At 32.6% G+C, this 71,893-nt stretch overlaps 6 protein-coding genes across 11 annotated transcripts; 3 read left to right on the plus strand and 3 right to left on the minus strand.

The window, feature by feature from the left end:
- Positions 1 to 9,506: 9,506 nt before the first annotated feature.
- Positions 9,507 to 16,097, minus strand: LOC114191477 (protein TIME FOR COFFEE). Of its 2 annotated transcripts, none has more exons than XM_028080657.1 (12): positions 15,678 to 16,097; positions 15,149 to 15,559; positions 14,909 to 15,048; positions 14,547 to 14,814; positions 14,078 to 14,465; positions 13,893 to 13,953; positions 13,730 to 13,801; positions 13,379 to 13,655; positions 13,190 to 13,256; positions 13,025 to 13,094; positions 12,570 to 12,935; positions 9,507 to 12,465 (listed from the first exon to the last, which is right to left on the minus strand). In XM_028080657.1, the coding sequence occupies exons 1-12, from the start codon at positions 15,769 to 15,771 to the stop codon at positions 10,132 to 10,134; spliced, it is 4,548 nt and encodes a 1,515-aa protein (XP_027936458.1). In that variant the 5' UTR covers positions 15,772 to 16,097; the 3' UTR covers positions 9,507 to 10,131. The 2 variants fall into 2 exon arrangements, with proteins under 2 accessions (XP_027936458.1, XP_027936459.1); XM_028080658.1 differs by having other exon boundaries at positions 10,132 to 12,465; positions 13,025 to 13,091.
- Positions 16,098 to 29,076: 12,979 nt separating this feature from the next.
- Positions 29,077 to 31,084, plus strand: LOC114192825 (sugar transport protein 13-like). Its single transcript, XM_028082649.1, has 5 exons — positions 29,077 to 29,209; positions 29,306 to 29,628; positions 29,721 to 29,845; positions 29,924 to 30,215; positions 30,338 to 31,084. Exons 1-5 carry the CDS (start codon positions 29,077 to 29,079, stop codon positions 30,965 to 30,967), a joined length of 1,503 nt encoding a protein of 500 aa, XP_027938450.1. The 3' UTR covers positions 30,968 to 31,084.
- Positions 31,085 to 37,045: 5,961 nt separating this feature from the next.
- Positions 37,046 to 42,771, plus strand: LOC114190604 (sugar transport protein 13-like). Its single transcript, XM_028079556.1, has 5 exons — positions 37,046 to 37,180; positions 37,254 to 37,579; positions 39,326 to 39,450; positions 40,216 to 40,507; positions 41,849 to 42,771. The coding sequence occupies exons 1-5, from the start codon at positions 37,054 to 37,056 to the stop codon at positions 42,512 to 42,514; spliced, it is 1,536 nt and encodes a 511-aa protein (XP_027935357.1). The 5' UTR covers positions 37,046 to 37,053; the 3' UTR covers positions 42,515 to 42,771.
- A 2,103-nt stretch (positions 42,772 to 44,874) lies between these two features.
- On the plus strand, positions 44,875 to 46,434 carry LOC114191565 (mavicyanin-like). Its single transcript, XM_028080807.1, has 2 exons — positions 44,875 to 45,206; positions 46,001 to 46,434. Exons 1-2 carry the CDS (start codon positions 44,957 to 44,959, stop codon positions 46,378 to 46,380), a joined length of 630 nt encoding a protein of 209 aa, XP_027936608.1. The 5' UTR covers positions 44,875 to 44,956; the 3' UTR covers positions 46,381 to 46,434.
- Positions 46,435 to 47,549: 1,115 nt separating this feature from the next.
- LOC114191564 (long chain acyl-CoA synthetase 6, peroxisomal) lies at positions 47,550 to 55,940 on the minus strand. Its single transcript, XM_028080806.1, has 23 exons — positions 55,669 to 55,940; positions 54,519 to 54,579; positions 54,350 to 54,427; positions 54,139 to 54,210; positions 53,967 to 54,048; positions 53,772 to 53,877; positions 53,598 to 53,674; positions 53,234 to 53,278; positions 53,066 to 53,152; positions 52,728 to 52,817; positions 52,506 to 52,585; positions 52,333 to 52,426; positions 51,771 to 51,859; positions 51,587 to 51,675; positions 51,049 to 51,178; positions 50,810 to 50,928; positions 49,979 to 50,102; positions 49,809 to 49,895; positions 49,324 to 49,427; positions 49,136 to 49,221; positions 48,180 to 48,266; positions 48,011 to 48,097; positions 47,550 to 47,923 (listed from the first exon to the last, which is right to left on the minus strand). The coding sequence occupies exons 1-23, from the start codon at positions 55,787 to 55,789 to the stop codon at positions 47,828 to 47,830; spliced, it is 2,091 nt and encodes a 696-aa protein (XP_027936607.1). The 5' UTR covers positions 55,790 to 55,940; the 3' UTR covers positions 47,550 to 47,827.
- A 4,602-nt stretch (positions 55,941 to 60,542) lies between these two features.
- On the minus strand, positions 60,543 to 68,159 carry LOC114190873 (cyclin-T1-5-like). Of its 5 annotated transcripts, none has more exons than XR_003605869.1 (8): positions 67,944 to 68,159; positions 66,803 to 67,361; positions 66,330 to 66,411; positions 65,947 to 66,081; positions 65,487 to 65,662; positions 61,660 to 65,046; positions 61,263 to 61,408; positions 60,584 to 61,069 (listed from the first exon to the last, which is right to left on the minus strand). XR_003605869.1 is itself a non-coding variant. In XM_028079937.1 (7 exons), the coding sequence occupies exons 2-7, from the start codon at positions 67,354 to 67,356 to the stop codon at positions 61,038 to 61,040; spliced, it is 1,125 nt and encodes a 374-aa protein (XP_027935738.1). In that variant the 5' UTR covers positions 67,357 to 67,361; positions 67,944 to 68,159; the 3' UTR covers positions 60,543 to 61,037. The 5 variants fall into 5 exon arrangements, 1 of the variants encoding a protein (XP_027935738.1); XR_003605868.1 differs by having other exon boundaries at positions 61,263 to 61,565; XM_028079937.1 differs by lacking the exon at positions 61,660 to 65,046 and having other exon boundaries at positions 60,543 to 61,069.
- Positions 68,160 to 71,893: the final 3,734 nt, after the last annotated feature.

Below are 71,893 nucleotides of genomic sequence, written 5' to 3' on the forward strand. Positions count from 1 at the left end.
TCTTTTAAAAGAAAATTGGAATTAAAAAAAAAATATCCTGGAGCAAGACCTGATTCATTTGGTGGAACCACCGGTGTATAAAACTTGTGTTTTATTTGAAAGTGTTAGAATGTTACCTTTACAACCCAATTATCTACAAAGAAGTCAACTGTAAGAAGACATTTTTCTTTTTTAATTTAATCGAATTGATCTTGTACCTATAAAGAAAATGAAAATTTAGAAATAGGAAAAATCTTATAAAAATAGTTCAGCTCAATTTTTTTTTTCAAATTCACACCAAACCACGCTTTGAATCAAATTCAATCCCTTTAAAAATAAGAAAATGATAGTTTGACAATTTTTTTTAACAAATTACTTCTTTAGCATTTTGGTTAAAAAATAAAAAAAAATAATTTATTTTATTTTATTTATAAAAAATTTGTCAAATTTGTAAAAAAATAATTTTCTTAAAGATAAATTGAACTATTTTTTCATCGAGCGAAAGAAAAATTTAAAAGTAGGGAACTTTTTTATTCTTTTTATCAAAATAATTCAACTTAATTTTTTCTACAAATAAATTGTTTGATTTTTATCATAATTTGGTTTATTTTGGTTCTTAAATAGCTAAGCAAAACTTAAAGGAATTCCTGATTTTTATTCTCGGATAAAACTGAAAGATGATAAAGATGTGACCAAGCGAGGAAGTAACATAACTTTCGGAAACTTGAAAAAAATAGAACGAGAGACAACAAAAATTGTTGTCTTTGGACTGATCCAGTTTGTGTTGGATGTCAGTTACAATTTGGGCTGCTCATTACAATGTAACAGAATTACTTACGGGGTTTACTTCCTGCACCCGATCAAAGTTTTCGGAAAGTTTTTTTCAGAATAGAAGTTAGTGAGTGTCTTCCAGAAAAGTGAGTGAACTTCGAAAAAATATTTTTGAAATTGATTTAATGCATTCTGAAAAACAAAATCCAAAATGATAGATGTAGGAAAAAATTTGATGGGGTCTAGTAAGTAACTGCCATTACTCTGCCCTTTCACTTTGGGCTTGGATCTTGGCAAAGTGCAGCCCGTTTGCTTTTCTCAACTTTTTATTTGGGCTTTGTTTAGTGTTCTGCCTTTGCTTTTGGGCCTGTTTGGCATGGCTTATTTGTTTTTCTAACCAATTCAACCACAGGTTTTTTCTCAGTTCAAATTCTACTAGTGTTTCTTGATATTATTGTATGTTTTATTTTAGTTGAATTTGGCCACTTAAGTTATCAAGCTAATATTTCTATCTCAAACCCTTCTTTCTTTTATTTTAACTGTATTTCTGCCTAATCATAAATAAAAAAATGGAGTAATTCATATAAAACCTTTTAACCTTGTTTTTCTTAATATTATACACAAACTTCGAACTTTGATCCTGGCGTGTTGTGTCTCCTGAATATTAGGATGATTATTATTTGTTAATAAGAAAATTAATATTAATGGTGACGTGAAGGTTTGTCGTGAAGTCCGCAAAGTCCTCGCAGTAAAAAAATATTATGTTTCTGCTTACATTATGAGTATCGAAGCAATTAGACAATAATATATTAATGTTGATTATGATAATCATAGCAAGCAACCCATCTAATTCTTAAATTCTTAATAGTAGAGTATATAATTATTCGCCGCAGGTAAATAATACTTAGGAAGCAATCCGAGTCAGCAAAGCATATTGAAATCTGTGTCCACGTGATTCAGATCACATTATGGCTTCTTGATTATAACAAATAATTAAAAACACTAAATTAATGTTACAATAGAATAGTCGTACACTTTGGTTTTATAAGTTGTTTAAATTTCTCGGTCCATACAGAATTTAAGCATCAGTGGTGGAGATTATTTTCACACCCCAAAAAAATATATTATCTTTATTCAGTTGTTTGTAAGATTTTGAAACCACGTGTACTCCTTGAGTACTGTGTTCAATTGAGACAATGGGCAATTATTAAAGCAACCCAAGACAAGACCCTCCATTAGTTCATCATAACTGCTCCTATTATTTTAAGAAAAGAAAAAAATATCGTTGGCCACTCCGAAGGTGCTCATGGTTTCAAAGTTTGGGCCTTTGGAGGCTGATGTGTTGGGTGCACTATCTCATGCACACATTATGTAATCATAGAATTTACAAGACCAAATCTTTCACCAATATAATGTTCCACACAAGAATATATCTAAAAATTCACCACTGCAATAACAGACTATTAGTCCAAGTTAACAACAACATCTACCCTTAAATTAAATATTTATTATTATTAAAGATCCAAGATTTAAGACATAATTTACATATACATGTTTATCTTGTGATTACTAAATTAGCCTGATAATAATAGGCTTATAATATTACTTCTTTTGGGTACTGTAAATTGGGGTGATGGTCAAAGCTTACATGTTTAGAATGTCAATTTTTGTTTTTGCTCTAATGCAGCAGAACAATGAAGAAGTGTGTAATATTAAATTAGAAACAAAATTCAATGTATTCAAAATATAAAATGCTTTTGATTGTTAAAACGACTATTGAGATGGTGCGAAATTTGACACGTAAATGTGATTTTAAAGATACGATACATACCAAATGTTGTTTTATTGATATGAGTGGTTGTCGTGGAGTGAATATCTGTGTTGTTGTTAAGTATGAAGTGACAATTTTATTACTCACTCGGGTACAAAAGGAGAAGTAGTCAAAATTTCATGTATGCATATAAATGATTTTAAAGTTGGTAATTTAAAAGTTTTCCCGGGAGTTGCTAAAAACTGTCATATCATATTTGCGGCGGAATAGAGTTTGGTAGAAATTGCGAGGCTTAAGTAAGACAAAGGTTTGAGGAGTCATATGTGTGCATGTTTGGTAGGTGATACCTGTCTCCTTTTTCACACCACTATAATTATTTTAAGTCATAATTAAGACATGTTCCTATGCAAAAACATTAATTCAAATGAAAATGCAAATTATGACCTAAAAATTCATGATTGATTCAGATCATGATTTTGAAATATTTTAAAAAAATTAATATACAAAATATGAAAATTACTGGGAGTAAGTCTGGTAATGAAGGGTCGGCAGCTGCGGAAGGGCTGGGAACAGCATTTAATGGTGGGGCAGCGCATCATTGAATAGTTGTCCCCACTCTTCTCTTTCCGTCTCTAGTTCCGTCTCTAGCTAATACACTATTTTCATTATTTTTTTCAATAATTCTGAGGACACAAGTTTCATACTATTATTTTCTTCATATATTTGCTACTTCTTGGAAGTTAGTCCTCTTAATTGATTCCGTTATCATTGTCTGACGTTTCATACTAACTTTTTGTTTAGTGCAACATTTTATACTCATCCATAATTATATATTTCCACCCCATCTTAATCATGCTAGATTAAGATATTTTACACATATATATAATTTATGTTTTTAGCTAATTAATAAATCATGCTCATACATAAGTGTGGCTTTTAATTTTTTTAATGAATTGATTGTATCATACTTACACTTTATTTATATTTATCAAAGTATGGTTTTTAATATGAATTAAATAGTTTATTTATGAATATGAAACAAAATTTAAAATATACGATAATAATTATACGTAGACACGTGTAATTATAGGTAAGAAGAAGTTAATGAAAACTTATTATGTGTTTCGTAGAGGTGAGAGAAAAGGACAAATGAAAGATAATTTATTTTGCAGTTTGATGTCAGCGGGAAAATTATCTGTTAAAGAAATTATAAAAACTAATAAAAATCATGAATAAGATAGTATATAAAAGAAGCAACGGATAGATATAAAGTAAAATAATTCAAAGATGGATAGATATTTTAAAATAAGGAAGTATACAAATATATGAGCTAAAGTAGGGTCTCTTTGCGTTCTTAAAGAAACTATATAAAAAACCAAAGCAAAAATTTGATATGATCATGTGAAGCAATTATATTTAAATGAGATATATAATTTTAATAAACATTTGAAGTCAAACATAGTTAAATGAGTTGAATAAGAAATGGTGGTTGAAGATGAGTGGATGTCAATCGGCACATCTGAAAAATAAAAAAAAATAGATACTAAGATGTGTGTTAATCTGAGAGAATCTTGTGTATGGACAAAAAAGAAAAAGAGAAGAAAAAGGAGAGAATGTAGTCTCAGTATCCTCTGGATCGCATCTCATTCCAAATTATTTGTCCACCATATGATTTTGTGGAGTAATCTTTGATCACAGCGACCAATAGGATCTTGTAAGAATTAAATTGTAGTGCAAAATCAGGAACATCATTTTATGCATACAAATTTACCCAATTTTAAAAGACAGCGAATACATTAAAGAGAAAATCCCCCAAATAATGCTGAAAGAATGAGAACTTTAACAATTATTTGTACTGATGGAGCTAGATTTGATAGTAGTGGTTATTCCCTCGTAACATCACACATGGTGTATTACTAATGAGAATTGTAAGACAAAATATTGAATAAAATAGTAATTATCGATACTAGTGATAATAACTTCACAGTCACAATATTATATAATTCTTATGTAAAAAAATATAATTCAGTTTTAAGAATTTCAAAATTTTAAATAATTTAAATTAATTGTTTATTGGAATATTGTTTATTGAACCTGATATTATAAATATATAATTTTTACGATTATTAAATTTAAACTAGAATAATTTTATTATCAGTATATTATTATTAATTAAAATAAATTTAACTTATACATATAGTTTATCTCTTGAATTAATACATTATTTTTTGTTAAATAATCTAATAACCTGAGCTCACTGTTAGGTTAAAAATTCAATTATTCCTTATTAACATCTTAAATATCTTTCTTAAGAAATTTATGTGTTTATTGAAAGTGACAAAGGGAAATAAATCCGTAGTGAAGAAACTAAATTGATTACTAAGTAAATTTTCTTCCATTAAAAAAATGTGTTCCTTATTTATAGGAAAATTTAAATATAATGACTAAAATCATATCAGTCCTTATAAGTTTTTAAATTTCGATCATTATGTCGATCATAAATTTTAGTATAAAAGTGCTTAATTAAACAATAATACTATTTTATTGCTTCTTGCTATCCAGTAATTTTTTCAGCTAGGTATGGAATTTTTTTCTTTATCTAGAGTAGATTGAGAATGAAAAATGAAAGAGGAAAGTGAGAGTTACAAGCTAAGAAATAGTAAACAAAGAACAAGTTAAATTTAAATTTAAGGATTTAAAATAAATAGAAAAAAAAATACTCATTTAAAATAACGAAAGGAGATTTTTTGGGACAACATATACATCAATATAAAGTATCATCATTTTCCTTTAAAAAAAATGTCACAATTAAAATAAAAGAAATATAAATAAATGAGAAAAAAAAATACAATGACACATAGAAAAGCTTTTGTTTTTGTTTTAAAAAGAGGTCAGAATCTTGCAAGTGATGGATATGGATGGAATTTGTGCCTTTTCTCCGAAATATAAATACGCAGAGGAGAAGCGAAAAGAGATGTTGCATCAAAATCAAATCATGCGTGTGGCTGTGTGGCTCCTGGGCAACAACTGCTCAGAAAGTAACCCGTTTCTTTTCTCTTTTCTTCTCTCTTGTGTCTATGGTGGTCGAAGAGAACCCCATTTTCAGCTCCTACCCCAAACTGCACATATTATTTCTACCTTTTTCTATTTAATGGTTTCTGTTTTGGTGCTAAAGGGAGAGAGGAAACGCAGGTATGATACTCCAGAGATAACTTTTTAAACTCTAACACCATTTTGTGATTCTTTCTTGAGGGGAAGGGGTAGATAGATTCATGTGCTTCATTTTGGATTTCAAACAGTGACCAGGGTGTGTTGAATCTGGTTCCAACTGGACCAATCTTTTGGCAAAGTTTGAAAAACCACTGTCATGGGTTTGGTTTGGTTTGGTTTGATCTTCAGAATCCAAGCCTCACCTAAAAATATCTACCCATTTCAGCCAAGGGCCACCATACGCTCCAGAACAGAAATAAAATGTACGGTGTACATTAAAGGCTTCATCTTTTTCACCGGATGTGGGTTTTTGAAGGGTCAAGTTTACAACTTTGCATCCAACAAATAATTGGTGATCTGAATTTTAATACCCTGCAACTTCTTCTGCCAGTGACTGTTAGAAAATCTGTTTTCGGTTTCCCTTCTTTTCTCGATCCCTGTCTCAGCACAAGTTCCCATAGTCAAACCCATTTCTTCTCGTTTTAAGGTTTAAACATGGAAAAAAGCAAAAGTATAAATTAAATTATTTAACGGTTAAAATAGTTAATTTATATAAAAGAGCAATGAAACAAATATGGTTGAGCAATAGTTACATTACATACCTGTTCCCCCCATGTCTTTGTTGGAAAAATTTGAATAAGATGTGTGTTTTTTATCCAAAGTCGAGACATACCCGGAAATTAAGGTTATTTGTCATTGTAGAGCAGTGGATTCATTTGGTCGATTTCTTTTCAACAGTAGAAGGCAATGGTTTAGATAAGGGAAGGGTCCCCTATGGTTAGTATTCTATGTTGACCATTCTTTCTGGGTGCAAGTTGAGTGTGCAGAAAGAGAGATTGACAGGGACTGGGAGAAAATAATTAGTCTGAATTGAAGACCATATTTTCAGTATCTGCCCTCTATTTGTGGTCAACTACAATTTAGAAATCATTGAATTCAAGGAACTCACTCACCAACACAATTTATGCCACTCTATGAGATCTTGTCAAGAATCTGTTCTCTGTTCTCTGTTCTCAGTTACGATTACAATTATTAATTAATTTAAGTGAGGATCCCACCACCATTTTCTACCCCATTAATCCTTTTTCATTTCTCTCTGAAACTGTTATTGAATGAAGTTGAAAAGTGGAACCCCCATGATTAGTTATGGCGACACTTTGTTAAGTAGGGTGATAGAGGTGAGATTTTGAGTGTCACAGAGAGACACACACACACACACAGTGTAACTGTAGAGCCTGCTTGTTCCACTTTCTCAAGTAATCAAAGGACAAGTATTTATCCAAAACACATGTGAATAGCTCCTCTCTTATTTCCTTTTCAGACATTGTTGGCAAAGCTTTAACCCATTACTTTGTCCCTTCATTCATACTATTAAATATAAAAACTTTTGAAGTTGCCACCAACAACGCCTAATGGAGACAACGCCTGCAACGTGGACTCACCTCTTTGCCTTAAATGCATGGACCTTCCAATTAGGCCTCGCATCTTTATTATTTATGCTGTGGGGTACCCCACACACATCTTTCTTCATCCATTTAATATCTGCAATCTCCTTCTTTTCACACTCATTGTATATATGCATTTATTTGCTCTTTAGCTTCAATGAATAGGGAAAAGAGAAATACAACAGTACTCTTCCTTTTCATTGCGATTACTTTTTCTTCACCATACGTCTATTCTTCCCCCTCACTAATCATGCATTCAATGACTCACCATGGATATGTAACAAATGGAGACAAACACCTTACATCACATTAAAAAAACGTACTCCTACAACCCAAAATAATTTGTGGATACCGTTTCTTCACAGTTCTATTCATTTTTTTCTCCTTTTCACTCTTGTCCAATTTAACAATGTGTACTTAAATTAAGAGATAATTAATTAATCTTAAATGAAATATATTTTCGTTAACCAAATCATGATAAATACTCAAGCAAACGAGGAAAATTGGGAATTAATAATGGATGAGGGAACTGAATTGCACTTTTATCACATGTAACTCATCAGTCAAAATTGGGAAGAGAAATAGGTTTGCGATGTAGTGCAGGTAAGTGAGATGATGGATGCATCATAAGAAGGTCCAAAACCAATAACCTTGCAATGGAAAGCAAGTCACTATTCATTGTCTGAAGATGTTTTCCCTGTTTTACCCCTATCCGATGTTACACGTTACACGATTCATGAAGTGGTGAATGGGTTTGTATTTTTTTTTTTTCCAACGAAGGTACCTAATAATGTAGAAAATTGAAGATGTGGAAATTGTTTTGAAAATTCTGCAAGGCTCCTAGTAAGATATGATCTGAAATAAGCACTAGATATAGAAATGAATTTATGTTGAAGTTGTAGAAATGGCATATTTATGAAGACTGGTTAAGAAAAGTTATGGATGGTTATGTAGTGAGTAGCCAATGGTGTGAGTAGTTTGAAAAGGGAAAATAGGTGTGGAAGGAGAAAAGGTAGGGAGTTGGGGTTTGAAAATGTGAGGAAGGGAAAAGTTGAAATGTAGGTTGAGTGTGATGAGTTATATATATATATATACTGGGTATGGTGCTCAACTAACATAAATAATGATTAAAAAATAGAAAGGAAAAGAGTTTTTGGAGTGGGGACAGGAAGGTGCGATAAGTCATAGTTGATTTTAGGTGTGGTGAGATTGAGGCTTATCTTTCAGTGTTCACAAATTGGTAATGGAGAGAGGGGCATGGCATGGGGACTTTGCTTATTCCATTAATTGATTCCTTTCATGGGTCCCTCTCAAACGGAAAAGGACACAAAATATTGTCTTTTTCGGTTTATCAAGAGGGAACCAACTCAAGATCTCTATGCTTTATCTTTGGCCCCTCAAAAAACAAACAGATAAGTGAATAAATGAATCACTCAATAAACCTTTCACTCTCAAATTCCTCTAATATTATTATCATTATCTAATATTTACGCACTCCACCTTTTTATTATTATTATTATTTTAAATTAAAAGTTCTTTTCTGCCATTTCAGCACAGGGAAGAAGTAGATCCATCCCCTTTATGGCGATGGAAAAGGGATATTTAAAAAGAAATCCACGTCACTTCACTGTGTCTCTAGCTTGAGGTTTGGCAATTGTTGATGGTATTAAAATGAGATTAGGATTAGATTTAAGAGGGTGGATTAGATTAAGAGATGAAAAGAAAAAAAAAAATAGAGAGATTGGAAACACGTGTAAAAGGGAGAGGATTTTGACATTGTGACAGGTGGGATGTGAGGACCCGCAATAATGTGTTGGTGCTTTAAGCGGTGTGATTGCTGGAGTGGGGACCTCGATGGCATGGAGGGTAAGCATGGAAAGCAATTTTCTCTTATTACGTGGAAGGAAAAAGAGGCTACCCTACTACTACTACTACCAACATTTAATCTCATTTTATAATGACAATAATAAATTATATTATATTATATGAAATGATAATTCCGAGAGAATAGTTAGACATCTGCTATAAATCCGTCAGCCACGTGTGCGATGTTGACAGTAAAGACCACACATCTCAGCTGAGGAAAGCAGAGGAAATTGTCTAACTCGGTGGAACTTTGTGCCTATCTTTACCACATGATCAGGACCACGCCATCCTTGCGCAAAACCAACCAACCAACCAACCAACAAACCATCCTTTCTAGTCTTCCCATTCAATTTCACTTATCTCTCTATTTCCTCTTCCTATTGCTTTTCTGTGTCTCCGCCCACTCAATTTTTCACCACCACTCGGGCCAAACCAAACCAAACCAAACCAAACCGATGCAGGAATCAGGGAAATCATGTTTTTCATCTATAAATTAAAAAAATAAATTGAGGGTTACTATAATATATATGATCAGCCACCCACGTACATATTCATCCTTCCCCCACATACACTTTGTCAAAAAGATGTTTGCTGCTCTAGTAGCCCTAGAAGACAATAAAAAATAAAAGAAAAAGAAAAAGAGGAGAAAGAACATGTAGGTAAACTCCATTACATCCCCAAAAGAAGAAAAGGTGGTTCTTTCCCTTCCTTTCCTCCATCTTTTTTCCCCCACCATATCAACCACATTCTTATAAAAAACCAATCGAATTTTGATTAGACTTCACCATCAACCTTGTCAGATTATAAACACAAGGGCACAAACAAATTACTAAACACAATTCGGGCACATCAATGGTCTGGTCGATTTCCCCATCCAAAATTTTTACCAATCCAATTCATTCTCTATCTTCCAGCCAGCTCCTTCCACTTCTGCTCAAAGCTGCATCAGCATAACACTTCCCCCCACCATGGAGACGACCCCTTCTTTCACTTCAAAATCATATGCCAATTCACATGATTCACTCAAGCTGGTTTTCTTCTTTGATCCCCGCAAGCACAGGGGTGAGCAACCAATGGATATATCATTCTCTACTCACCCGCAGGTTGTTTCTGCTCCGCTGGCTTCACTTGAACCGAGGGCACAGAATGAACATGAGCATAAGAAAAGCCAGTAGGAACAAACTGAGGGTGGCTCCCAGAGGGTTGCATTGCAGCAAACTGTGCGGGATGCAAAAGCCCCTGTGTAGGCAAGGCACTGCTGCCTTTCACATTGTTTGCGGCAGGGGAATTGCCGGAAGAACCCGATCGCTGCATCTGCTCAGGGCCACGCCGTGGCAGATAATAATTACTTGGAACAGTGGTGCTGGAAGTGGAGCTGTTGGATTGTGAATGCACGTAAGGATTTGAGAAGAAAAGTTGGGCCTGTGGCAATGCTTGCTTTGATATCTGCTGCTGCTGCTTTTGCTGCTGCTGTGGCAGTTGGGATTTACTCCCAGTGCTGGAAGAGGGAGTTAGCTGAGGGACATTCAGTATTGACGGCACATTCCTGCCACCAACAGGTGACGATTTTCGAGCAGGCACAGCAGTGTTCTTGGCTTGCTGGGAGGACAAGGAAGAACTTTGGCTTATCTTATTGCTGGCTGTTGAAGCAGAAGTTGTCCTTGGGCTACCAGTGTTTTTGGACATTGAAGAAGTGGTTGGTGAACCAACCATGACTGGGGGAGATGGGGACTGGGTGGAACTTGCAGGTTGCACTTGTGCTGTGGATGATTTGGGATTTGTTGCAAAAGAAATTTGGGTATGAGGTTGCTGGGAACGAGCCTGCTGCTGTGGAAGATTTTTGACTGACGACGCTGGTGTAGTTGAAGCCATGGATGGAGGTGACTGCGAAGTGGTTGTTGCCCTTACATTGTTCTTCCACTGAGTGGAATGACCCACGGCGCTGCTGCTCTGAGGAAACGCCGATACCGCATTAGGAAACTTGGTTGCCATTGAAGATGTAGAAGGGAGGTTATCAGAGTACACATTGCCATTGCTTGATGGGGTCTTGGTGCGAGCGGTGGCTGCAGCGGCAGCTGCAAATTGGCTCTGCTTCTGATGCTGAAGAATTTGCTGCTGATTTCGCTGCATCTGTTGCTGAGTAGTGGCTGCATTTGTGCTGATGGCAGCAGGCATAACAGAAGCAGAGGCCCGGGAAGAAGCAGAACCGATGTTGAGGTTGCGACCAGAGGTATCAATGACATTGTTGCCACCGGATATTGACGCCAGTGAAGGATCAGTTACGTCTGGCCTTCCGAATGCGATGGATTGCCCCATTGTTGCTGGAATTTTCCCGGACATTGCTTTTCTCTCTTCGTCTATATTATTAGAAGAATTAACATTTTTCCCTTCCTCAGCGGTATGATAATTTTTCTTCAACTGGGCACTGGCAGCTTGTGCAGCTGCCATTATATGATAATTATGATTGCTCTGCATGATTGAATGATTTTGTGCGATAGATGAGAGGTCAAGACCGGGGGCGCCAGAAGCTCCATTGATGGGTGCAAATGACATGGCAAACGCAGGAGCTGTTTCACCTCCAGCCTTTGGACCAGGGTGTTGTTGAGCTTGCTTTTTCTCAGCGTGACCACCATTGGAACCTGCACCACTTATTGAGGCAGGTGTCATCAAAGCAAAGTTCGGCGTCTGCATAGGCATTGCAAAATTTTGCCCATAAATATTCATGGTAGCACGAGTGAGACGACTGTCAGCAGTGGATGGACTGTCTTCACCGCCCATCTCATACTCAATTTGGCGAGCTGGATGAGAAGTGTGATGATTCGGCCTCTGCTGAGGTTGCTGCTGCAACTGTAGTGGCTGTGATGGTGGGTTTTTGGAGACAGGAAAGCCTTGCAAGCTTCCGACCCCATTGGATCCAGTAGCATTATTATTAGGCTTCTGTTGTTGATTTTGGGCATGCTGCTTCTGAGAAGAGGAGGATCCACTAGACATACTGGTATTTTGATGGACCTGTTGGTTCTGCTGTGACTGAGCAGGAATTTGCTGCTGCTGAATCTGTGAAGGATGTATCATTTGAGAAGAATAGAATGAGCCATTGAAGAATGGAAAGGCCTGGGCATGGGGAGTCCCACGGTACCCAGGTGGACCACCAACATGTGCTGGAATAGGAAATGAGTAAGCATTATTCTGCAGAATGGCCAAGTACGGAGTTTCATTGCCAGGCATATTTGGATAGCTGAAACTCATTGTTGGGGCAGCCGCAGCAGCAGCACCTGTGCCAGAAGCATTAGGAGGGGCCGAATTGGAGACACTGGATGGTGTTCCATTGCTTGAAACTGGCAATGACTTCACAGATCCAGGCCTAACAGATGCAGCGGCGGCCGCTTGCTGCTGATTCAGTGGGAATATGAAAGCAGGGCCATGCTGAAATTTGTGACAAAGCACAAATAAATTAAAAAAAATAAAATACAAGACAGAAGGGGGAAGACAAAAAGCGTTTACAGTTTTAGAAGATAGATAAATCATACCAAGATATTACTAGGTGCTCCTGGGGGTAGAGCTTGCTGTAGCAAAATTTGCTTTCTTGATGAATTATCCACATTGGCAGGTTGAGAGGCTTTATCCTTCTGCATATGTCCTGTAAACATCGAAATACCGTGCCCTTTCTCCTGAGAAGAATTTGTAGCCCTGGCGGAGACATTGCCGTGCAACTCTGTGGAGGGCACAACATTAAGATTGCTAGGCTTGGCGCCATACAGCGATGCAGAACCTGCTGCTGCTGGCCAGAATGGATTCATCCTTGCAATTTGCTGGTGATACAATATATTCCGAGCAATGTAGCAGTGGGTTGCACACCTTTTCGGCCGAGGCTGATTAAAAAGAACATGAGGAGGCTGCAAATTTTAAAGAAAATTTATTAAGAGTTCCATTCACTTCGTTTGATAATCAAGTAATTTTTAAGAGGGAACATAAAAGCACATACTGGTATAGCTGCAGATGTCACGGTAGTTCCATCCATGGATACCACTCCTTGCAGAGGGGTCATATATCTGCTAATAATGAGATGAGAAGAGGATCACGTCAAATTTCCACAATAGTACAAATATCTGAAACAACAGTAAACACAATAATTGATCTATCGCCGTACCCCATGGGAGGAAGCCCGCCAGGCCAGCTGGGAACAGACAACGGTAGAGGCAGAGAATTGGGTTGAACTGGAAATAGGGAGAAGAAGAGAGAAACCAAATAAGGCACCAAAAAAAAGAAGAAAAAAAGAGGGAAGTGAAGAAAGCCAGAAGAAGAACACAGGCATTGTTAGCTTCAAAACTGGTAGTACCATTTTTCTCTGAATTTGTTTGCTGCTGCTGCCTCTGAACGTTCTGATGTTGCTGCTTCTTGTTAACCATGCTACCGACATTGCCAATTGGATCCACCCTTTCAGCTTTCTCCAAATCAAGCTGCAAGTCAATTCCTCTTTCTTTCTGCACAAGACCCGCTCTCTGTGAATCAGTTTCTTCGGCCTTTGCTTTCACTTTCTCCATTTCAATAGCCATTGCTTCTTCCTTGTTCATTCTCAGTGCTTTCTCGTCTTCCTTCACCATAGGCTTCGCTTCCTGAACAAACCCAAACTCCTTAAGTACTGATTCTTATACGGAAAGATTCCATAGCTAATACATGGCCCACTTACCTTTTCTGCGTCAACCACCAAATTATTCTCCACATCCCTTTCCGGAGAAGACCTCAAGGGAGGAGGTGGTGCCTGAAAAAAAAAAGTATCCCACCGATGAAAATCAATTATAAAGAAAAAAAACGGAATATCAGAGACAGATTAGGAAGAAAACTATAAGCACCATCAGATCTATCGGGAACTTCTCCTCCCACTGATTTTCACTCTCGGATATAGATGGATTCCTGAAGAACCAAAATATCAATAAAGAAAGATCAGGATTCACATTCAGCGCGAACTCAACACAAAAGGCTGAATGATTAAAGAAAAAACGAAAAAGAAAGAGTAATAAAAGTCGATGCTGCTCACGCTTTAGTCACTTTCACATCTTCACGGTCATCATCTGCTACTTGTCGTATAGGAGATTCCTTCTTGGGCGACTGAGGCACCACCACCTCACTCAACCCCACGTCTTTCTGCTTCTCCGCTTCCTCCGTCGCCTGCTTAGACTCCAACGAAGCGTTGGTTTCTGGCTTCACCGGCTCCGACGAAGCCGGAACCGTTTGAGAATTCACCAGATTGATCGCCTCTGTAACGGACCCAACGTTCTTATCTAAATTAGAAGAAAAGTTTTCAATCTTTGAAGGCTGATCGCTCTCAGCCTTCGTCGTTGACGAAATGGGACTGCTCCGGACGCTCAAGCTCGACGGATTCTCATCCTCGTGCTTCACCGGTCGCGGTCGTTTCCTCTTCGGAGCTGCAAAGTTAAATCCGAAAGAACTGTCAATAAGAAACCAAAAAAGCAACAAAAAAAAAAATTGCCGAGAGAAAGTCGCACCAACAGCAGACATGGGTGTGGCAGAAGAGCTCGAATTTTGCGGGTTGGAGATCGGTGACTTTGCATCGGTGGAAGATTTATTGGGTTCTCGGGAATCAAACTTAGAGGATTCGTTGGCGATGATTTCTTGTTTCGACGGTCCCTGAGGCTGTCTCATCATGCCGTACAAGACTTCCGCGATCTCTATTTCGATCTCTTCCTGCGCCGAAGAAGACGGCTTCGACGTCGTCGTTTTGGGTGGTCGAAACTTGGCTCCTCCATTCTGCTTCTACACTCATCAAAACAACACTGTTAGCACACTTACATCAATACCAACACACCACACCACAGTGAGATTCTCACACCCGGATTCTGGAACTCACTATCTTCTTTCTAACCGAGGCGTTAGACGAGGAAGGCGAGCCCGCCCTCACAGGGGAGGTCGACGGCTGTCGGTGATTTTGCTCCGCAACGATTCCACTGCCGCTCGAAGCCCAGCATTCGTGCGACCTCTTCGTAGACGCTGCGAACAGAAACAGAAAAAACGAGAAGAAAGGTGAGCGCATCGAAACGCGGCGAATTCAGTGAGCGTTTCTGAATTGAGGCGATTTTGCGGTTTTTACCGGAGCGTGCTTTCCGCGGGACGGAGACTCCGATCATCTCATCGGCGGCCTTCCACGTCGACGGCGGCGTTGGTCTAAAAACTTTCGCCGGAGGGAAGCTCTTCCGATGGTGGTTGGAGAGCGAGGAGGGGTTGAGCGGAAGCATTCTGACTGAGGCGCTACCACTGCCGCCGCCGCCATCCTCGTCGTCATCGTCATCTTCATCGTTGATACTCTCTTCCGAAGTGTCTTCTACGCCATCTTCTCTGCTGCTATGCATCAACCTATCTCCTCTTCTCTTCTTGCTCCGACCCAATCGATCTCTCTCCCTCTCCCTGTCCCTGTCCCTCTCGCGATCTCGATCCTTTTTCCCAGTCCCTCCTCGATCTCGCAACCTCGATGGCTCTTGAAGCTCCATCGTTCCATCTTCCTCTGCACAGAACAAAAAAATAGAAAAGAAAAGAGAACAGCGAAACATCGTCAGAATCAAAGGAAAAGGAAGCGAGGGAAGGGTTGGGAGGCTATTGAGATCTGGAAGAGAATTGCGAACCTGGTGAGTCTCTGAGACTGTTAGTTCTGTGCCTTCTTCTGGTTAAACCATTAGCGGCCATAGTGCTTCTTCTGGCTTCTCTAATCCTGTCCATTCCACAACAAAAATCCTCTCTTTCCGCCGAATCAGCTACACCCTCTCATCAACAACCATAATCACCTGCACCCCAAATTCGCAGACACGGAGAGAGAAATTTGATATTTGATATTTTCAACCCCTCAAATTTGATTCTCTCCACAAAAGATCCTCTTTTCCTGTTATCAAAATTATCAGAGAGATCTTAGGGGGGACTGCTATGTTATGCTTTGCTTATCTCTTTGTTTTCCCTTCTTCTTCTCTTCCTCTAGCTGCTGAGGCTGCACCACTCTTTCTTCCCCTTCTTGTGCTCCAATCTCATCTCTTTCCGCTATTTCACTCTCTGCCAAACCCACTCCAAAGACTCCTGGACGGTCACGATTCTCCACCGCGTCACCTGTTACAATCCCCACCCTTCTTTACTCCACCAATCCAACGGATCCCCTTTCCTCATGACATCATGGCAACACCTCAACCGTCCATCTCACCACTCATGCATTACACCTTTTAACCTTTTCAGCGCATCACCTCCACCTGTCCACTTCTCTCTCTAACTTTCCAATCTTTACTCACTGCCAATTTGGTATAATATCATTTTGTTTAATTATTCAATTAATGCAACAAATTAATGTCTTCTACTTTGAATTTTATTTTGCCGTTACGTTAACAGGGAAATTATTTTTTAGGAAAAGAAAAAACCTCCAGGGGTCACCTGATATAACCGGTTGCCAGGACTTTGGTAAAAGCAAACATGAGACACCACCATCACAAGGAATCTAGGTGACCGCAGAAAATATCGTTTCCACCGGTCAAATTCTTTAATTTGCTTCCATTATTACCCTTTCCAGTTTCTCTAATTTTTTAATTGATTGTATATAGATTTTATATTTGTAATTTCAGAATAGACTACACTAGAGGGCCCACGTTGAAATAAATAAAAAACCAAAAAAGCATTTGTGCTCTACGGACCAGATCCTGGTGTTATCAGTAACACATGATTTTTCATCGTTGGATGGGTCCGACGTGGCACTAGGTATTCATTGAAAAAACAAGCAGATTCCAACGAACCAGCGAGTCCGACATGGCACCTAAACCAAGAGGTTCGGGCGCGTCCATCGTCAAACCCCAATCTCCACCGTCGAAGGCTTCTAATTGGACGGTTTAGATATGCGCCGAAGCGAGAGTAACTCAGAGTCACGGTCACGGAACTTCCAAGGAGCGTGGCCCCACCAATAGCTGCCGATCTAGAAATTATTTTCTCTCCTTTGGCCTAATTGTCACGTTCGCGAGATGTGGTAGCTTCATGACATGTACATGGGTCCCACCATTAAACAATTCATAAATATTTATGAAACTTATCTAATAGTAGTATCTAGTTGTTGAAAATTACACCGCAGTTAAAAACTAAATAAACAATTAATTAAAAACCAAATGTGTTTAGTAATTAAATAAAGCAGAGACAGAGACAGCAAAACCAAATTGATGCACGCGCTCCTCAAGCTTAAGTCCGTGCAATTTAATGAATTCCTTAGAATCATATGTACACGTTCTCTGGTTAAAAAAAATGATTGAGATTAACTTAAACCTATATTTGAGTGATGTTTAACAATAACAATAATTTAAAATGAAATTGAATAAAATGATTTGGTTGGAGGAACGTGGCAGAGAAATTATGCAACATGTGGAGGTTGTGAGAAGGATCGTTGGTAGAGTTGGATATTGGTATTGGTTACACTTGGTTCCGGTTTTGATGAGGTAAATATCTATCTCGATTGTAAACCAACAAATGCAGGAAAAGATAGCGTCACCGGGCGGAGACTCTGCTTCTCTGATTTTAACTCCAAAAGGCAAAACTAATTTTTATTTCAGGTCTTAAAAAACAGGTCTAATATCAGCGTGGAATGCGGAGAAAGTGTTAGAAAGAAAAATGTAAAATAATAAAACCATATTTAATTTGATAAGGCACAAGTCAGTGGAGGTATCTACCTTTTCATTATAAAATATTATATTTTTAAGTATGTGCCACGTCAGAATGGACCCACTTAACACGTTGTCGTTTTGCGGGTGCTTTCATACTCTCTCGCTCACTCACTGTCGTCAAATCACATAGTTCTGCCATGTGTGCACCGGAACTGCTACCTCAGATAGCCTACGTGGCTTCGTTTGTGCCGTAGACACTATCAAAAAAAACCCTAGCCGTCACCACAGCGTCACTCTTCTCTCTTTCTCTCTCTTCCGCTTTCCTTTTCTAATCTTATTATTTCTATTTATATTAATCTTTATTACTCCGATTTAATAACTCACTTACTTTCCATTAACTATTAATTTACATATTTAAAAAATTGAATCCATACACCACTTCTTCTGAGTCAGTGTTTTAACAATTCTCAGATTTGCCCTAACCTCAATCTTTGGATTAGACTGTGTTTTTACATTTTACCTCCATTCCTTGCCAGTGGAAAAGGATTTCACAAAAAGCCATGCCTCTATCAGTAAATAACTTGAAGCCAACAACCTATTTCTTGTGGAATTGGCCCTTTCATTATTTAAAAATAAATAAAAAATATCAGTTCCAATAATTAATCTATCTGAAATAAGAATGGAATTCTAGCACGGTTTCTTTTCTATCATTCTTAACGAATATAATAGAAACAAAAATATGAAATAAAGTATGGGATACAATGAAAAAGTAGTAAAAAAAAAAATGAAGTATGATATAAACAAATTATTATAAGTATGTACACGCTCTTTTTATGTTTATAGAAAATTAATTTGTAATATATATCGATTCTAGAATATTTATTCAAAAATTACAAGTTAAACTTGAGACTTTTTCTATTGTTTAAGATAAGTGAGATCAGTGATTTGGGTTAAGGGCATTCCATTCTTGTTTCTTTCTTACCAAATAGTAATGTTTCAAATTAATATATTTTATAAGAAAAAAAAATACTTAACTATATACATCCTTATCTTGTATTATTTTTGCTTTATATAAATATGGGAAGACTGTGGTGATAAATGTGGGTTGGATCAAGATCCATTTGATCAATTAAGTATAATTTAATTTTAGTATTTTAAAATTTATATCTCACCATTTAATTTATTGAAATAGTCGGATATGAGTTATCTGGATTGTAAGTTAATTTGGGTTGCAAGTTAATTGAGTTTGATTATTCAAATTGCGTGTTTATATTAAGTCAATTTTTATTAAAAAATAATTTTTTAATAAATAAAATACATGTAATGAATGTTTATTTAAAAAATGTGATTTTAATAACGATTATTATAATAGATTATGATTTATACTTATTGTTAAATTTTAACAAAAATATCACACCAAAAATTAAAATTAAAATATACCTACATATTTACAAATATTAAAATATAAACTTAAATTAAGTTAGATATTCATAAAATTCTTAACCGTCTCCACTGCAATTGTTTGTTTTACTTAATTCTATTTATCTAACATTATACGACACTATCATTTGTTCAATTTTATCATGAATTTATTTAAATTTATCATTGCAAATATTTTACTCAGACCTAGCATCACATGCATATAAATATTTAACAAAATACAATAATTATTATAATAAATTTGTTCATACTTATTGTATTTTTTTCATTTGATAAAATAAATAAAAAATAATATTTTTAAAAAAATTATGATTATGTGAAATTGTAATATTTTTTACATAATTTAATCCTAACCTTATATTACTATTAATATTAATAGTTGCATAATTACATAATTTTACACAATTAATTATTTTGTATATGTATTAATATTAATAGTTACATAGTTGAATTATTTTACGCAATGAATTAATTAGCTTATATAACATACGGAGAGAGAATATGAGTTCACATGAACATAGCTGTGTCCAAAATCAAAACCATCATTAATATGGTTTTAATTGTTTTTTATGCCTACATGAATATGAATATATATATATATATATATATATATATATATATATATATATATATAAATAAAGTATTCGCATGACAAGTTTGTCATTTCTCTAAGTTATATTATTATCTATGTGTAAGAGATATGTTCATATTTTGTAATATATATATCGATATTTTTCTTTGCTTATTTTATTTTTCATTTCAATGAGATACAAATATTCACCAATATAATTATTTATATAATGTATTTTCCTATTTTCATTTGCTTATATACTAATTAATGTGTTAATGTAATAAATGTTTAAACTGTTTATGATCTATGAAAAAATATTAATATCTAAACTCTATAAAAGTCGACAAATATTTTCATTTTACTGTACATATATCTAAAATATTTGAACAAACAAATTCAGATCAACCATATAGAAATAAACATGGTTAAAGATGAAACTCTAGTAAAGATATAATTCAAAGGCATTTCAAAAGGGACAAAAGTAATACAAGGCATCAAATATGGATAATGGATAGAAATGTATAAATGTAATTTATTTTATATACAATTTTAAATACTAAAAAGTAAATCATATTATCTAGATAAAAGTTAAAAGCTTTTTTTAATAAATTTTTTATTATAAAAAATATAAGAATTAAAAAATGTATGATATTTTGTATTTTCCATATTTATTATTTTTATATTTTTACTCATATTGACTTAAATATTAACAAGTCATTGTATTCTTGGTCTTTCAGTTTTGTTCCATATCTTATTGACTTGACATCAATTTGAAGATCATCAACTGACTTGGTCTAAATTATTGTCAAATTCACTTTTTTGTTGTCACACGAAAGTTATTCATTTATTAGTATAAATAGTGTTATTTATCCTATAACATTAATTACAAATTTGTATCATGTAAGCAATGTTTTTCAATTAATTACAAAACAGTTTTTTAGATGATTTATTTAATGTCCATGAAGTTATTTTTATGGGTGATAATTAAGTTATTTCTTAGCCGGTAAAGATTGAAATTATTTAGTTTTTAGTCAACATTAACCAACACAAATATTTTTTTCAACATAAATTAGGATTTTTAATTAATACCTATAATATAATTGAAATTACGTTTATATTTTTATAGATAATAATTAATTTCTCCATCATTATTAAAATCATTACATTTCTCTTTTTAATTGTATAGAAAGAAAGGTAATAATAACACAATTAACTTTCTAGTGAAAGTTTACTGAATTATCATGCATATTTATGAAAAAGAAAATGTTTCACCTTTTTTTTCTCTTCACTAGTTTTATATGAATAATATTTATATTTTTGTATTTTAATTTACTTTTTCTACTCTTTGCCATCATTTCTCATCAACCAAACATATCTCAAAAGTATTATTCTTTCTCCGATTCTATAGTGTTCTTGATGACATATATTTCCGTTCTAAGTATGTTTTTTGTTTGTAATTAAGCTCGTAAAAAAGCATCCATGATAACCTTCACTGTTGTTGAAATCAAATAAGAAAATGAGTAAACATTTGTTATACAGATTTATACCAGCACGTGAGAGAAATGGGGTTGGTGAAGAGGTATAGGTATCTAAAGTAACCAATAGGAAGAGTACATGTGGCAGCCCAAATCCTAGTAAGCATCAATCCCTTAAGTATCTTTCAGTTCTTTATGTAAAAGTTATAACCCTTCGCAATTTGTCCACTTGTGTCTGCTACCAGTACATATTTTGCAGTTTATAAACAAATATTCACCTTTCATTCAATCCTTTATTTAATTCTTCAGTTTTATAATTTTAATGTAAACCGACAGAACTTTTTGAAGGTTTGATGCAACCTTTATATTTTCTTTTCTTTAATATTTAGAAAAAAAAATGAATAATTTAAATGAATTGAATATTAATAACTCATAATTCATAAAGGTCAAGGAAGTTTCAAAAAAATAAAAATAATTTATAGAAGCATTTACAACTCACCAACCGATAAAATCTTCACAATCAGCCACCAGACTGAAACACACACCTTAAATGTGTCTGTTCCTCACTGAAATCACTAATGTGTAATCCTTATCAGAAAACCCTTACACATCAACACTGGATCATTTTTGTGTGGGTAATCTATGAATAAAATATAAATAAAATATTGTAAGAGTGAGAAATTATTCAATGTTCAATCAAGATTAAAGTTTGACGTTAGATAAAAAATATATTAAATATTATTATGTATTGTTAATGTATACATTATACATTTATATATAACTTAAAATTTTCTCTTTGACTGATGGCCACATCCATTATTTTCACTACTAATTGATAGCATGACAGATGAACAGAACCTTGCATTGTTATCCATGGCATAAAGAAAAAGAACACAAGTAAAAGAAGAGAGCAAGAGAACGAAGAAAAGAAGGAACGTATTATTTCCAAACTGTTTTGTAAAAAGTACATCTAAGAAGAGAGAGAGAAAGAACTTATATAGGAAAAGAAAAGAGAAACAGAAAAACAAAAAACAGAAAGTAAGAAACTGTCACTCCTTTGGACGCGTGTTATACTTTTGGACACGTGTAAAAGGTGTTAAGCGGTTTGCGGTGGGTGGTAATTACTAATATTTTGAGAGCCCCCCTCAAGCTGGGAGTGGATGTTGAGCATACCCAGCTTGGAACAAAGAATTTGGAAGCTTGAAGGTGGCAAAGCCTTAGTCAGAATATCCGCATGCTGATTTTTGGAGTCAATAGGGAGAAGTTTGATGATGCCATTTTGAACCTTTTCTCTAATAACATGGCAATCAATTTCAATATGTTTTGTTCTCTCATGGAAGACTTGGTTAGTGGCAATCTGTATGGCTGATTGGTTGTCACAAAATAAGAGAGCAGGTTGAGGATGTTGAACTTGAAGATCCTGAAGAAGATATAAAATCCATTGTAACTCACATGTGGTGGAGGCAAGAGCCCTATATTCAGCTTCAGTTGAGCTCCTAGAAACAGTGCTTTGTTTCTTTGATTTCCAAGCAATGGGAGAATGGCCAAGATAAACGATGAATCCAGTAACAGACTTTCTTGTTTTTGGACACCCTGCCCAATCGGAGTCACTGAAGCCTTTGACTTTTATTTCACTGTTTGCATCAAGAAAAATGCCATGGCCAGGATTTTGTTTGAGATAACGGAGCACTTGAAGACATGCCTGATGATGAACTGTAGTGGGAGCAGCAACATGTTGGCTCAATTGGTGAACAACATGGGTAATATCAGGACGGGTATTGGTCAAATATAACAATTTTCCAACGAGTCTTCTATAGGCAGTGGTATCAGTGAGAGGTTCTCCATTTTCAATGATGTTACGTCTAGAAAACTTCATAGGAGTGGGCATAGGAGCAGAAGCTAACATTCCGGTTTCTTGTAGTAAATCCAGAGTGTATTTCCGCTGGCAGAGATGTATTCCCTTGCTGCTCCTCGCTACCTCGAGACCAAGAAAATAGGTTAGATTTCCCAAATTTTTAATTTTGAAGGATATATCTAACTCGTTTGTTATATTATTGATCTCTGCTAAATCGTTTCCAGCCAAGATTATGTCGTCTACATAAATCAATAGAGCAGTAATGCTAGAATGCTTGGTTTTCGTAAATAAAGAATGATCTGCATTAGCCTGTTTAAAACGGTGAGAAATCAAAAAAGTGGAGAGCTTGTCATACCATTGGCGACTAGCCTGTTTAAGACCATAAAGAGATTTGTGCAACTTGCAAACCTGGTTCGGCTTTGTTGATTTCATACCCAAAGGAAGGTCCATATACACCTCTTTATTCAAATCCCCGTGAAGGAAAGCGTTGTTAACATCTAATTGTTTCAGGTGCCATCCATTTATAGCAGTCAAAGACAACAACAGACGAACTGTGGTCAGTTTTGCAACAGGAGAAAAAGTATCTAGATAGTCCAAACCTTCCATTTGTGTGTAGCCTTTGGCTACAAGGCGTGCCTTGAATCTGTCTACAGTGCCATCAGCTTTGTATTTTGTCTTGTATACCCATCTGCATCCTATAGCAACCTTATTCTCAAGTAGGGTGGTTACGGTCCAAGTGTTATTCTTTTGGAGAGCTTGAACCTCTTCATTCATAGCTGCATTCCATCTTTCATCTTTGATGGCTTCCTCATAAGATGTAGGCTCAACATTGCTATCAATGGCAGAGATAACTTTTCGAAAACTAGGTGAAATTTTTGAATATGAAATATAGGATTCAATAGGATATCTAACATTTTTAGCTAATTCAGAAGCAGCAGAAAAAGTATGGTAATCTTTCAAGTATGAAGGTGGCCTTCTAGCTCTGGACTCACGTTGACAAGTAGAATGATCAATATTAGGTTCAGCCTCATTAGAACTTAAGCTTTCGTTATCAACATTATCAATGTCAACACAAGGGCTTTTAATAATATCTGTCATAATAGAATGGTAATTTTCAGAAACAGGCAAGGGTATATCAGAGGAATTCACGTTAGTATCATCATTGGTCTTTTGAGAATAGGGAAAATAATTTTCATAGAAAACCACATTTCGAGAAACATTAATACTATGATTTTTAAGATCAAGAACAATGTATCCTTTCACATTACTTTTGAATCCTAGAAACACACTAGCATTAACACGTGGATCAAGTTTATTTCTGTTAAAAACAAGAGTGCTATTGTAACACATGCAACCAAAAACACGTATATAACTAAGATCAGGTTGTTTGTTATATAATTTTTCAAAAGGAGAAGCATTCTTTAGAAAAGGCGTTGGTATACGATTTATCAAAAAAACAGCATGACTGACAGCATAGCACCAAAATTGAGTAGGAACATTGGACCTGAAGAGAAGAGCACGTGTCACGTTCATTAAGTGTTGATGCTTTCTCTCCACGATCTCGTTCTGCTCTGGGGTTTCGACACAACTTGTCTGGTGTACGATTCCTTTGGAATTGAAGAAGTCCTTCATGTTAAATTCTGGACCGTTGTCACTTCTCACAATTTTGACACACTTATCAAATTGATTCTTGACAAGAGTTATGAAATTTACCAAATGCTTACGAGTTTCAGATTTATTATTCATCAAGTATAACCAAGTAAAACGTGTGTGATCATCCACAATAGTAAGAAAGTATCTGTATGCATGTAAAGAAGTAATGGCACACGGCCCCCAAATGTCAACATGTATAACATCAAAGGGTTTATCAGCATAGGAATTACTGTTAGGAAAGGGCAATTTTCTCTGTTTGGCAAGGTGACAAGTCCCACAATTATCAGTTCTATGCTTACGAATATAAGAATGTTTCTGATTCAAGACAGCTAATCTTTCATCAGACAAATGTCCTAACCTATCATGCCATAAGTTGGAATTCATGCTATTACAATTTCGATCAAAAGCAGCAACATTCTTTGAACTGTCAAACATATAAAGGCCAGCACTAGTGTTAGCTATACCAATCCTCTCTTTCGTATGTGGATCCTGAACAATACAAGAATCTTGAGTGAAAACAATCTCAATATCGAGGGAAGATAAAAGTTTAGAAATAGAAACCAAATTATATCCAAAAGAAGGTATGAACAGGACATTGTTTAGCAGCAATTTTTCATTTAATTGAACAGAACCAATATGTGTAGCAGTGACCTGAGCATTGTTTGGTAAACTAACGATTATAGGATTGATTTTCTTATAAGATGAGAAATTATTAAGACAGCAAGTGACATGGTCTGTGGCTCCAGAATCGAAAATCCACAGATTAGTCTTCCTGTAAAAGTTAATAATAGGAAAAGATTCACCTTGATGTGTTGATCCGAATGTTACAGTGTTTATCTGACTGTTTTGAGGTTCTGAATTAACACCATCCTTGTTACTAGATTGAAGAAGAGCCATAAGATTTTGATATTGTTGTGGTGTCAGGCGCATTTCCTGATCCGTGGAAGAGCAGTCTCCCTTTGATACAGTTTCTTGTTTGACATCAGTGGTTTTGACAGCATTACTTTTCCCATTGTACAACTTGTGTCCAGGGGGGAAACCATGTTTCCTATAACATGCATCTATGGTGTGTCCATTCCTCCCACAGTGGCTGCAGATCCATTTATTTGCGGGATTCTTGGAGTTTCTGCTATCATTGTTTGGGGGGAAACCATTCTTTCTATAACACGTGGACTCAGTGTGACCACTCTTGCCATAGTAGCTACAAGAAACTTGAACATTAGCAGCATTAACTTTTATATCAGATTCATTAGATGAAACATTTCCCATAACTTGTCGTTCTTGTTGCACAGCATACGAAAAGATTTTGGAGATTGAAGGGATAGGATCCATTAAAAGCACATGAGACTTTATGTTGCTATATTGTTCATTTAAACCCCGCAAGAATTGCATAGCATGATCCTCATTTTTTCTTTTAGAAATCAAAGAAATAGGATTACAAGGACATTTAACTTTGCAATTACAGGTGGGATCAGGTCTAAAATTATCTAACTCATCCCAAATGACTCTCAGCTTAGTGAAGAATTCAGTTACCGTAAGATCTCCCTGTTTTATAGAAGAAGCCTCCATCTGAAGGTCAGAAACACGTAAAAGGTCGCCTTGAAAATATCTAGATTTGAGATCATTCTAGATTTCTTCTGCTTTATTCATCCATAGAATACTTTGGCGTATGGAGGGAGATACCGAATGCACAATCCAGGAAACCACCATATTGTTACACCGTTTCCATGCTTGATAGGTGGCGTCTTTTATGGATGGTTCAACAGTAGTGCCATCGATGAACTCCAATTTGTTTTTCGCACTTAGAGCTGTCATCATCGATCTGCTCCATGCGTGATAATTGTTGACATCAAGAACTGGTGAAACCAGTGAAATAGCAGGATTCTCACCAGGATGGAGATACAAGAAGCTATGAACAGAAACTTCATTAGTAAGATCTTTAACATCTTTTGAATCCCCAGACATGATAACAGAAGAAAAGAAGATATCAAGATCAAAAAGAAAAGCAGAAAAGGAAGCGAAAGAAAAGGAGAAAGCAGAGACGCGCAGCAGAGCACTTCAAAAGAAGTGCTCTGATACCAACTTAAAATTCTCTCTTTGACTGATGGCCACATTCATTGTTTTCACTACTAACTGATAGCATGACAGATGAACAGAACCTTGCATTGTTATCCATGGCATAAAGAAAAAGAACACAAGTAGAAGAAGAGAGCAAGAGAACGAAGAAAAGAAGGAACGTATTATTTCCAAAATGTTTTGTAAAAAGTACATCTAAGAAGAGAGAGAGAAAGAACTTATATAGGAAAAGAAAAGAGAAACAGAAAAACAAAAAACAGAAAGTAAGAAACTGTCACTCCTTTGGAGGCGTGTTATACTTTTGGACACGTGTAAAAGGTGTTAAGCGGTTTGCGGTGGGTGGTAATTACTAATATTTTGAGATATTTATATTGTAATATTTTATAAGTTGATAGTTATAAATAAAAAGCAAATTTATTAATTTTTATTATATTTTTTGTTGTTTTATTGTCATTTATCTTATATTGAGAGGCTGCAAATATACATAAAAATAATGTTTGTCAGATTTACCTGATTACTTATCTTTATTGATAATTTTTTAATGAATTGTTTTAAGACTTTATTTATTAAAAATAATTTCATAATCTTTTAAATGTATCTCTTTAAAAAGGCTCAACAGTTATGATAGGTGAAATAAGCAACATCCTTTAAGCAAAATGGAAAGCAATAAACAAATTGATGAAATCTTAAAAGCCACATAATCAAAGCTCGTATATTTTGACTTTTTTTCTTATGGACCTTGTACCTTCTATTAGTTTTGTATGGTATATATACACACACAGAACCTTATATAGTTTTTTTTAAGAACATTTTTAACCATTAATATTATCATTGGATATAAATCTAAGTTTTCTCCTTACTTTAGGTGCATCTTACCATTTTTTTTGGACCTAGCTTTTACATTCCATATTTATCTATGTTTCTATTTTCTTTTCTCTTCATGCCATGCTATGCTATGTGGTTACTTTAGCTTCTGAATTCCTCAATACATGTTTGATTTATTCTCTATAATCTTCTTAAGGGTTTAGTAGTGCATTAATTATACAAAGAAAATGGAGTAAAATTAGTAGAAGAAATGTTTAATTATTAAGATTCTATATAAGAAGTTAAAATTTGTAGAAGAAAAGGTACAATAGACTCTTCATTTATTTGTGATTTAATAGTATTTTTTATACTTTATTTTAGAAAAAAATATAATAAATTTTGATATTGAGTAAATATATAAAACTTTTGTTCTTTTTTCTTTTGTCATTTTCTTTTAGTAATTGATTGTAATCACACTATTTTTATACTTCCTTGTTAAAACCAGTCCGTTATTTTCATATATATAATAATATTTTATAACAGGTTTTTTATATTTTTTTTTTCAAAAAACGGAAACACTGCATAAAACGTCATAAATATAGGAAATAAAATTAATTAAATTTTTTGGTTGAAAGTTAATAATTTGAAACGATTCCTTCAAAATTTTATAATTAACAATTGTTAACAAATAGTCAATATATTTTAATTTACTCTATTTTGTGTTTTAAATTCCTGAAAGGCATTTATAAATATGTTTAGCTTAGTGGACCAAAATAATGATATTACATAAAAAGAAGTTTACAATTCATGATATTAATATCATATGTTTATTTCGATATAATTTCAAATCAAGTACTTTTTATTTTTTTTCTTAATATTTAATACTGTATTTTTAATTAACGGTGGACATAAATGAAAAATATTCTGGTGTTAGAAATTTTGGAGAGCAAGACAAGTTTTGCACAGCAACAGCTTAATTTTTTAGTATTTTTTTATTCTATTGTTTGTCATTGGGAAGTATTGGTGTTTTGAGTGGAGTACTTGTTAAAGACTCTGCTAATTCATCATAATCTAACTTTTTTTTTTTCTAGTTGGGGGTGAACTTCATCTCTATCAAGGGATTTCCACTTCAAAATCGTTGTATTTCTTAGTTTTTGTTCTCTATTTTTGTGATATATTTGGTAGTTGTTCTTTTATTTGTACATTCTGACAAGTTTAGAAAAATTAGTTCGGGAGCATTATTATTTTATTCCTTTTACAGTGCCTGTTAAAAGATATATTGTAAAAGATATGATGGTGTTTGATCGACCTGTATCCATCATGTATGTGTTGTGCAATAAATGTTTATGCTGTAAAGTGCTTAATTTGAAACGTGGTTAATAAAATTTCCGTAAAGCCCGCAAAAAACAGAGAGGCCATAGATAGAACCTAGGTAGCTACATTCTGACATACATACATATATATATACACCCATACACAAACCAAGAAAATCCATTAAAAATTATCTGTTCCATTGGATAGTTAATTATCATGGCTGGGGGAGGGTTTGCATCGGGTTCAGGAGATGTCCAATTTGAGGCAAAGATCACGTATGCTGTCGTAATATCCTGCATTATGGCTGCTACCGGTGGTTTGATGTTTGGTTATGACATTGGAATTTCAGGTACGCATGGTACATACATAGTGGTTGGTTAGTAATGCAGAGTTATTGTTGTAGTTTTTGATTTGAAAATGGTTTGTGAAATGCATATGAATGCAGGTGGTGTGACATCCATGCCTAGCTTTCTAGAACATTTTTTTCCGGAGGTATACAAAAGGATACAGGAGCATGGAGTGGACAGTAACTACTGCAAATATGACAATCAAAGTCTTCAACTGTTCACATCCTCTCTCTACCTTGCTGCATTGGTAGCTACTTTGTTTGCCTCCAGTGTCACCAGAAAGCTAGGCCGCAAACGCACTATGTTGATTGCTGGGCTTTTCTTTATTGTTGGAACTGTCTTCAACTCTGTAGCAAATACCTTGCTGCTGCTAATATTTGGGAGGCTATTGCTTGGTTGTGGTGTTGGTTTCGCCAATCAGGTCCTTAATATGCATTCCTTTTCGTGCGATGCAAGTGTTTTTCGAGTATAGTAATGTTGCTGATTCTTCACTGATTTTGATTTTCACAACAGGCAGTGCCGGTGTTTCTTTCTGAGATTGCCCCCACAAGAATCCGTGGAGCGCTTAACATCTTGTTCCAGCTTGATATCACCATTGGGATTCTCGTAGCAAACATTGTCAACTACTTTACTGCACAGTAACTTCAATGATCCTTATTACTGATCTTAATTTGCAGGCGCAGGGATTGATTAATGTATTTAACTGGGAAATGCAGGATTAAAGGCGGGTATGGGTGGAGGATATCGTTGGCTTTGGCAGGGGTTCCAGCACTGATGCTAACGATTGGGTCCCTGCTGGTGCATGACACTCCCAACAGTCTTATTGAGAGGGGTTTGGAGGATGAAGGGAAGGCTGTGCTGAAGAAGATTCGTGGTGTGGAAACTGTTGAGCCAGAGTTTCAGGAGATCCTTAAAGCCAGTAGAGTGGCTAAAACGGTCAAGAATCCTTTGAAGAGCCTCATCAAGCGTCACAACCGTCCCCCATTGATCATTGCCGTTATGTTGCAGGTCACACACCTAACTTATATGTTTAAATGCCTCAAAGAGTCCTACACTACTATACTTTCATATGGTTTGTTAATTAATTCATATTTTGACTTTTGCATTTAACATATATTTGTTGTGTGTAGGTGTTCCAACAATTCACGGGCATCAATGCGATCATGTTCTATGCTCCAGTGTTGTTCAGCACCTTGGGCTTTAAAAGTGGGGCTTCCCTGTACTCAGCAGTGATCACAGGAGCCGTGAATGTGTTGTCGACCTTAGTGTCTGTGTACTTGGTGGACAAAGTTGGTCGGAGGGTATTGTTGTTGGAAGCATGTGTGCAAATGTTTGTGTCTCAGGTGGTGATTGGGATAGTGCTAGGGTTGAAGGTCCAAGATTTCTCAGATAGCTTGAACGAAGGGCTTGGGGTGTTGGTGGTGGTGATGGTGTGCACATTTGTGTCATCTTTTGCATGGTCTTGGGGTCCACTCGGATGGCTGATTCCTAGTGAAACGTTCCCCCTAGAGGCTAGATCGGCAGGGCAAAGTGTGACAGTGTTTGTGAATATGCTCTTCACATTCATCATTGCACAGGGTTTCTTGTCCATGATGTGCCACTTCAAGTTCGGCATCTTCTTCTTCTTCTCGGCTTGGGTGCTTCTCATGTCATTATTCACACTCTTTCTAGTTCCAGAGACCAAGAATATACCCATTGAAGAGATGACAGACAAAGTTTGGAGAAACCATTGGTTCTGGAAGAGTTTTATGGAAGATTGATTCCAGGGCCATAATTAACATATATACACACACGCACACACCTATTATATATACACAAGCACACCAATAGTTTTAACATGCCATAACCTAAGTCAAGACTGAGAGAATCAAAATTAAATGAAAAATAGAGGAGTTATCACAACTGTATAGTGAAGAAAAACTATGAAAAGAAAAAACTTCTTACTTACAAAATTGACTTTGTACTATAGTTGAGTTTATGAGTTAATTATTTAAAAAAAAAAGGCTAACATTCCTTATTATAAGACGATTATTTCTAATTAATTAAATAAAGGAAAATAATGTAACTTAAAAAAATTACTTTATCTTTTCAAAACAAACAACACTGTTTTTCTGTCTATTATTTTTTATTAAAAAAAATTATAAGACTAAGTCAATTATTTTTATTCAAAAAATGGTTATTATTTTTATATTTTAAATTTTTTTAGTAATGAATATTTAAAAAAAAAAATATTTGTGCGCTGATATTTTTTAGTTTTGAATTTTAGCATCCATTAAGTGTTTTTCTTAAATATATTTTATGTTTTATTATGAACTACTGGATATCAAATAAATGCGATCGAATATATGTAATATCCTTGAACCACATACTGAGTAAAAACCTTGTATAATATTATATGTTTTGAAGTATTTCTAAAAACAAATTCATTATAATTAACTAGGGGTTAAGTTTCTATATCTAAAGACTTACCCTAATCATATGTTAAATTTATCAAACTGATGATTCGAAATAGGTTTGTTTAGATGAATCACTTAAAAACTTTCACTTATTTTACTTGTAAATATCTAAAAAAAAGTACTATTTTTGGGATTTAATATAAGTCTTTCAAGACTTAAAGGGGTTCTAACAAAAAAGATGAATACTAAGATTTAGTAATAATTATGAGATGAAATATACAACTCACATAATTCCTGACATCCAATAATATTGTATTCCTTAGAGTAGAGCCCAATTGTATAATAAAATAGTTTAGATGCCTAAACCCACAAGGTCCAATTTTAATTCACATATGCCTCATTTACACCGGAGAAAGCAATCCATCTATCTTCGTATTTACTTGAATAAGATCAATAATAACAAAATTTTGAATAAATAGTTATTTTATACTTACTTATATCTTTTATTATAAAAGGAAGAACTTACAGAGCATGTATGTTAACATCTCCATCAGTATGGTTTGAATTAATAATATTTTTTTAAAAAGATTTTATTAACAAAGAAACAAGAGAAAAAAAGAAAGAAATAAAAAATATGAGAAATCACACCAAATTTATAATAAAATCACATCCATATATAATAAAAATATTACATATTATGAAAAAATCTAATATTTTTTTACAAAAATCATTTGAACTCTATATAAAAAGAAAAAAATTCTTAACATATTAAAAATTTTATCATAATTTCACATAAAAAAACAAAATTTAATTTTAGAATGTGTTGTTATTGAAGAATTTAATATTAAAATTTATTTTAGTCTACAAACATGCATGTATCTTTATTATCACTTTGGGATAGAGTTCTTACATAACCTAACTTCTTTAAAAAGGAAAGCAACATGAGTCACACATCTTTTATTTTCTGAACTTCAATATATGTTGGATAATGATAAAAAATATTTATGATAATTACATTAAATTATTATATCATAGTAAATAAAATTTATTTATATAATTATAGTGATAAAATTACATGTATGATAATGAGTTAAAAATAAAAATAATTATATGAAAAATATGAAAACAATATTCTTCATGATAAAAGTAAACAACAAATAAAAATATTAGAAAAATGATAAAATAGAAACAATTAAATAAAATCACACAAAAGAAAATAAATATATATTTAAGGGTATGATAAGATAAAAAATAATTTAGAAATATAAGAAAACTTTTCAAATGCCAAGTCAAATGGTTGAAAAATAATACAAATTATTTTAACGAATAGGGCGAAGATGGAGACGGGATAAATATATACATCTTCATCCCTAATTAAAAAAAGTGAGTATTCTCCATACTCATTATATCTATACCCAACCAATACAGGAATTTTCTCTAAAGGAAAGAACGAATTCAAATAATATCGACGAAGCCGGATTTATTTATAGTCTTTATAAGAGTTGAAACTTGTTGTGTAATGATAAAAAATATCTATTTTTAAAACATCGTTTAAAATCAATATACTTTAAAAATTACCATCCTATTGATGTATATATAGATGTTTTTCTTTTCTGTTTTTTATCTGATGTATATAAAATTATTTATACAAATAAATGTCAAAAATATATCATATAAAATTATTCATTTAAACCTAATTTTTTGAAATAGAGTATCATAAACTTTTATACGTCATTCTAACAATTCAATACATGAATTGAGTCCAGCAAACTTCATATTTGGTTTGATGACGACAACTTCCTATATATTTTTGTGTTAAATTTTGATTCTAAACAGAGACAAGGCTCCAACTACTCGATCTAACCTTTTATGAACGAAAGAAAATAAAATGTTATAAAAGAGATGAAATATGGAATCCAATAAAAGTATGAAGCATTATCTAAACGTAAGCTACATTGCGGGAAAAAGGTGTGTGCCAATCATCAACAAGATTCTCTTCTTGTGAACAATGTATTTGAATATTGAATAAATTTATTTTTTGCTTATAAACTGTTCATTCCAATATCTTAAATTTTCTTCTTCATCACATTTCAGAATTGAATAATAATAACAGGGCAGTGACCAATCGTGATGTCCAACCAATATCTAAGTTTTATAAATACATGAATCATCTTCCCTTTACATTCAACCTCATGCATGCATCTTTCATGGCCCTCCACATATTCTTTTGGAGCTAAGGATCCATTTTCTTTTTTCTATTTCTCTTATATGAAAAATATAAATGCAAAACGATGTATAAATCTTGATTTAGCATGATAATAAATTAGGATACTGGTATTTTGATACCATATAATTTTTACTATCATTTGATATTATTTTTTATTATTATTCATTTTCTCTTTTAAAAGTTCTCTTTTTTTTAAAAGTATAAAAATTAAGTTTTATTAAGACTATTTTATATTTATAAAAATGGTCAAAATGGTTGTCAAATCATGTAAAAAAACTTTATTTAATAGATTAACGATTACAATTTTCTCCTTTACTTAACTATCACTCATTCTCACACCATAACTACACCCTTTTTTTTCCAACATAATATTTCTCATTTTATTTCATATTTATACTTCTTTAAAATGTAATTGATTTGCCAAATCATCCGCTACAAAACGAAAACATTGTTGAGATTTTCTTATACACCATGTTGAAATTTTAATTTCGATAATGAATATATCTTTGAGCATGTAGAAAAGTTATGTTGAATAAATTATGTTGGTGGGTGAGGCTGTGCAAGTGCACTGTGCACCCTTTTCAATTAAAAAAAAAAAAGATAAGTATTTTTCTTAAATTGCAAATTTATTTTCTTCTTTACTTTTATATTTGAACTCACTGCTTTTTCTTTTTATAACTTTTCCCGATTTACTTAAGATCCTTGATAGGTCATGTAGACTATGTGCATTTGAATTACATGTTTTATTGTTGATTTGCTTAAAATCTCTCATGATATGATTTTACTTTTCATAAAAAAAAATGATGTTACTAAAATTTTATAGTTGACATTGGATTGAATCTAGATTGATTGATGAGATGTATCTAAAATTTAATAAATGACACTGTCTTGAATCTAAATTGATTTGATGATATTTTGAAATATTTAATTCTTAAGTTAAAGGTTGATATAAGAAATTAGTGAATTATAATTAAGAAAAATAATTATGATCTTTAAATATAGGCTTAAATACTTGTTTGGTTCTCATTTTTTAGTGTTTGTTGCGGATGGTTCTCACATTGACATAATATTTTAAATGGTCCTCATTTTTACCGAATGTTTAAAATTGTCCTCATTTTCGCAATTTGTGTTTTATTTGGTCCTTTTATGTAACACCGTTTAAATCATTAACGGAGTATTGTACATGTAACACAGTTTGTATTAGAGTGTGGTGCGGTAAAGTAATACCCCACTGAACCCCACCTACAAACAAATCCCACAATAAAATTACGAAAACCTTAACTCACGAGCAAACACAACCCAGAAAACTCTAAACTCACTCACCTAATGATGATTAACTGAAAAATTGAAATGAAGAGTGTAACTGCAATCCAATGATGAAATGACAAGTATTAGCTGCTTCCTCTACAAATCCGAGCTCAAGAAAGACGAAGATGAAGAAATTTCCCTAATTGCAAAATTTTCTCTAAATTGAAAAATTAACGTTAATTAGCCACATGTACAGTACACGTAACACACCCTAATACAAACCGTACCACCTGTACAATGCTCCGTTAATGATTTAAACAGCGCTACAGAAAAAGACAAAATAAAACACGAATTGCGAAAATGAGGACTATTTTAAACATTTGATTAAAATGATGACTATTTTAAACATTCCGTTAAAATGATGACCATCCGCAACAAACATTACGAAAATGAGGAAAAAAATTGTATTTAAGCCTTAAATATATGTTAAATGTCCAATACATAATAAATAGAATAATTGAAATGTATTATATATAAAAAGGTTTTCAGAAGTTATAGTATTTAAATATCTCTGAACTCAAAATTTAACTAAACATTTATCCCATAAGACAGTAAAGCTTTGTAATAAAACTTTTAAACAAAATTATTTGAGATATCATATTGAAAAAGAAAATGATATTTGAAGTTTAATAACTTGAAATAATGTTAAAAAAATGCAAGATATAAGCTTGTACAAAGATATTTAAAAAAAAATTGAAATACATCCAATGAAAGCTGACAAATACTTCAAAAGTTAAAAGAATGTTTCATAAAGTGGAGAATGACTTTTGAATTTCAAATAAAGAATGAGAAAAATAAATAGTATAATTTGAAAGTAAAAAAAAAAAATAATAAGTAAACCACTATATTATTACCTTTTCATGTAGAAGTTAAGCGACATGGATAGTTTTATGTAATTATCTTTTTATATAAATTTGATGATCAAACCGTAAAGTCTCATGTGGAACATCCCTACAACTACAACTCATGTACACTTACAACATATCATGACTAATGAAATATTGTATGTTTTTGTCCATTTATATCACTTTTTTGTAATGACTTAATCCCTGCTAAAAAAAATTTATATTTACTTTCAATTTTTAAAAAAATTGTATTTACTTTAAATTTTTTAAAAAATTGTATTTACTTTAAATTTTGTTTTGAATTTTTTTTATAGAAAATACTTATAAATTTTGTTATAAAAAAAAATTATAAAAAATTGCTGTCAATTTTTTTATAAAATATTTTGTATAAAATATTTGTTGTAACAAATTTTATAGGAAATACTTACGAATTGTATAATTTTATAGAAAAAATAACAGAAAAAAGTTTTTTCTTACAAATTTTTTTAACAAATTTACAACAAAAAAAATTTATGTAATATGAAAATTTTTAATAGTGTTTTGAAAAATCTAATTTGTTGGTAAATTTTTTCAAATTAAATTATGTTAGCATTTTCAAGTAATTATCAAAATTCTATTTATATTATATAAAATATATAAGAATTTTCTTTTGTTATTTTTTTTCGGTGAAGAAAATACTCTCCAAATGATAAAAAATAACAACTTTTATGCTTTGTCAAAATGAGATTATATTAATTGCTGATCTTTTTTATCAACTATTAAGTTTATTCGGTGTTTTCTATATAAGAGTGAATTCCAAAAACTAGCGAATACAGTATAACCCACAGTGGATTAAAGAGAGTATACTATATTTGGAAGCCTATGATATCATTCCGAAAAAAATCACGGAAATCTGTCTATGGGGTGTGGATAAAAAATTAAAGAAAGAAAAGGCAAAGTGAAACTCTTTCTCAATGGTTATATAAATATAAATCAAAGTGTAAAGGCATGCAAGTGAAAGTAGAAACATTGTTCTTCACTCTCACTCTCTTGTGCATGTGTGTGGGTTTCTTAATTATCTGAAATAAAGTATGACTGGTGGAGGCTTCACAGCAAGTGGCAATGATTTTGAGGCAAAGATAACTCCAATCGTCATCCTTTCCTGCATAATGGCTGCTACCGGAGGTCTTATGTTTGGATACGACGTTGGTGTTTCAGGTAATAATCTTGTCATTAGAAATTTTGATTTTGTAGTAGATGAAGATATTTGAGTTATGGTGAGTTGAATCAGGTGGTGTGACATCCATGGGAGCATTCCTGAAAGAGTTTTTTCCGGAGGTGTACATAAGGACAGTGGAAGAGAAAGAGTTGGAGAGCAACTACTGCAAATACGACAATCAAAAGTTGCAACTATTCACATCGTGTTTGTACCTTGCGGGTTTAACTGCTACATTTTTGGCCTCACACATAACTCGGAAGCAGGGAAGAAGAGCCACCATGCTCATTGCAGGTTTCATCTTCATTGCTGGAGTTGCCTTCAATGCTGCGGCTCAGAACCTCCCCATGCTCATCGTTGGCAGGCTCTTACTCGGCTCTGGAGTTGGTTTTGCTAACCAGGTTCATTTGCTTCAATAATTTCACAAACTAAACAATTTCAATCTACAGAAACTATATGTATAGATCGAATTAATGTTCTTTAAATTTTTTTAAAATTGGTTATTAAATTAAAGTAATTCAAAGTTTTGGTCCTTAATAGTTTGATGACTCATTCAAAAGTTTAGTCAATAATAAGAGAGTATAATTTAAAGAATAAAAATTCTGAATAGATTTATTGTAATAATTTCTCTACCTATGTTCCATGTATTGACTTGACCAAAAGAGAGAGTCAAGGATTTAAGACCATTGCCAAAAATTTATTTTCTCTTCTCACAAGACTTATTTGTAGTAGAATGATGCATCCTTTTTTTCTTTTCGAAATATTCTCAGTGAATTACATGTTTTAATAGAAAATAATTAATGAAATAAATAATGTAAACTTTACTAAGATTTAAAGTACAAGTACTTAATATCGTATTTAACTGTTTAAACTTTAAATATAATAAGGACATTTTTATAATAATAATAATAATAATAATATAATTTTTTAAATAATTAACTAATTTGATTAAAAAGTGTGTGAAATAATTGAAATATTCTTATAAATAGGAAATCTTTATTTACAATCTAAAAAAAGAAGTTGAGGAAAAATTGTTCGTATGGGATAATATCTGTCCAATTGATACATCATGAATCATGGTATCCCATGTGTAGGATAATTGGTTTTGGTTCAGGTTGTTGTCTATAGTTTATTGAACAGAGCTATGGTTTCATTTTCCTGTGAACTTTAAAATCATACACTGACACAAGTATACGTCTTTATCATATACGTGTATGCTTCTAAAATTAATTCAATATAAGTATTTTAGAAAAATGAATGGTAACACTTATATTTAAAACAAGTTAATGAGCGTACCTCGGGATGTGTGGCTGTTATTTATGTTGATATTGACTTTCACACTTATTTTAAATAATAATAACATGTAAAAGATGTTACGAAACGTTATACTTTTTTATTTCAGTAAGATATTTATAAGTTAATTAGTTGAAAGATAAAACCATATTTAAAGCAAAAAAAAAGAATAACTGATGTTTTCTTGAATTTTGAAAATGATACAAGAGTATTTAAATATTATACTGAGGCTCATTAAAAGAGCTTTAACATATAATTAAACTGGTCCTTAAAAATAATTTTAAAATCGAAATCAAAATTTCAAAGTAAGTCCACATTAACTAAAATTAAACATTATTAGCATATCTTAACGTAAAAGAAATATGATTGTTATTTTAGACTTCAGTTTCTTTCCTGAGTTTTTTTATACTTTTTTATATTAAAAATGTACTATTTTGATATTTAGAAATAATTTTAATATATTTAAAATTTTTAAAATTAATAATTATCGGTGTATATGTTGAAAACACAGAAAAACAACATTAAAAAACCAATAAAGAATAGAAACTCGTTATTTTATGAGTAAAGCTGACGTGAGATATTGGCATATAAATCGTGTCCCTCATTAAAGACAAAAATAGGTTCTGTAGTTTTTACTAGGTGTGTAAGTGTATTTTAGTAACCACATATACAGAAGGTGGCCGACATAAAAGAAATATTAAAAAAAAATGCATGATGTAGCAGACATGAATGTCCCCACAATGATATGAATCAGCATGCTTAAATTTAAGTGAAGTTTATAGTAATTAAAAGCAAGAACTGTATAAAGGGTTTGTTGGCACTCTTGTAACTCCTTCAAGTTTTGATGATGTCAGGCCGTGCCAGTTTTCCTTTCAGAGATGGCACCTTCAAGAATGCGAGGAGCACTGAATATACTGTTCCAGCTGAATATCACCCTTGGCATTCTCTTTGCCAACCTTGTCAACTATGCCACCAACAAGTAAGTTTCTTCTGTGCTCATTTTTCCAATTCCATCATTTCAGGGTTTAATTGGAGTTGTTCTCCAAAGAGATTCTGGTGCATAGAAAATCAGCACAATGTACCATTTATATTACTTTCTCTCGCATACCCAAAAGTCAACCACATGCTTCCCCACTCTGATTAGGGTTTTGGACCTTCATAAATGCTTCAAAGAAGAAGCTTCTCAAGCAAAGCAATGGCCTCTATGTTCTTTTCCACAACTCTTGGTTTCGGAAAGGCCTGCTTGCTTGCTTCCTTAGTGTGAAAATTTGCACTGGCCTAGAAATTAGTAAAATATTAAATATATTTTATTATGAAAATATTAAAAATTAGTATTTAACAATTTTAAATCAAGAAACATTTAAAGCTGTATAGTATAAAGATTCATACAAAGATTTTCTTCAATAAAAATATCTTTAGCTAAGATTACAACTATCTGGGTAAATAAGCTTTCGATTATTTAATGCTAATAACTCATGTAATTAGGATTGAATGATGAAACTACAAAATTATGGTGTTGAAAATCTTTTCAGAGATAACAAATGGTCGAATATCTCACGTTATATTCTAGTTTTATAAAATTGATATAGGTTTAAAGTAAACTTTTTACCACGATATCAAAAATTTATTTTAGTAAAATTTGTTGTTAGTTGAATTTTGTTCTGCCTGATAAAGTATTTGTGATCATTTTTTTCTTGATGTTATTTATTGTTGGGTGATGGTGACTATGGTTGAGAAAGAGCAGAATCAAAGGTGGTTGGGGTTGGAGGTTATCTCTGGGTTTGGGAGGTTTGCCAGCATTGTTTCTGAGCTTGGGGGCTTTGGTGGTGGTGGACACCCCAAACAGTCTCATTGAGCGTGGTCACTTGGAAGAAGGAAAAACTGTGTTGAGAAAGATTCGTGGCATCGACAACATTGAGGCTGAGTTCTTGGAGCTTGTTGATGCATGCAATGTGGCTAAAGAGGTCAAACACCCTTTCAGGAATATCCTCAAGCGCAGGAACCGACCTCAACTCCTCATTTCCATTGCCCTGCATGTTAGTGCTGTCTTCTCAAATACTTTCTTATCATCTTCGTGTGTTTAGTTTTTTCTTGTATGATTAAATAGTAACAACTTCTGAAACTTTGTTCATCTTATTCGTCGGGTTGGCCTATTTTGTCTGTCACCACAAATCAATCCATCTCACTTGTCAGTACGGACTGGTCTGTCTCAATTGTGAATTTAGGTTGACCTATCTCATCCATTGGTTTGGACTGACCCGTCTCTTCTATTATTCTGAGCATACTTTTCTCAATTATTTATTCTAGCTCATTTCAGTCATTGGTCTAGGACAGTCCATTTTGACTTTAGGTCCAAACCGGTTTGTCTCGGTTTTTTGTCCAACCTAGCCTAATTGTCCAATCTTACTTTTGGTGTGGGTTAGTCGAAACAGCTTGACTCCATCTTCGACTTATGCTCAAATATTGATTTTTCTTGTATAATTGAATAGTAATAACATCTGAAATGTTTGTCCATCTCAGTGTCGGGCTAGCCCATTTCGTCTGTCAGCACGGGTTAGTCCGTCTTAGTTGTCAGTTCATACTGGTTTGTCTCAATTGTGAGTCTAGGTTGGCCTGTCTCATCCATTTGTTTGGGTTGCCCCGTCTCTTTTGTCATCTGGACTAGATTTTTCTCAATTGTTTGTTCCGGCTCGTCTCACTCATTGGCCTAGGCTAATCCATTTCGACCTTCGATCCAAATTGGCTTGTCTCGATTTTTTATCCAACTTGGCCTAGTTGTCCCGTCTCAACCTTTGATCTGGATCAACTGAAACAACTTGACTCCATCTTTGAATATTTGAATATGTCAAATCCACCTTTGTCCTAACCATAACCCACTTGATAAAGGACATTGGAGATTGGGATTTTTTTTTTGTCAAACCTCTCAAAGGAACTTGGGTGAGGCATTATCAAAATTAACATATATATATATATATATATATATATATGTATATATGTATATATATATATGTATATGTCTGTTTGGGAACTCTTAGATTTTAAGTTTCTAAAATCAAATTCTAAGATAGAATCTATTTTAAATTTTCAAGAGAAGTATTGTCTTACAGACATCAAACATCATGCTTCATGTAAAAAGAGTGCATTGAAAATTATTCAGTCCCGGTAATATAATCAAAATGAGAATACCTGTATCAAGTTTTCATTTTCCTTTTCAAGGAGTGTGTAAAACATTTTCTTGGTGAGTAACCAATTATAGCCTTCACTCTAGAATCTGTTGTAAAAATGACAAAATTGTACATTCACTCTTTTACATATTTGAATCAATGTTATTCTTAGGTGTATGGGTATGACCAATTGAAATTTCCTAATTGAAACAGGTTTTTCAGCAGTTTACTGGCATCAATGCCATTATGTTTTATGCCCCGGTTTTGTTCAACACATTGGGATTCACAAAAGATGCTTCACTCTACTGCACTGTGATTATTGGTGGCGTTAATGTGATTTCCACTGTTGTCTCAATCTATTCGGTGGACAGACTTGGTCGGAGAATGTTGTTATTCGAAGCTGGAGTTCAGATGTTCTTGTCGCAATTTGTTATTGCAGTTATAATAGGAATAAAGGTGAAGGACCACTACGATGACCTATCAAAGGGTTTTGCGGTGTTGGTGGTTGTTATGGTGTGCATTTTTGTGTCCGCATTTGCATGGTCATGGGGTCCTCTTACTTGGCTTATCCCGAGTGAGATCTTCCCTCTGGAGACTCGCTCAGCGGGGCAGAGTATTGCTGTATGTGTCAACTTGCTCTGCACATTTCTCATTGCACAGGCCTTTCTCTCGATGCTCTGCTTCTTCAAGTTTGGAATCTTCTTGTTCTTCTCTGGATGTGTCTTGATCATGTCCACCTTCGTGCTTTTCCTGCTCCCGGAGACAAAAAATGTCCCTATTGAAGACATGACAGAGAGAGTGTGGAAGCACCATTGGCTGTGGAAGAGGTTTGCTGAAGATGATTCTGTTAAAGAAGAGAAAGTGGTCATTGGCAATTGACCAAGTAGAACTAAGATTCTTCAGGGATTTAATCTGCTTCTCAGTTATTAGTTAGACAAATTCTGGCAATAGTTTGGTTTGGTTTCTCAAATGTGTTTGGCCAGATTTGGTTCTTACAGCTTACCATGTTATTGCTCCCCCTTTGTTAGTGCCATGTGTCTGTAACACTGTAATGCCACTTAATTGTCCTGTTATGCAAGTCAAATAACTGTGTACTATGTTTGTATTTTCAAAAAACAAAAGCCTAGTCCTGGTATATTATTTGTCTTTTGCTTATTCTGTTTTTTCTTTCTTTCCTGCAACAGCGAATGACACATGTCACAGTAATTCTGATGCAATTAGAAGTGGACAAATGTAGTGTAAAACTATTAGCAAGCATTAACTTTGACGCATGGTTGGTGATCTGTAGGAGGAGTCATGATGTTATTTTATTACATAGCACCAAAAATGAATTAGTAGTTTTTTATGGAGCCATTTGGTGGAAAAAATACACTAAAATAGGTTATACCAACCTCAACGAGGTCAATATAGAGTGAAGGGAATGCATAATACTAAAAGTATGAAACCTTAATTACATTAATATTACTTGTGAATTCCACACATTTGGAGTTAATGATTGGTGACAAGCAGTGTAGCGAATATTAGGTAAAGTAGGACTCTGGTTGTGATTAGAGTCAGAATTTAATTCTGTGAATGTGATGAGTTTCTTATAGCAATAGAAATCACAAGACACGTAACTCCATTTGAAAAGAACTATTTGGGCTGTTTAATTTACTTTTATTAATTGTCATTTGATACACACAAAAAATAATGTAGCTTTCAGTTGGAGGTTGTATAAAGTTAGTGTCCTGCTTAATGCTTCTCTGATGTGCAAAGTAACAAGATCATCAAAAGAAAACAATATATGGTGGTTGCAGTCTATAATGGCAGTCACCAAATTATTAGTTACCGATTATAATACTATTACTCAAAATTTGATCAAATGTGACTTTCAATTTAGTAAATGGGTATTTTTTATTATGCTATTTATGTTGTTTGTTTATATATATATATTGGTGCACTATGATGTACATATATAATATACTTATATGATATTCACACGTCTAATGTATCAATATATTTATTTTAAAAATAATAGAATAAAATTTATAGTTAATATATATATATATATATATATATATATATATTAAAAAGTCTACAAAATTTTAAATACGTGATAAACATATTTGTTATTATATAAATTAAAATTAAAATTTTATATATTAAAGATTATTAAAATAAAAGATTATAAATTATTTTCATTTTAAAAATACTCATGAATATACTTCACTAATAAATATCATTAAAATATCATACATGCATAATAATTTAAATTGAAGTATGGTACATCAATGAAAGAGTTAACCATGCAAATAGAAAACGAGTAAACAAACTTACTGTATTGTCACCATTTTAAGATTTTAAGGAGTTTACCTAGTAAAAATACCATCTAAATTACCCTGACTCAGCATGCAAGTTTGGTGTTTCTCCCTTCTCCAATTTATTATAAAATGTTATTGCCTTTTGAATATTTATCTAGTTCAAATAAATGTACATAGTTTTCTGCTAATTTAAAGAAATCACAAACGATGGTAAAATCATGATAGAAGCTACTTGTAGTAGTCTATGAAGCTTTAGTTACATCAAATTTGTGCTTTCACTGACATTGTTTTTCTCAATGTTGACATTTATGTTTAATGCTGACTTTCATGTATTAGTTAAATACTGGTATTATAGCTAACAGAACAAATATTTACATATAATTAAAATAATAATAAATAAATTCTCTTGAATATACAAATTATATTATGAATCGTAATAAACAAATATAGTTGAATATATAACATAATTTAAAGATATGAAAAAAAAAACATTATCTTTTGATATAGTTTTTTCTTTATAATTATTGATATTTTTTGAAAAATATCCAAATTTAATCGAGAAAAAAGATTAAAAAAATATACATCTAAGGAATACAAATTATGTCCTGACTTTTTTTTATAAGGAATATAATATGAAAACTCTTTACACGCTCTATGTACTATTTCTAAAACAATAAAGCGCGAACTACTTGTTTGTAACTACTAATGAATGGTAAGTGTTGTAAGGTTTTCAGAGTTTGCAATATAACTAAACACTAAACGTAAAGAAAAGTACTTGGTTAGATTAGCATGGTTAGAAGAATCCACACACTTACTCCATCATAGTTTGGTTTTGATGCCAAAAGAAAAATAGGAGAAGTGAGTGGAGCACTTATTACTGAGACCCACATTTCCCTTTCCCATATACTACTAATAGAGATGAAGTTTTCATCAAACATAACAAACCATTTAATTAAAGAAAAATAGTGGGACCTGTTCATCCACTTTGCCATTCTTCAAGTTCCAACATCTAAGGCCTTCAATGGCAGTTAGTAGTAGTCAAAAGGGTATAAAGACCCCAACCTCAACGATAACAGACACAAAAAACAAGGGCTTCAAAACCATGGGTTTGGTAGAGAGAGTTGTGGCTTTGTTCATAGTTATGGCAATTCTGCAGGTTTCAGATGCAGCTGTGTACAAGGTTGGGGACTCTGCTGGTTGGACTACGCTTGGAAAGATAGACTACAAGAAGTGGGCTGCTACCAAGAACTTCCAAATTGGTGACACTATCAGTAAGTTTCTTCCCTTCAAATCCAATTGCATGCTTTGTTTGTTCTTTTGTGTTGGTTTTTCTTCATTGTTAGCAGATGGAGATCAAATCATACTTCTCACACTTCTGCATTCTGTTCTAATAATGATAAGAATGCAAACAATACTGAAGTTAGGGGATACCCTTTCTTTTCTTCTCCAAACACAGTTTGAATTGTGACCTTGAAATTGGAAAATCATGCATGAAACTCAGTAAATAAGAGAAGAAACTAACAGAAGTTTGTGATTTTAAAGATTTCAGTCCATTATAGAAATATGTGTAAGAAAATACACTGCTACTGTATCTCTTTCTAGCAATGCGGAGTTGGGTGTCGAAAACTTCAATTACTTGTTATCCCACCATTTGCACCTCTATGACTGTTTGTAATGTTAAGAAAATAAAGTATGTATTTAGGGAGGGCCCCTACATAAAAACTCTTGCTTTTTTACACTTGTACACATTTTCGTTTCTTAGTTGTTTTTATTTGTATGTAAGCCTATTATACATCTGTTTCATGACTATATAGTTGTAAACCAGCATGACCCACCACTTCAACTTGCGTTAACCTTTTATACTCCGCTCAAGTTCTTTTGGATGAGAAGACAAAACATGCAATGAGATTGTTGGCCTCACCGGAGACATTTACATTTCTACATTTCATAAACATTCAACTCAAGAAGATCATTACAGAGCATGGATTTTACTTAATTATGATGATTAGTACCAACATAACTACATAACTGAAATTCTGAAATTGTTGGTAATTTGTATTTGTAGTATTTGAATACAATGACAAATTCCACAATGTGATGCGAGTGACGCATGCCATGTACAAGTCATGCAATGCATCATCCCCTATTGCAACCTTCACCACCGGCAATGACTCCATTGATATAAGCACTCACGGCCACCACTTCTTCTTCTGCGGCGTTCCTGGCCACTGTGAAGCTGGACAGAAGGTTGATATAAACGTGCTCAAGGTTTCTGCTGATGCACCTACTCCATCAGCTTTGGCCTCTCCAACATTTCAAGCTTCCAATGGACCAGCACCTTCTCCTAGCAACGCTAATCCATTGATTGCTCTAAAGGGAGCTTTTTCTATGATGAGTTTGGCCATGCCAATAGTCCTATTACTTGCTTTCTCTAGCTATGTTTAATAACAAAGTTTTATGCTTAGTTTGCTTTATGAACTTTCGGTCTTCTGCAGCCTAGATCATTGGCACGTTTGTAAACCATTTTCAATGACAACAAAAACGCATATTAGATATATTAGAAGGTGTTTTTCCTATAATTTTACACATTAAACATCAAGAGAGGGAAAAAAGTAAAGTAAGGAACCTCACGGGGACCAAGTAACGCAACAAAGCGTGCTCTGCGAATAATGTGGTTGATTTCATCATAATTGGTTTGTTAGATACCACTTAAAACCAAGAGGAAAAAAAAAAGTCAATTACTTTTGTCACTCAATTTAAGGTTTTGGCTCTGGTTTTGGCTTTATGAACTATCATTTACATTAGTTAATTGTTAGATACAAGAATTTAATCGCCTAACATAGTAAGATGTAATTGTGTCATTGGACGGCATTGCAAAAGACTTTCAAGGCAACTTTTACACTCTTGCAATGGAACATAAGACAGTTATTTAAATACCAAAATTTGACCATTATTCTATCCTCCCTTCTTGTTTCTTACAGTGAAATTTACTCTAGTCTAATTTATTTGAGTTATATTATTTTGACACCATAAATTTTTACAACCACTTCACATTTTTTTTACCCATCTCTCTTTTTCCTTTTCAATCACAAAAGGTTACTTCTTTAAATGACCATATTATCTTCAAAAGTGATTGTCAAGTGGTGGATGTAAAAAAACATTTCTCTTTTATTTTTCTATCTAAAATGTGTATGATTAGGCATACCTAATATACACTAGAAAAAACAAGAATATTTAAGGTGCACGCCAATGTCCTCAATAATCTTATTCTTACTCCTTAGATCAGCAAAAGAAGAACAAACCATATTACTTACTAAGGTCTATTTTTTTTTCTTTAAAAAATATCTAAAATAAAATCGAACTGCTCCCTGTAAAGAATAATTTTCTTCTTTATCGATTACCTTTTACTTTTGTTCCCCTGATTATTTCCATAAGACAGTAAGAGACATAATGTCAGCATTTTCTAAATTTAACAAAGAATCAAGATCCTTTTTAAAAAATTAGATAATGTCATGAAAGTATTCTTCCGACTCCATTTCATTCAGAAAATTCATAATAACAGTCATTACCATAAAACCCAGGTGCATAACATTAGTTAGTGAAGTCCCACCAAAAGAAAAGAAATAAAATCAAAATGCCACTGAATAGGTATTGAGTGATTCACAACAGCAATAATAATAATGAATATATTAAAAATTATAGTAATATTACTGAAAAATATATATATATAAAAATCACGTATTGGATCTTGTTGGGGTTCTAGCACAACTGTTATCATCAGAAAACAAGTTGCAAGATCGTACCCATTGGATCCTTCTGCTATTGCCTTACGATGGAATGAATCACGATTCTTTATTTATCTGTTGAGGGGAGTGAAGGGAGACCCTCAATTTCACAACGTTTTCTGAGAACTATCAGTTTTTGAGAGCTCACTGTACATATCAGATATTGCTTTTGCGAAATATTCCTTCGCTTGAGGCCTCTTAATCTGAAAAGTTGCACGCAATATACAACATGATTTAGGGCCATATCAGGTTAAAATGAAAAACAAAAAAATTTAGGACTCAAAGCTTGCCTTGAATGTCGGAGTAAGCAGACCATTTTCCAACGTAAAGGGTTCGGTCACCAAAGTGACAGCTTTTACAAATTCAAAACCTCTAAGCTACAATCACATAAAGTTACAGATATTTAATATTATTAAATTGTAAGGTAAACGTAAGTGTAACATAAAATGAATAACCTACCTGAGCATCTCTTCCAGCAGCATCCATCTCAGTCAAGACAACTGCCTTTGCTCTTGGATCATTGCAAAGTTGTGTTAAATCATTATACTACACCCATGCCCAACAACATAAGAGTATCAGTTAACGTTGCAGACTGCTTCGATAAATTAACATCAACTCATTGAAGAAAAATAAGATGATTGGAATAAATTTCTTGAAATTCTCTTGAATTTTAATATAAAATACAGACTCTACTTTCTTGATTTCAAAATTAATCGGGACACTCTGATTTTAAGAGTTCACATAAAAACATCCCTTGTTTTAAACGGTATGATTTTGCCAAGCCTCAAAGGATGAATATCTAATATACTGAAACTAATCAATAGACGAGCTATCATACAAAGAAAAGAGCCACTGCCACATGTGCTAAAATAGATGCAAAGATTGAAAAAACCACAAAAGCATTGTTACTTAAAATCATGCAAAAAGAAAAAAGTTGCAAAAATAGACTGATAAAGGCACTTTTTAAAAGAATAGAGTTGCGCAGACTAAAAATAAAATACACAGGACCAAAGGCGAAAAAGTAAACAAAGATGGAAACACGAGAAGTGTAACTCTAGAGAAAGGTAACCACGATAAGAATAAACCCTAAACCTTAAATCTATGATCACCAATCAAAGAAAAGTTAGTTCACTCGTATGACGAAATCAAAGAAACGTCGGTTGACTCAACTGAAAACGTTCACTTTAGATCAGGTATCTGACAATTTTGTTTTCACAAATTTAGTACCAATTCTTTATCATGTCACATTTATTTTCCAAACTATATTGTAGAGTTATAGTAATATGAATCAAAAATACATTTCAAGATTTCAAGCACAAAGTAAAACCAACTTTTAACCTCTGTCTAGATGGATTTTCAGTACATGTGTCATAGATGGGAATAGATATTAAAACAGTCTTAAAAGTTTATACTACCATTATGCCTTCTGAAGCGGCCCATGCTTTCAAGACATCAAGATCCACTGAGACAACAGCTACCAAAGAAGCATTTAAGCTATCACCTAAAAAAGAAAAAAGAAGCATCAGCAAGCTAGTAAGGAGTAAAGTAAGAGAGAGGATACAAAGATCACACACCAAATTTGTGTGTTGATTTATTTCCTTACCGTATACGAAGCACTGCGCCACAAACTTGCATTTGGCATATACATTTTCAATCTTCTCAGGAGCAATATACTCGCCTTGAGCCAACTTAAATATATTTTTCTTCCTGTCACAAAATTAAAGCTTTCATTCATATGCTTGACAATTTCAGTCAATGTTGTAAAAACTGAGCCGGGAAAGTAGACAGGAAACTAGGGGTGTCAAGATTCAAAGCCCATCCTACTGAAGTTAAATATATAAATTATAAAAGTTAAATGGAGGCAGTATGCAGTTATAACTTATAAGTCTTACAGCAGCAGCACTCATTGAACAAAATACCAATGGGACATAGCAAGTTCACTCTGTAAAGTGCCATTCAAGTCTACTCATTGAATAGAGCATAATTGCGGTCTGATGGATTCAATCTAATGCCAGGTGGTAAGTTAAGAAGCCGTGTGTATCATATTAATCATGGATTAGAATTACAATTAGAATGATGCTATCTCACCTGTCAATAATTTTTAGTCTACCACCAGGTAACCACGTTCCAATATCTCCCGTATGAAGCCATCCATCTTCATCAATGACTTCTCTCCTGCACAATTGGATTGAAAATCAAGTAGTTTTAAATATGATAAGGTAAATTTCATTCAAGCAAATAGCATGAAAGGTAGTTACGTCTGAGTTTCATCTTTGTGATAACCTCGGAAAACAATGGGACCCCTCACACAAATTTCACCACGGGGATTGGGCTGATCCTCAGATGTATAGTTCATTTCTGGAACATCCACAAGTTTTATCTCTGAAACAAAGAACAAAACTCTTGGCACTAGGCATAACAAAGCTTCGGCTGACATAAATTAAATATAATTTCATCTTTTAAATTCTTCCATATAAGGAGAGCTAAGTAGAACACGTTTTTAGGATTATTAGACACAATATCACTGCAAGGGAAAAATAAAATAATTAAAACAGTAAACCCCATTGCAACTAAATTAAAAAAAAAAAAACAAAGACACGGAGAATAATTATTTGTGGGAGAGAATTGGCTCAAAAGTCAAGACGTGTACAGTTTCTGGGCAGATTTGATATATACTGAGGTTATTAACTTCCAGACTGTGAGATTGAATTGCAGTATGAGAGTCCAAGTGAAATCCTATAATAAGAACCCCCTCAGCAGCCCAATAACACACTGATAGACCTACTCATTCATCAGGTGCATCAAAATCAATCAAGAATTTAACTTTGATGTTTACAAAACTACACACAAAATAAAGAAAACAGCCCATCCCTAAAATTCAATACAAAGGAAAATAACATTTTGAATAACTACAAATGATGAGATGTTGCAACTACTTATTTTTCTAAATAGAAAAAAATTAACCAGTTCATGAACAAGTCGATTGGTACGTCACATACTACCTGAAATGTAATACCAAACAGGTTTTAAATCGCGAATGTACTGCAAGCTATTAGATATATGATGCAGAATTCATACTTAGTACTCACCACAGGCAGGATTAGGAGAGCCAACGTGACCACCAAGTGGGTCACCCTCATCTATGCAGCTTATAACACAAGTACTCTCTGTCATTCCATATCCTTCAGTCACCCGACCACCAAAGCAACTGCAGAATAAGTGCACATATTATTCAGCATGAGAAAATTGATTAAAAATAATAATAATAATATTAAAAAGTGGAATGTCCTCTTTAGTATTGTATACATTAATATTATGCAAAACTTACATCTTTAAAAATTCCATGATATCAGGAGATAAAGGCGAGGCACCTGATGCAATAAACCGAACTCGTCCTCCAAGCTTTTCCTTTATCTTGTTGAAAACTAATCTGTCCCACATTGGAGAAGGGTTCTTCCCTGAAACAAATGGAAATATGGACGTCAAAAGTAAGTTTTCTTTCAAATGATACTAAAACTTTAAAGCCAAAATGATAAGTTACACCTTTTTAGCCATATCTATCATTCTAAGAAAACTTTCCCAGCTATTTAAAAGACAATAGAAGTTTCAGAAAACAAACATGATACTATTGCGGTAAATAAGATTCACCCACTACAAGAAATAATAATGGAGCAGGAGAAGAATCTTGCACATAAACAAGGTGTCTAAAACCATCAATGAACAAAGGATAGGGGAAAACCAAGGTACAAGTACAATTTGATTCAATATTTAGGCCAGAATAGTGATCCACCACCATAAAAAAATCTGGCAAAACAGGTATTTAAATGTATGCTACACAAAGATAAATCATTGTGAATATATTTTACCATGCAATAAAGCCTGCCTTTTAGCATTGTAGGCAGCATTAAATAATCTCTCCTTCAGACCACCAGATGTTTTAACAGCATTAATGATACTGTAAAAAAAAATCCAATTGAATGATACAATGAGCACACAAGAAGCGAAAAAGAGAGTTCTAAAAAGTAAAGCATAAATGTATAAATACTTTACCCAGCATATATTCTGTTATATAGTCGAGGAACACTACAGAAGATAGTAGGTCTTAGGGTGGCCATGTCATCCATTAATTTCATACTATCCTGCATACGAATGTTAAAAAGAAATTTTATGCTAATCTGAGAATATTGAAAAATAAAGTGAAACAAAATTTAGTAAATCTACCATCAACGCATCACATAAGGCAGAGCTCTAAAGTATATTACATGGCCAGAAAAAACTAACAGTCGAGCAGAAAAGGCTGCTATTATTTAGACATTGTACACTTTAGGTTGCATTATAATTTATAATCCATGCATGCATACACGTGTATATATGGAACATAAGAATACTATAATAAAAGACTGCTACTTCACAGAAATCTCTTATGGGTCAATGCAGCATTTCATGAAATAAAGTATGAAAACGAAAATATTCATAAAATATCATATGGGCTCCTTATTGTATAGCACTTGTATATAACATTTTAATTTTTCATAAAAGTATAAGCTCATTCAAAATGAGTAAACATAAATCAAATGAAAGAAATAAAGAGTTTAATTAGTCAAAGGCATACCCCCTGGTAGAATCCCACAGCAATGCCAAAATGTACTATCATGACTTGGTTTGCTCGCTCATAAATGTGAGCCAAAGGGAGATAGGATATATAACTGAAAATTAAAAAAAAAAATAAGGAAAGAAGGTAAAAAAAATGGAAATGAACATTGTATGCCTTAAAAAATTACTCACACATCAGAAGGGCCAAATTTCTCATCCATAGTACCCCCAGCAACACTTGCAATAAAGTTTCCATGGGTCAAGACAGCACCCTGACCATAATTTGTTGAGCAGAAAGATTAAAACAAGTGCTTCATAAAGCTAATATAAGCAAAGTTAACATTTTATGCGAATAGTATATCATAATATCAATAAGAAAAAGGGTAAACCATAATTCTACTCGAACCTACGCACTTTTGGGGTTCCAGTTGTACCACTTGTATAGCAAATGGTTGCAATGTCATCAGGTTTGGGTGGACAAAAGGGCTGGAGATTGCTGCGTCCCTAAACCAAAACCACATGAACAATGAGGTAATAAGTATAATATATAACAGCATATCAAATTAATAGCAACACCATTTAAAAAAGGATCTTACGAATTATACACTACAATAGATAATTAGAAAGAGAACCACAGAACAGAAATGGAATTTCCTTACTAATTCAAGGAAGCAGATAATATAATGATAGATAACGGACTGTCTATTCTCCACAAAATCAACATTTGTTGACACAGAAAACAATAAGATTACCACATTGAGTAGCTTTGAATATGTAACAATTTGAACTCCGGTTGTTGATGGAACTGATGGAATTTGATCATCCATACCTCCAACTACCTGCACACTAACCAAAAATCAGTATGACTTACTTTGAAAATGAGCATTTAATTTCAAACATAAGCCATAATTCACACATACCACAATTAGACGCACAGTTGGAATATCAGACAAGTAGCTCAGCAACTGCAAGGGCAGGTTATATGATACATAAGTTTTTGAAAAACAAGACCGTAAGTGCTAGCAAAATAACTAAATTAGATATGCACATGGTCCTTAACTCTTTGTTTTAGCGTATCTGAATGATCTACAGAATTTAATCACCCTAGTGTGTGTTGGATTAGCTTATTAAACACATTTTCCAGAAGCCATGGAAAGTATACCCCATGCAGAGTATTTGCATGCGGAAATCCATCATTACACCAAGTTACCAAAGGGGTACTCGTGATTATACAAAGGAACGGAAGGGATATGCAATATTATGAAAAATCTCACATATACTTACTACATTTAATGTTTCAGGTACACAAAATATAACTTGCACGACAGCGTGACTGACAATATACTTGACAGCCTCGGGACCTACATATCAAGCAGTTTCTTTCATGTTAAATCTGAAAGTAAAGCCAAGGTAGATATGAATGACAAAAAACTTTCTGATAAGTTGTAAAAAACATACCAAGAGTATCATACAGAGGCACTGATATAAATGAGTATGCAGAGCAGGCATGATCAAGAATGAGCCACTCCGGTCTATTAATAAAATACAATCCAATACTGGAACCCTAAACAAGAATGCATAAACCAATGGTTACATGATACTTCGTAAAACAAAAAATAATAATCAACCATAAAACTATAATCTAGCATTCACCTTTGGGACTCCATAATAAATCAAACCAGAACCTATTGCTGACCGGGCTGTACCTGCTTCTCCATATGTCATCCATTTGTACCTTAAAAAGTGAAGGGATAGTGGAAATGATGAGAAGGATGTTAAGTGAATTTGAATGAAAAAGCAAAGAAGCCTCAGAAAGCATCATTACTCCCCAACAGTTCCATCAACGCGGACACGTGTTCCCAGATATTTGTAGTCTCGAAAGGTGTCAACTGAGCGCCTTTTATTAGCAGAGTTTGAAAGAACACATCAATTTATTAGACATTTAAAATATTTTTTTATTAAAGCACAGTTGATTGAGATTATCAATCTTCTGAAGTTCAGTGCTAATTTTACATAGAAAAAGGAGTGATGCTCACACGAAATTGTCATGCAGGGTACCAACTTCAGGATGATCAGGAAACTTGCTCACTAGCTGCAGAGGAGATCGTAAAGATCTTCCAGAAAGAATTGAGAATAATATGAGACTCGGACATGGCTCCAGAATGATGTATACAATTAAGATCAAGAACAATGGAAGAGGTATACCTGTAAACATTCCACTTTCCAGTTTGTAATTTCTCAGGGAGTACAACACTATAACCTTGTTCTGTTCAGAAGTAACGATGTCAACAAAAAGAAATTGCACAAAAGTAATGTAGTAATACCAAAAAGCATGGACTAGGAAAATATTCATTAGTCGAGAGAGAGAGAGAGAGAGAGAGAAAATTCCTAAGTTGTGGGAAAATTTGAACAAATGTAACATTATGAATATCACCTGAGTAATATGATTGACAAAGAACAAATTACAGTTTTATGAATATGTTCACCTTTCAGAAACAGAATGCGTTATGACAAATGCCATTCTGATTTGAGTCCTAGCTCCTACCATTGTCTCCAAAAAATGTAAAATGATTCTAAATAAAATTCATAGAGCACTAGACGAGTGACATCATTAAATTTATACGTAATTATCACAGTTAATTAACAATTAAGTACCAAAATTAGTGATGTGATTGCCCAGACCACACAACTCGGAGGCAGGAAGTCAACACACATGATACATGAAGAGTATTGGTACATCAGGAACTAAAACTTTTGCACTACACGGTTCAACCTTCACCTAGCTTCTGATAAATAGCTAAATAAAATTAAAAATAAATAAAGAAACCCGGTGATGATGAATTGGAGAGTTGGAACCGGTACATGAACCATTCAGGTTTATCAAATTAATAATCTCTCCACCAAAACATTTATAGCAACCAAAAACTCCCCCATACCAAATATTTCTACCTCCGTTGAATTTAATTCCAAAAGAAATGGCTACCACCCTATGCCTTTTATTTCTGTAAACATGAAAGAAGGAAACACGTCCGAATGCTTCCCAAATGCACACAAATCGAAGATAACAATAAATAGACTTGACTATATTCATTCATAAAACCTTTCAATCAGCTATAAGTACCCCTAGCACAATATAGGAATCCTCTCGTCCAATCCATTTTTTTTCCTTTTTCTCCAATCTCAAATTCGAAAGCGACAACTCACTACTAATCAAAGACCAAAAAAGATATACACAGAACATGATCCTACAGAGAGAGAGAGAGAGAGAGAGAAATCGAACGTCACTATCATTATCCTGGCTTCGTTAGTGAGGTACGACAAGTGCAATAAGAGCAGACATGAGAGAAGGGAGTACCGGAGAAAAACTCGCCGGCGGTGGGGTTAGATCGGAGGTGGGAGGGAGATTCGTCGGCGGTGGGGGAGAGGTGGTCGTGAACAGCTCGAAGACGACGTTGCGCAGCAGGCGTGTGATCCATGGAATCGAAACGACAATGGACAAGTGGCGTTTTGGTGAGAGAAAAAGACTGAGTTTTGCTTCGTGTTTATCTGAAAGGATGAGAGAAAAATAAGCAAGGATATTGATGATGAACCGGGTTAGCCGAAACAAACGCCAGGCACAAGAAGGTTAAGACAACCTTTTCATTAATATATTAAATCTTTTCTATTTCTTTACTAAAATATATGAAATGTTTTCCATGTTTTCAATTACAAAATATAAATTTTCATTTATAGACTTGACTGATTACTATAAAAGCCATATTATTTATTCACAACCTCATAGTTATTAAACTTTAAAAGTAAATCAAAATTAACATAATTTTGATATTTTTATATGAAATGAACGCAATACCTCGTAAATTGAATTACTATGATATTTTTTGGTCAGTGTGAATTAAGTTTATAAAAAATATATAAAATTTATGATAATATATTAGTTTTTATTGAAAAGTACATTAGTTAAAATCTTGATTTTTTTTTAGGACGATAGGGAGAAAGAAAACGATTGGATACATGAAGTTGATCCATGTATCTATCTATATTACTAAAGGATAAGAAACGGAATCTTTCAAATTTCTATCATTTTCTGGTTCAAACTCACTTTAGTTAACAAGATTAAATTAAATATGTCTTTATAATTAAATAAGAGAAATATCCATAATTTTTAATGGTGAACATTTATTTAAAAATGGCCATCTTAAAGTATTAACTGGCAGTTAAAATTGAATTATTCTGCGTTACTTTAAAGAATAATAATAAGAATGTTAATTAAAGAATCCTGCAGTAATGATTGAAAAGCACAGGTATTATGTAGATTCAGGGAATAAACAACGAAGATAAAGTCAACCTCATCTACTTTTTATGCATTTCCTTTTACATTAAAACCTTTTTTAAACATGCACATAAAGACCTTTTAATCATCACTTTACAAGAGTGAAAGATACTGATATATGATAGTATCAGATTTGTTTATTATTTATACAATTTTTAACATTATTTCTTTAAACAATTAAAATTTCATTTTCTATGCATATGGTATCAAATCAAACCATCATATATTTTCTATGCATGTAGAAAATAGGATCAAATTAACCATCAGCTATTTTCTATGTATTTTCCTTTTAATTATTTATAGAAAAACTTATTCAATTTTCTCTTTCTTTATACACACAGTTTTAAGTTTCTTTTATTTTTTACATATTATTTTTGAAAAAATAGTTTTTATTGTCTAAATTCATAAAAAAAAAAGTATTATAAGAATTAAAAATTAAAACGTATTCAACTACTAGATAGGAGGAACTTTAATAAACTTTCCCACTCACTTTAAAAAAAATAAAAAGTTTAATAAACATGATGAGTTGTATTAAATTTTTAATAATTTATGTAACTTTAATATTGTGTTTAAGTTTCTAAGATTTTATTTGTCAATCTTTTTAAGTGAGTAAATAACACAATTTTTACTTAGATATTCTAAAAATTCAATTATGAACGTTTAGTTTTTGTTGAATATATATTTATTTGAATAACCTCGTATATATATATATATATATATATATATATATATATATATATATATATATATATATATATATATATATATATATATTATTGTAACTAATGCATTCGGACTAGATATCTTAATACCGCTAGATAACTTAGTAGCACTTAGAGTTTTCACCTTTTATTATTGTATCGGTTGTAATTGTATCAATAAAATACAAAATTGAATAAACTAATTTAATTAAAGTAATTTTACTTCTAAAGAATAAATAAATATCATTCAACAAATGACAAACATTTTCAAAAGACTCGTATTAAGTGTGTTTTATCAAATGTTAACATTTGATTCAATTAAAATTTCCAATCAATATAATAATCAAGTAATAAGGTGAGTTTCTCAAATTCAAAATTTCTTGAGTTTCTTATGGTATAATATTTTAGTATACATGATATATAACTTTAAGTAAGAGAATACATGTTATATTATAGGTTTTTTATGTAATATACAAATCCAAATATAATTAATAAATCATCACAAACTTACAATTCCAAGTTTCAAACACCTATAATATAACTCGTAGACATTAGATTTAATCATTATAATATCATTCCATGATATAATACATTTTATACATTAATAACATTAAACACTCATATATAGAGATGTCAACGAGACGAATAGAATATAAGTAATAATTCTCTAGTATCCTAACTACTGGATAAACATGTTGCTACTATGTTAAAAATATCAAGTTGTGACTTTTTATGATATCCAAGTCCAATAAAATATGTGTTTATAATTAGATATACAACTCATTAGAATTTTAATCATGTGATATACATAATCTATTATGAGTCATCATGGCACCAAAGTTTTGAAAAATTAACTAAAAAAACTGAGATATTAATTAATTAGATAATTAATCTAATTGATTAAATACAGATCATTAATATAGTTGATTAAAAACATAATTTATCAAGAAATTAATATAATTGAATAATTGTATCCCCATAGTTTTTTAAATCTAAAAACTAGCATTCTATGATTAAGTTTTATCATTGAGCAATAGAATTCTGATTCTCTGGAAAAAAAAAAAAGACTAAACAGACTTTTTTTTTTTTGGAGATTTTGGAAGATTCATTTGAAGTTTATCAAGTTTCTACGATATGAATTTTGGCTTAACAAACGCTTATGTTTTCTTAGAATTTTAATAACATGTTTTTCTATTATATTCTTACTTTTACAATATCTTTAAAATCATGTACAGGAATAATTGTTTAGAAATCGTCAATTGATTTTTACAATAACTAGAGTTTATCAATTAGTCTTTTTGTTTGAAAATAATTATAAATTCTAATTCATATGTGGTTTCAGGTTGTGTTTGTCAGGATTTCTCTGTAAATAGGTATGGTTTGTCAGAGTTTAAATTCTTTTAATCTACATGAATTTTGATTTGGTTTTTCCTTCACTCTTTATATTTTAATTTATTGTTTCTATATGAAGACATATTGTTGAGTTTTGAGATGTTAATTTGAAAACTTTAATTTTCTATTGATGTTTTCGGATGGATAGTCCTTATATATTCTTAAAAAAATTATAAAGGACAATTTTTTTTATCCAAATTTAGATTTTGATCTCTTGATTTAATTTATCCGGATCTATTCAAATATGAGAATAATAGTAAAAGGATAAATTAATAGTCTTGACTTAAAAAAAAGACTAGAAAATATAAATTTAAAGAGATGAAAAAAATAGATTAAAAATAAAGTACTCTAAATTTATTTATAAACATTTATTAAAATCATATTTCTCAACTTAAATAAATAATGAGACTTATATTGTAACTTTCATAAATTTAATTTAGTTACTAAAATAAAATATGTGAAAAAATACTTAATTTTATTTCAAAGTATAAGATATGAGATTAAGAACCATCGTGCTCGTATCAGTCCATTTTTGTTTAGCATAGTAATTGAACTTAATTAAAAATGGTGGGAAAACACAGCCAATGAAAACACAGAATTAGTAAAATGTCATGCTCTAATTTTTGTTTTATTTTAAAATAAAAGAGTATACATATTTAAAATTTGCGAACTTTTCAATATTTGAAAAGACTACTATAAATAAGAATGCGGACCGGTCCATCTAGATTTGGTCCGTCCGCATTTGACCAGCAAAAATTGCAAATTTATTATCTGACCCACCCTTTATATCTTATGCATTTGACCTGCAAAAAAATGTGAACTTACTATCTGACCCATCCCCTATATGTTTGGTCCGTGAGTTCACAGGCCAATCCACAACTCGCATAAAAGTTATTTATTTTTTACTATTTTTATTAAGAAGTAAAATTTTAATAACTTATTTTTATTTAATTAAATTAGTAAAAATAAAAAATTCTAAGAATCTATTTCTTAAAAAAAAGTAATATTTAAATTTTATAATTCCTAAATTTTTTTTTAAATCCAAATGTATTGAAAATAAAAATAACTTTGATAGGACAAAAGAAGAAATGTGCACAATATTTTGGATAGACTAGATAACAAACACTATGAACAACTTGCTTGAAAAAAACACATGATATATTATATTAATGTTTCCGACTAGAGATTTAAATCAATACAAACTATATAAACGTTCTATTGTTGACTATACAAGTAATGTTAGATTTTACAGAGAGAACTTAAACTTCTTAACAATACTCAATCTGTCACTTTTTATTGCGATTCTGCAAGCTAGTCCGTTGACCATATTATATCACTCCTCTTTCAAATATTTCGAACCTAACACCAACGCCAAAATCCTTTTCACAAAATCCATTCCCTTCATTTAAATCTTAGATCTCGCTTTGCAAAATGACTTGGTCTAATTCACCTTTGCTGCTTATTGAGGCGAGAAAATTCGCATAAACACAATTTAGTCTAAGCAGAATCCGATTATAAATTTCTTATACTTTTTGTTGGACTTTGTTTTCTTATCGAGTTTGATGTTCCGAATTAATATGTTGTTGAACTTGCATTTCTTTTTTGTAGTATTTTTAAACCTATTTTAACCAAGAAATTTTTTTTGGCCTAAACTACTTAACAGACTGGTGTAAAATACCTGCACGAATATTAGGCTCTGGACACTAGGAATGCCGTAACTATTTTTTAGCTGCTGAATGAACGGTATCTGTGGCTGCAAATGACGAAGATGGTCCGCAACATAATATGCAGAGGGTTACAAAACAATTCCGCAAAGATCCGGTGATATTCCTTTATGTGCCAAGAGCTCAGAAAACTTAACCCAATCTCTGTAACCACCAACATTAACCGTAACTGCAGATATCAAATGACTTTCTTTCATAACATAAAACCAGGGTAAGGGGCAACCAACGATAAATTTAACCTCCGAACTAATTTGCATTTGTTGCACATACAAAGTTAGAAATCTGTGTACTTTCATCGATAGATTCTTCATTGACTAAACTCGACTTGACATTCACAAGGCATCAACAGAATTGAACGCAAATCATGCTCAAGACTTTAGCAGAGGATTCAGAGAAGTCGGCCAAACTTAAAAATCCTTAGGTCACACCCACCATTCTTCTATCTCACCAAAATATATGTCGAAGCTCCTACACATAATGATCTGTACCTCGCCCTTCGGAGTATACGACATTTTGAATTATATATTCAAAATTTACTCTAATAGGAAGGATGCCATAATCTAGTTCTGCAATACTTTCAGAAGAGCTCCATTAGTTGCTGGGAGATATCTGGCATCAATGAGAAAACCAATATTAATAACTAATAAAGGAATATCCAAATTACACGACTATCTTAATAAAAATTGCCCTGCTTGTACTGCACTTGTCTATTGCTATCCTGAACCAATCATTTCGAAACAGAACATTAAATCTAATAATCTTTCTTGATGAAAACTAGAAAAGTGAAGTGGGTGCAGATTACCTTGAAGAATGGTTGGTGTTGTCTGAAACTCTTGCCAGATGTTCTGATAAGCAGTGAGATCAATGTTCAAAAACTTGGCAGCAAGATATGCAGCTCCAGCAGCAATATGATGGGGTTTAAATTGAAGCCACAGAGAACTCCGAAGCCTGCAAAACAAATTCCCATCTTCAATAGACCATACAAGATAGGCACCAGTACAGCCAGAGTATTGTTCAACGCAAATAGAGATAATACATAAATAGTCAAACTAACCATCCGAGGCACCAACTTAGCATATGTTCCCACCATGACAGATCATGTCAGCTATTAGAATGAGCAGTAATATGAACTAGATAATTCAAATAATATTCAACATTCATACCAAGAGGAAAACAAAAATTTATTAACTTTTCCTTACCAACTAGAAAAGCAGCAACTCAGGAAGCATACAATTCCAAGAATCTGTGCAGGATTGCTGATAAGAGTATAACCAAACTATACCAATATCTTATACTCATCTAGAGAATTTATCAGACTTCCAGGCCCAACTCTGCCGTGGGGCTCTAAGCTCCAGAAATATTATGCAACTAAAATGAGAAAGTATGCATGGTGTGCTGTGCTGCATATTACAAACAACTGAATCTTTCAAAGCTAATGCCATATCTCCTCAATATTTTGACCTGGAGAGCCTTGTTGCTACCATGCTCATTGGAATGTTTACAATGAATGCAAACTTATTTAACAAGCTATAGAACAAAATCCAATTGTTGTCCATGTTGCAGGTGTAAAATTAGAAGTTTAAAAATCACTACAAAACATAAAACAAAAACATTCTGCGAAGAGAGAATCGAAGCAGACAGCTAATTGTCATTTTAGTACAAAAGTTACTCTATTTTCACATCAAAGTTGGCATACATTTAAGGCACAAAGAAGTACAAAGTTTGATCATTATGTACAAAAATGTCTCATGTTCCAGCACTTCAATTTGCTGCAAAAAGTGGAAGGTTATTATTGTGAGACCTGAGACGGTAGGGAATGGGTTTAGGCTGCATAGAACCACTACACATCACAACCACCTGAGACCAGCTATCCCCTTTGTAGTACAACAGGGATAAAAGGAGTACGAGAAAAAGAAAAACTTTTTCTCAAATCTTCCTTGTCCTTCATGGTTGAGCAGAGGAGATGGAGTATATTATAATTTTCACACTAGTTGTGCATAGCTTTCTATCAATGCAGGTATTAATTGTAAATCAAATTGGAGAAAGGGTAAGAGGGGCTGCTAGGACCAAACCATAGAACTAGTACAAAACTTCCTTCAGACAAAAGAAGCATACAGTGAGAGCCACTGTCTACAACCCCCACCCATCCAAGAAACGTTTTCAAGTCACGAAAACAGTTGAGCTGTTTAACTCAACTGGAAGCAAAAGCTCGTTACAAAATCAATTGAAAATATAGCAGGCTGACCACACCAATAGATAACACCTGGTACCATTAGTATTCATATTTCATGAAGATGATGAGCTATTTAAAGTATGATAAAGAGCACCCTCTCCAATCATTAACATTTTAAAACTGAGGCTGATCACTACATGCCAAATAATATGAAGAATAAAAGCAAAGTGCGAGCCACCTTCAGTAACTAGGAGAGAGACAAACTAGCATCAAGTAATCACAGAAAGTCACCAGCAACCAAAGGTGAACAGAAATGAGTAAGTAGAGGTAAATGAAGGTGTCTAGTATAGAAAAATAGGAAAGAGATAAATAGGTGAGAAATCCAATAAAAATAATAGTAAATGCCACCCCTTACTTCTCTCTCTTCTCTCAATTCAAGTTTACTAAAACACTTTCTCTTTTTTATTTCTCACCTATTTCTCTCCTCTCCACCGTTTCTCCTTCACTAGACAAAGGGCAAGTGTTTAGCACACAGGAAGAACACAAAAAAAAAACCATGAGTAACATTGCCCAAATATCAATTCATCCCTATTACTGTTAAAACTAAAAATATCACTACAGTGAATTTTCACAATTTTAACATAACAATAAAGCCAGATTCCACTAGGTAGGGGTCAGCTAAAAATTGAGTTTGAAAAATGAAAAAAAAAAAAAAAAAAAAAAAAAACTATTTCAAATGAAAGTAAGATAAATCTTAAAAACTTCCTTCCCATTACAGACTTAATGTCAACGAACAAGGAAACAAAAAAATTTAAAAGAGTGATCTGTAAGAGATGAACAAGGATATTTGAACTTTTGACAAAACATATTAGCTTTTTAAATTAGACCAAAGGTTTACATATATTTTATATGTTCTCAATATAAAAATTTGAACAATATCATCCAATCATTTAGAATGTACGACCTTTCAGATACATCAACAAATTATTGGATAGAGTGTATACATCTTTTAAGTAGGAAATGGAACAAATTCAAATTTAAAACATCTGGAAAAGAAAAATCATGTGACTGAACTAATCCATTGGAGTGACCAAAATACTCAATGTGGGAGACGAGAGGGAGGTTAAGAAACTTTAACAAATACAAAATTTGGCAATTAAACTGACCACAAGGAAAAACTTCTAAAGAGAGAATTTTATCAGCAGATTTATCCTAGAAACAGTTTTCTCCCAAATCAATATATAGACCAAGGAATAGTTTTTTTTTTTTCAATCAAGAAAAAATGAGTAGACAAAAACACTCTAACCCTCTTTAGTAAAAATAAAACAGCAGCGTAGAAAACCCCTATTTTCCTCCACGTAATAGTTGACTCTAGTTGAAAAGCCTCATTATGATCAATGGGTAACCATGAACCAAAACTTGTTCGGAACAAATATTCTTTACACTTTTTAAGACAAGACTGTTTGCCTCTCTCTGTCTCTCTTCTTTAATATCTCTCTTCTTTTTGTTAGTTTCATATTGTATTTCACTTAATTATCTTCTTTCAACCCATGTTACTAAAAATTATGGAGAGGCCTTTGGCTAATGGAAATCAACCCAAGCTACAAGGTATTGAGGATACACAGAAAAAATGAGTTGTGGGGTAGCCAAAATAAAAGTTGATGAGGCATATTCAAGGTAAAGCAATCCATCAGACGTCAGTAGTTCAACTTCAGATGTAAAACTAAACTTTTGATGATATAAGACTGTTTGCCTCTCTCTGTCTGTCTTCTCTTTGTTAGTTTCATATTGTATGTCACTTAAATTATCTTCTTTCAACCCATGTCACTAAAAATTATGGAGAGCCCCTTTGGCTACTGGGAATCAGCATAAGTTACAAGGTATTGAGGGTTACAGAGAAAAACTGAGTTGTTGGGTAGGACTCTAGTGGCTAGCTTGGGTAGCCAAAATAAAAGTTGATGAGACATATTCTAGGTAAAGCAATCCATTAGATATCACCAGTTCAACTTCAGATGTAAAACAAAACTTTAGATGATAAGACCGTTTAAGACAAGACTCTGCTTGCCTCTCTCTATCTGTCTTCTTTTTGTTAGTTTCATATTGTTTGTATGTCACTTAACTATTTTCTTTCCACCCATTTTACTAAAAAATATGGAGAGCCCCTTTGGCTGATGGGAATCAGCATAAGCTACAACGTATTGAGGGTTAGACAGAAAAACTGAGTTGTGGGATAGGGCTCTTGAGGCTAGCTTGGGTAGCCAAAATAAAAGTTGATGAGACATATTCAAGGTAAAGCAATCCATTAGACATCAGCAGTTCAACTTCAGATGTAAAACAAAACTTTTGATGAACAGCATATCAATCCGCCAGCTAAGAATATCATACAGGCCAGCACGCTAATCTTGTGAATATCCTGCAATTATATGGATGCCAAAACAATCAATATTCCATGACAGAATATCTACACACAGAAGTTGGGCTAAAGCAAAATATTGAGAGAATCAACACTATTTGGGAACCAAAATTTAGTAGGGGAGACACCAAGGTATCTTCCTCAGCCACTAGATCTCCAGACCTCAAGACATTCTATTGCTTGAGTTGAGATTTAACACCCAAAGGCCCCATGTCCTGTTCCCTACACTAGGTTTTTTATTTCATTCACTCGGTTAGATAATCGTAACCTAGTCAAAACCAACAAATGGGATACCTGAAGAGGACATCAGCCAACAGCTCAGAACATTTCATACAGATTTGATTTTAGCCAACCACGTTTTGTCCTCAAAAAATGAATGGTATAAGCAAACATCATCACTGAAACCATCAAATATAAGCCTAAAATGTATGAAAACTCACCCTTCGCTGACCAAGTTTAATGCCAGATTCACCATAACAGTCTTTGATAAACCTAATTTGTTAAGAACAGATGTGAGAGATGCATACGGATGTTGCACATTGAGTTCAAAATTCAGAGTAGTAAGTATCAACTGTTCAGCCTCGAACACCCTTTCCCGATACTGTTCAAACCAATCCTGTGAAACAACTCAAATCAAGTTAACATATAAAATAAAAATTACAACAACAATTTAACTAGTATTCAACTAAAAGGTAAATTGGATTTATCCAAAAGAAATTTTGACACATTTGAGTCGATATTCCATTAAAAATTCTGATAACTGTCTAAAATTTTACTTTATGGTGAATATCAAGCATATCAACATAAAAGTTAATAGATGCCAGGCCATTATTTGGTTTGCGTGTCTCCCACAGGTAAAAATAAAAAGAAGAGATTTCAGGTAGTTTGAACTATACTCACAACAGGTAACCGGTAGGAGAACAAAGCAAAATTTTGTTTATTTAGAATTTCACTGGACGCTCTCAATACATTATTCAAAGGGCGTGGAGCTTCCTCTGACTTTGCAGCAAGAAAAAGAGCAGCAGTAGCAATCAACTGCAGCACAGATTAAAGTTAATAGAAAATCAGCTTAGCAACAGAGATGCAACTTGAAGGAACAGTAAGTAACATTACACAATTTCAATAAAATAGCAAGCACTAACTACATACAAATCCATAACAAAATTTCTAAGAATTTATAATTATAATTGTAGAAAAATATTCATGGGTGACACGGACCTCATTGAAGCACATAAGAAAAGTAAAACATGCACTTAGAGCTATCAGGACAAATACAAACTCACAAATCTGTCATGGCATGCATGAGATCGACGAACAAAAAAACGGTGGCACAGAACCATAGATGTCCCAATTATGGTTTGAGGCCTGCAAAAGGAACATGGCGTTATGTTATGCTGGCCAAATATCAATTAATTGAATTAAATACACAAATTAAAATATTACATTAATGTGAGCAGCAATGTTCTTTTTCTAAATATATATACTGAACATATCAGGTCAGAACTGGTAGTTATTGTGAGTTGATGACATTTAATCATAACCATTAGATTAAAATTAAGTATTCAGATTGATTATTTAACTACAGATCTCAGGTGATCGTTTAAAAGCCTCACCTATAACTGTAATTAAACAAGCGATCTGACTTGTCATTTCAATCTAATGGTTATAAATGTTTTTGTATATCACAATAATGACGAGTTTTCGCCTGCTACACCCTCAATGATTGTGGGCTATATGACAAGTAATTGACTCTTACAGCTCAAGACGCATTCCAAGATTCTGAAGGAAAGCACAATAGGAGTACCGCAAGTGTGTCTCATGATGTACATCAATACCGTCTTTCCTAGATGGAGAGTATCTATCAATCTCATCCCTTGACATGAAGACAGGCTTATCATCTTCAAAAATAGAGCAGCAGTTCTTGAAAACAGAAGATGTAGAGGCATCACCATCGGATCTTGTAGGAGGAGCTTGAAAATTACAGGACGAAGGGATAATGTCATGAACCATGGGTGGAACATAGTATCTGTGGCTTTCTTGCCACACAGGGGCTGAATATTTCCTCCTTTTCAGAGATGACGGAACAGCATCATATCTAAGATAATTGGCATGATCGGCCAAGGAAAAATTGAAGGCACAACCATGGTCTCCGAATTTTGTCTGGTTATCATTGTAAACATTAAAACTCCTGGTGTGATAATTGTTTCTACTTCTTTTCCTATTGTTGCGGCCAAAGTTGTTTTCATCATAGGTGGACCAGTAACCACTATGTAAACTACGATCCTCTGCTTGATTCCGCATAAAAGACATAATTCCTGCGAAATCAAATCAAATGACCTTAAAAAAAAGAAAGACATACCATAAAATCCACTCATTTGTAGCCTAACATAATCAATGTTAATGAAAACAACACCAACAGATCATTTGTTGTTTTAACAGAATATTGCTCGCAGATTACAATAAAACTCCAATCTGATCCCAGACCAACCAACAATTAATGTTCAATTAAGAAAGAAAGATAACAAAATTTTAAATTTTAAAATTTCAACCATAAAACCTCAATTATTCCTATGGAACAAAACATTATTTGATATCGATTAATAAACCGTCCATCTAAGCATTTCTATATTCCCGATATAGAAAATGGCGACATAATTGTGATAATCAAGACACTCGGAGATCAAGAACTGAAATTCCAGATTATCTTTCTAAAACAACCGAAAAATGAACACAAAATTACGATTCAAAATATCCGAAGCCACTGAAAACAAATAACACATAATTCGAAGCTAAAAATCCATCAGGCAGATCAGGTGGAACGAGGATGTCGATATTGAAGAATCATAAATTGAAACAAAGTGATCGGCTGGGAGAAAGAACAGAATTGAAAGGCACACCTGAACGGAAGAGCAGCGAAGGCGATCTTGTGAAACGAAATTGGAAGGGAAAGAGGAATTAGGGTTTTGAAAAGGAGCAATGAGATGGGAGATAGCTTGTATTTGAAGTTGAAAAAGCAAGGAAGAATTATCTAAGACGGCAAGCATCATCCACATTTTAAAAGTTGGGTCAGATTGGTTGGTAACCCAGCCCGATCCATGTTTCTTTGGTCTTAGATGCACACACTTCTTTCGTTGTTAGCAAATATTCATATTTTTAGATTTGTATTGTATTAATATTAATATTAATATTAATATTGGACAAATTGTAAATTTATATATGTAAGAAAGAACTGTAATTTTAATTGTCTTGTTTACCTTAAAATGATTTAATATGGCTATAAATTTTTTGTCAAAATATTGATGCAACTATATAGTATTGTTTCTGTTTTGAGTAACAAATACATTAATTCTACAATCCATAAGATTATGAACTTCGTATTGAAGAAATCTATAATTTAAAATGAACATTTAAGCATGATGATGAAAATGCATTTAGGAAATTAATAATAACGGTTAATAACAATATAAAATGATATTAATAAAAAAAAACCATCAATTCCTCCAAAACAAAACACTATTAATGGATAATTAAAATGCAAGCAAGAATATATTTGTGTTTCTTCTTAATTATATGTTAGGAGTTTAAATGTGAGTAAATTCTTTTATTGACCATGATAAAGTTGTAAAGATTTCACAATTTTATTTTTTTTAAGTTTTTTTTTTCTTTTTGTTGAAAGTGGTGTATATCTTATGTGATTTAATCTAGGTTTGTTAAATCTCATTAAAACGTATGTATTAGTTTTTACTTGATTAATTATGCATCATCAAACATTAAAATATTATATGTACGGTAAAATAATATAAATAATCAACTGTGTATATATCTAAGGGTGTGCTTGTTTTCCATTTTGGAGTTCAAACCCCTATTCATTTTGTATTATAAATAACATTTGTGTTTTACCTTTCATTCGGTCCAAAACCTTGTTAAAATTTCAAAGCAACTTCAAAATATTTTTTCGTTCAACTAGATTTTTCGTTCACCGGAAAAAAAACTTACTTTTCTCCACTGAAATCCAAACACACTATAACTCTCCTTGAATATCGGTTTATCATACAAAATAGTTAAATCATAATTTGAATACCTTTCTTTAACCTCACACAACAATAACAAAATGTATTAATAAAACAACATCAATTAACTCCGAGGTAGGACACAATGTAACTCTATATGCATTTCGTCATAATTATATAACAAATTTGGATGTGTAAAATCATCAGATAACCAAGGTATTATGTTTTAACCACTCTATATGCATTTCAATTTGTTTCATAGTGTGTATGTAACTTTTTTTTTTTATGTATGGTAATTTGCAGGTTCTTAATTAACAATAGGATCTTAATTAACAATTTGAAGAAAATATAAATTAAATATCTCAATAAAACATTAAGTTCAATTGTAAGTTATTTTTCAGGTTAGTAATATCTTATGACTTTTAATTTGGATGTTATTTTTAACTTTTGTGTATAAGGTAAGATTTTCTTATTTTCAATTTTGCTAGGACATTAACCATGACAGAAATAAACTTTATTTAAATATTTTTATATTATATTTTTATTTTAAATATTATTTTATTTGCAATATTTATTTTATTAGTTTAGTTTCAAATCACATTGATAATGATGAATAATAGATCCAATTTATTATTTTTAATATTATAATATTTTAAATATTATATTAATTAACTTAAATGAAACTGTTACATCTATTTTAAAACATAGTTTTCTTTCTTTGTTTTAATTTAAATATCAGTACTGTATAATATACTATAACATTAATAGTAAATGCATAATATTATATATATATATATATATATATATATATATATATATATATATATATATATATATATATATATATATATATATATATATATATATATATATATATATATATATATATGAAAATTTGTAATGCAATCTTTTTGTATTTATTAATAAGTAAGTTTAACAGTTTTTTTTAATTAGTACCCAATTATTCGGCAAATTTTGTAGTTAACTTTTGATCTCATTTTTATTTATCTTTCTAACTTAACGTTCAATGCATGCAGGACCGTAACAAACAGTTAATACGATGCTTGACAATTATTTTGTACACACATGTATGTTTATATTGAACGGGCCTAAGCCCAAAGTCGAATCAAAGTACGAAAGATTTAAGCCTTTTGCTATTTGCACTGAATTTATTTTTACACTTCCATTTCCTATACTTTTATTATCAACATAACCTCTCCTTTTTTTCTTTCTTCTAAAAAGTACAAACCTTACTATTTTAAACTCCACTTTGTTTGTCCTCTCAATCATTTCTCCCAATTTTTTATAAATATTTCATAAAAAATGAGAAAATTTTACTTTTAATTTCATTTGACTTAGATTCTACCAAATTCAGTTGTTTATATAAATTATTATTTTCACTAAATTTTTTATTTGGTGTTGTTGCCAGTAAGAATTTGTCCATGCTTTTATCAATAAACCCAATCTCATCAGAAGAGAATATATACTTTCGTTAATCAATTCATAAACCCTTTATTATGAGATTATAGTCGAAATTTCATATTATTTTAGATCTTAGAATTACACAATTAAATCATTACACATACTTCTTGTATAAATCTCTCTTCTATTTCTATATACTTTCAATGTTTTCTTATTTATTTAATTGTCATTTTATAAAGAATCTATTACTTTGAAAAACATGGTTTTGACTTAGTTTGTTGGCAATTTTATTTATAAAGTAATTTTTTTCTAGATCTTTCGTATTTTGGATTTCTTTTTTGTTTAATAGGTTTTACAAATTAAAATAAATTATCTCTGATTTTAATTCATTGATCCAAAACTTCAAGATGATATATTTTTGTTAATAAGGGGTTCCAAGTATTATTTATTGGTTGTTGTCTTTAGTTAGTATAACATTGTTTATGTAACAGTTTTTCTCATTACAAACACTGCCCATCATAATTTTTATTTGGATAATAATATTATTTCTCCCATTTCCTTTATTTTTTAACATAACTTAATGCGAGTCATTGTTAATATATCATTGTTATTTTTTTTTTAAATAATTAATGCTAAACCACATTAAAAAATTAAAAAATAAGATGAAAGTAAAAAATAAAGAGTAATAATATAATTTTCCTTCCTATTCTATCTTTATATTAGAACTAATGTACCTGGACAGTTTTCGTAAAGTCTTATTATTGACTCCTCTACTTCATCATGTTAACTTTTGTCTAGCTGTAGTAGTTTTATTATATAATTTTCTTCGAGTTTAGTAGACTCAACTTTTATTTCTCTTATTTGAAATCGTAAAATTTTCACTTCTTTTTGTAAGTTGTTCATGTTGTTCCTGTTCGTTTAGTGTTCTTTAATATTCTAGCAAAATCTTAAGTCCCAAATTTATTAGTATTTCTTTACCTTTATTCTTCCACATCTAATAATATATTATTTATTTAAGCTAAATATTCATATATTTTTCTTCTACATTTTCTATTTTGTTTATCATTTATAATACAAGTATTTATTTTGAATAAACCATTACAATGACATATACACTCACGATTTATGTTTTTACTTTACTAAAAAAAATATTCAATTTAACCTATTTTATTTTTTTGACTCAAAAATTTTGTAATTCCGTTTCACTTATAAATGTTTTATTTTTACGATTTATACAGTACAATAAAAGTGGATTGACCGAATTTAATTTTTTTTATGGTAGAAAATTAAAGTGTTCACCCAATTATCCAAATATTATTATAAAATAATAGTTGAAATTAAAGTATCAACCTATATTTGTATATAACTTGCCAAATAAATAAATTAAACATCCAAATTATTCAAACACTTTTAAA

Source organism: Vigna unguiculata, chromosome 7 (assembly GCF_004118075.2).
Source record: "Vigna unguiculata cultivar IT97K-499-35 chromosome 7, ASM411807v1, whole genome shotgun sequence".
Lineage (NCBI taxonomy): Eukaryota > Viridiplantae > Streptophyta > Magnoliopsida > Fabales > Fabaceae > Vigna > Vigna unguiculata.

Coding starts and splice junctions, on each gene's coding strand:
- LOC114191565 (XM_028080807.1), top strand. CDS start 44,957: ATGGCAGTTAGTAGTAGTCAAAAGGGTATAAAGACCCCAACCTCAACG. Junction 45,207..46,000: donor CCAAATTGGTGACACTATCA/GTAAGTTTCTTC, acceptor TTGTATTTGTAG/TATTTGAATACAATGACAAA.
- LOC114191477 (XM_028080657.1), bottom strand. CDS start 15,771: ATGGACAGGATTAGAGAAGCCAGAAGAAGCACTATGGCCGCTAATGGT. Junction 14,466..14,546: donor CACACCCATGTCTGCTGTTG/GTGCGACTTTCT, acceptor TTAACTTTGCAG/CTCCGAAGAGGAAACGACCG. Junction 13,802..13,892: donor AGTTCCCGATAGATCTGATG/GTGCTTATAGTT, acceptor TTTTTTTTTCAG/GCACCACCTCCTCCCTTGAG.
- LOC114192825 (XM_028082649.1), top strand. CDS start 29,077: ATGGCTGGGGGAGGGTTTGCATCGGGTTCAGGAGATGTCCAATTTGAG. Junction 29,846..29,923: donor GTCAACTACTTTACTGCACA/GTAACTTCAATG, acceptor TGGGAAATGCAG/GATTAAAGGCGGGTATGGGT. Junction 30,216..30,337: donor TCATTGCCGTTATGTTGCAG/GTCACACACCTA, acceptor TGTTGTGTGTAG/GTGTTCCAACAATTCACGGG.
- LOC114190873 (XM_028079937.1), bottom strand. CDS start 67,356: ATGTCTTTTATGCGGAATCAAGCAGAGGATCGTAGTTTACATAGTGGT. Junction 66,412..66,802: donor CTTGGAATGCGTCTTGAGCT/GTAAGAGTCAAT, acceptor TTCCTTTTGCAG/GCCTCAAACCATAATTGGGA. Junction 66,082..66,329: donor ATGCATGCCATGACAGATTT/GTGAGTTTGTAT, acceptor TCTGTGCTGCAG/TTGATTGCTACTGCTGCTCT.
- LOC114191564 (XM_028080806.1), bottom strand. CDS start 55,789: ATGGATCACACGCCTGCTGCGCAACGTCGTCTTCGAGCTGTTCACGAC. Junction 52,818..53,065: donor ATTCAAAGCTACTCAATGTG/GTAATCTTATTG, acceptor GTTTTGGTTTAG/GGACGCAGCAATCTCCAGCC. Junction 47,924..48,010: donor TGCTTACTCCGACATTCAAG/GCAAGCTTTGAG, acceptor GCAACTTTTCAG/ATTAAGAGGCCTCAAGCGAA.
- LOC114190604 (XM_028079556.1), top strand. CDS start 37,054: ATGACTGGTGGAGGCTTCACAGCAAGTGGCAATGATTTTGAGGCAAAG. Junction 39,451..40,215: donor GTCAACTATGCCACCAACAA/GTAAGTTTCTTC, acceptor GAGAAAGAGCAG/AATCAAAGGTGGTTGGGGTT. Junction 40,508..41,848: donor TCATTTCCATTGCCCTGCAT/GTTAGTGCTGTC, acceptor TAATTGAAACAG/GTTTTTCAGCAGTTTACTGG.